This window comes from Pinus tabuliformis, chromosome 7 (genome assembly GCF_031772625.1).
Source record: "Pinus tabuliformis cultivar Carrire ecotype Pingquan chromosome 7, CPIR1, whole genome shotgun sequence".
In the NCBI taxonomy this organism is placed as follows: Eukaryota; Viridiplantae; Streptophyta; class Pinopsida; order Pinales; family Pinaceae; genus Pinus; species Pinus tabuliformis.
The window spans coordinates 309,436,618-309,508,706 of NC_142293.1; the positions used below are offsets into that span (position 1 = coordinate 309,436,618).

A 72,089-nucleotide genomic window follows, 5' to 3' on the forward strand; every position below is an offset into this window, starting at 1 on the left:
TGGAAGTTGCAATTGTTGCTGTGGGATCGTTCAACCGTGATTATTCAGCTGGAATATCTATCTCGGAGGAGAGGTACTACTGTCGAGGGCATTCTCTGTTGGGTGAGCCATTTCTCGCACCCTAGTTGTATTTTGAAAACTACATAATAATAAAACCTTCTGAATAGCTACACCGATTTTCCCGCATTGGGTTTTTCCGAGGAAATTGGTCTAAAAATAACGATGTCACTTGTGTGCTTGTTTTCTTTTAGTTGATGATCTGTAGATGTTGATACTGTACTTGTGTTTATTTTCAATATTTACATGGTAAATAACTTGTTAAGTAGTTAAACAAGTAGGAATAAATAAACCAGATAGTACATGAAGAATTTCTAACTGGTTAGACTTAGAAATTCCAACATGATGTTAATTAGTTGGTTTCCAGACTATCAACCTTATAAGGCTTGGCTAAAAAGACTCAAACTATTTATCTTTTGGATGGCTTATAATGCGATTCGGTGACCAACATACCTGGTTCCCACTGGGCAGGTTGAGGCCACCGAACAACCCATATATTTGTAACCTGCCTATTTATAGATGAATGAATGAAAGGTATTGCTAAGCTTACAAAAAAAGAAGAAGTTATAGGTATCCCTTGAGATTGGATTAAGAGGGATCCCTCACCAATTTTCCAAAGATAAGTATCTTACTCCTTGTATTACCTTTTATATTTGGTTTTACTTTTCTTATCTAGATGTGTTTATACTAGATGCTAATAACATTTCCTTTTATATTTTCCTTGTTTAGGTTGTTGATATGCTCAAGGGCTATGAAGAAGATCTCACAAGATAAAGCATTAAAATTGATGTCCTTTACGGTTTGTCTAGAAAACAACTCAAAGGTATGTTTTAGATCATAAGTTTTGTTCTCTTCGTGATAAAGCTATATTCATTCATCTACTTTACATTACTAACAAGTGTTATGTCTAGGACCTTTGAATAATAAAGATTCTTATTTGGGTGATTAATCATTATATTGAATCTACCCTCTTTATACATTCGATCATTCTTGTGGAACCCTAAAAAGGTTCTTCGTAAAACCCTAACCTAAGCGTGTGTCAATATTGTTTGTGAAACCCTAGTCTTCTTAGGGTTATTGATGAAATCTGGAAAAATACTATTATTTTGTTGTTTGGGGTTTTGATGGTGATGTCATGTTTGGAGTCTTAGTATTGTTATGGAAACCCTAGTCCTTAAGGGTCATGTATTCCTAGACCTTGAGGTTTTGATAAATTAGGGTTTATGAGAAAAACCCTTATGTATCGAGTGTAAGCTCCTAGGAATAAAACCCTAGGTGTATGTTTGTCCATCTGATCAAAACCCTAGCTTAATCAAGATTGTTATATGTCTGACTTTAAATGTATTGATATTTGTGTTATGGGTTCATCCAATATATGATATGCTTGTGCATGATTATCCTAGATATGTATATGTGCTAACCTAATTATTAATGTTCATAAGTTCTAGGGTTTGTAACCAAGCCCTAGTCAAAATTTGATATTCTAGGATATGGTGATATTGTTTCCATTATGATAAAATCTAGGGTTTACAACAAACCCTAGTAGAAGTTGGCCATTTAGTTGAAACCTTAGATTATGTTGTGATTGGTTTTGATTATTGACATCTAAGGCTTAGTGTCTCGTAGATGGAATCTACGGTTTACATTAAATCTTAGTAGAAGTCTAATATATGAATTCTAAATTTGTTGGATGCATTGTAGATCTATACCTGTTTGAATTGCTTCTAGAGTTTGAAATATATTATAATAGAGTATATCATATTTTTGGAATAAATATTGAGACCCTAGATATAATGAAGATTGTTATCTTGATTGAGTTGCTCAAAGTCTTGATGATGAAGTCTAGGGATTATGAAAAAACCCTAGCAAGAAGTTGAAGTATAAAAGTATGTGTCTCTTGTTAATTATGAACCTAACTAAATTTAGGCATTTGATGTCTAAAGTATAATGCTTCCATTTTTGTATGATTTTGATATAGTTAAGTTCATGCTTATATATATAGTTGTACTTTCTATCTAAGTTGTTCAGGGACATAATCTTCAAGATGTTTAAGATATTCGTAAGCAGGGTTGCAAGAGAGCAACTCCCCCCCCCGAACCCGCTCCCAGAGTGTGCTCCCGCGACCCTGGGAGCGAAATTTTCGCTCCCTAGCCTTTTTTGCAATTTTTTTTTGTAGTAACATTCCAAATGCAATTTTTTTCAAAGATATAAATAATTTTTGAGTGGGGCAGCCTAATGATCAAGCCTATAGTATTGATATGCGATTCATGGTAATGTTAAATTATTAAAGTAAAAGTGACATTCTCCTTAATCTTCATTTTCATCCTTTTACTTAAATTTTTAACATTACCATGAAATGACTTAGGATGTTTGAGAGTGGTTCCGACTTCATTGGATTTCATATGGAGAAAGTAGAATTTTAGATCTCATTCAAAATCCAACAAAATTATCACCTTTTTTTTTTGGGCGGGGGAGGGGAGGAGGATTGCAATGTTTCCATTGGATTTTGTCATGTATTAGGGTATGGAACTTGTATTTAATCAAGAGCACTAATCCCTCTATATACCTTGATGTTAGTGACATTGGTTGTCGAACTCCTCTATCACGACCTTACTAAAAATGTACCCATCACTCAAACAAAATCTTGACTTGACATGCTATGTTTTTTCTATCTTATGTTAATGCTTAGAGGGTGATATTAATGACAAAGATCTTGATTTTCCAACAAGACTAAAAAATTAGACATTTCTCGTGGCGGCAAGAGGCCCAAGCATTAGCAATAGATAATAGATTTACTTGTCTTTTCTAGTTTCTAGTAGTTTTTATAACTGTTGACTCTTTCATATTTATTATGATATTTTTTGTAAACAATATATGACAATTTAAGTTTGAAGTTGGCAATTATAACTCATTGGTAATGAATTATGAATATGATGCTTCGTGAAAGTTGAAAGTTGTTTAATTTCATTTCATTTCATGTTAGATATTCTTTGTTGTAATGGTTACATTTAGCTTATAAGTACAACTTTGGTGATTTGATGATAAATGTTATATATTGAATTTTGAAAGCTTGAAACTTTAATATTGATGAATCATGAGACTCAATATGTTGTTTGTTACTAACTTGTGGACGTGCTTGATGACGATTATAACTTCTAGATGATTAATGTTATATGGTTCAATCTATGCTTTTATGATTTTTATATCTAATTCATCATTCTACATGCTTTTGTTGACATATATGCATCAAAATATAAAAATATATATTATATAAAAATTCGCTCTCCGATTCGCTCCCGCTCCCAAGTAAACTTGTTCATAAGTAAAGTTTATTTGGTTGATAAGCATGATAAAGGAAGTTATATGAATGATGGTGATCAATATAACTCTGATAAGAAGGATGGAAGCCATGAAATATTTTCCGATGTCATAGAAAGAAGTTCATCTCCCTAAGTTAAGAGGGAGCATGGACAACGGTAAGGGTATATCTCCCAAGTTGAGAAGGACATATTATAGTCATGATGAATACCTTGAAGAATAAATTGGAGAATGTATATTAAGGTGCTGCTGAAAGAAGGAAAGAAAATTTTTGTTGTAGAAAATGTTGTTACATGTGAAGTAGGAAAGAAAGCTATATGATTGAGGAAACTTCTGTCTAGACTTGTTGGGAAGCCTCTAATTCCTACTATGATAAATTGTGAAGCAACATCAAGATGATTAAAAATCCCGAAGGTTTGTATGTATATTTGAAAGTTTGTTACCGATTGGGGTTGTGATTTTTCAAGAAAATCTCTCGAAGTTTTGAAAAGCATGCTTGAGATTATCGATCTGTTTGATCAACAGCGATTTGATGTGTTGAGGCATCTTGTGTGTAAAATGCATGGGAGGACATATGGTCGCCCTGTGTGTTGATTTCTAGTTCCCAAAGTAGGGAGGGTGGCGTTGGTCATAGAGCTCTGACCTTGCATTACGCACCTAGCTCCCTGGGTTGATGGTTAACAAGTAAGCCTAATGGTACCTAGAGAGGCTGAAAGATTTAGTCCATCTTAGTCCCACTCGAATAGATTTCCCTAACCAGGAATCTAGTTTGTGGCACTATGAGTTCCTAAACTCTTCATGGTTCATGTGTTTTGAGATATTCCATGTACTTGTATATGTATGTATGAATACCTCCCTAGTTAAGAGGGAGTGTTGAAGAATGTAACTAGGTCTGGTCTTCATAATTGTATTTGAGTCATAATGAAATGTATTTATAAAAATAAAGGAAAATAAATTATTATTACTATTGTTATGACTTATTAAAGCATGGGTTTCATGCTTGGGTCATCATGTTTTAGGTCAAAGTCCCCATTGAGGACTTCTAGGTTTTGCCTTGAGTCATTACATTCATTTTCCATTTAAAGAGACCCTTCTTGGGATTTTGAATCATGTAAAAATAATTAATATTGAGTAAAATAAGTCGTTTGTCACCTCCACACCAAATCGACACTTACCTGATCAAGTTGGCCTACATGAGGGTAATTCGAACTATAGAAAATAGTATATATACAAGCAGTTCGATTCATTTGGAATACACTCTCACACAAGTTTGATATCCAAGTAGAGGAAGCAGAAAAAGTGCGAAATTGCAGAAGAAGGAGAATACTTGTTGGAGAAGGAAAATCGAAGTTTTATGGGTTGTCTCTCTCTCACACATGTGGATTTACTGGAAGGCCGAAGTGTTGTTGGGTCAAAGTTCCATTGCAGGTCGAAGTTTTGTTGTTGGGTCAAAGTTTCGCTGGAGAGGTCGAAGTTTCTGCTGGGTTAAAGTCTGCTGCTGCAAGATCGAAGTGCTAGGTCAAAGTTGTTGCTAGAAGGTTATCATCTGAAGAAGAAAGGAAGGGCTGACTTGGTGATTGGAGGAAGTCTGTGTCTAGGTCAAGGACTCTTGGATCATCTCGTGAAATTATTAAAGGAAGAGTTGTTGACTGGGTTTTTCCCTAGATAAGGGTTTTGCCCTGGCTATCTGCCTACATCTGGTGTATGTGATCTTCATGTTATTGTTTTGGTAATTGCTTGATGAACTAAAGTAAAAGAAGAACATAAGAAAGTTAATAAGAACATAAGAATATCACAAGTAATAATCAACAAAAAGAAAATCTTTCTGCCTTTCTGATTTTCTAACACAAGAGAGCTCACATCTCTCTTGTACCCCATGTGTGTGACCTCACCTTAGGCCTCCTCTATTTATCATTTTCCTTGGGTCATTTAGGAACCCTCTAGACTTAGGGTTTTAGCTTCTTGACCCTTAGAATAAATAATTATCTCTTTTGGTCCTAAACCCAGACTTTGGGTCCAAAACCCCACTTTTGGGTAAATCACCCAACAAACTCTTTGTTGGTGGGTTGTCCTCTCCTGGAAATACCTTCCGAGCTACCCAAAATCTAACAACGCACACACATTGAATTATTTTTGTTATTAATACTTTTTGAAATGTTACAACCCCATATTAAACATGGAAGGAATTTCAAATCTTTATCATATCTTGAAATAGAAATAACATATTAATGAAATGAGAATCCCCTCTCTCTCTCTCTCTATATATATATATTAAAATATTTTACTAAACGTTAATATTGAAATATACTTACATTAACAAATTAAAAATAGTAATAGCAAAAAAAATATTTCAATGTGGGCCATAAATGAATAATTCAATTTTACATCAATTTTATATAGCGAGGTAAGCTAATTGAAATTAAATTAAAAAATTCTAATTGGTATGTACTTTTTTTTACTTTTTTAAGATGAGGGAGATATGTAATTCCTTCACTATTTAATATGGAATTTATATAGAGTTGACATGTGGTATCTAAAAATAATATTCATATTACAATTGAGCATTCTAAGTTTAGTTGACACCTGGTATATATATATAACAAAAAAATATTTTTGTGTCAGCGATAAATAAAATATTTCATTGTCTATATTTAGTAACATAAGTAGGCCAACCCAACATGAAGGAGATGTGTAATTCCTTCCATGCTCAACCTTGAATTGACACATGTTCCCTTTCAAATAAAAATAAATTAGTCACTAAATAAAAAAAATGTTGAGTATAATTAAAAACAAAAACAAATATACATATTTGATTAGAGTTAATTAAAAGCATTATAAAACATCAATATTCATTCTCATGTGCTCATTTCTTTAATTGTTGATATTACAACCCACTATGAAGGAGACATGTAATTCCTTCCACACTAACATCTAATATTTTAGAAAAAATGTTAACAATAAAAAATATTTCATTCTAAGCCATAGATAATACACACACATAAGTTCAGAACAAGTTTATATAGAGAAATGTAATTCCTCCAACACAAACATGTTATATTTAAAAAAAATGTTAACAACAAAAAATATTTCACTTTTAGCCATAAATAAAATATTTTGATACAAATATTAACATAATTTTTATAATATCAAATTTATATAGAGAGGTGTAATTCTTTCCCCCCTCCCCCCCACACACATATATTGAAACTATCAAGAAAATATTGTATTAATTCAAAATCCACCATTGGATAATGGCCTGTACAACAAGTCAGTACAATGAAAATCTTTGGAGGATGACTATATCTGTAGCCTCACAACGATCTTATTCTCAATATCTATTAGTTGTCTTACTATCCTAAAGTACACAAGGTCTTTGAAGGTGTAGATTCTCCAAAAGACTTGTAGATACAAACAAAATTTACACTACATAGTAGACCCTTGTTAAGGAATAGTTGCTAGAGAAGGAATACCATTTCTCATTAAGACTCCCACTTCCAAGTTTACACATTTATTGGCAAGATCATATGCAATATAATTATTCATTCTCAGCACATGAAAGAAGCTTGTAGTAGACAAGGCTAATTTCAAATTCTTGTTTTTATCAATAATGCTTAGCAACTTGCAAATCCTTAGGCAAAGATCCAGTAACAAGGTGATGGATAACAAATCTCCCAACACCACCAAACCTTCCATGTTTGCTTTTTTGGCTAGAAGGAGCCCTTGCGGTAATCCATATGCCTTTGCCTCATTATTTACTCATTTGTCTAACCCCCAATTGTACTGAATTGCAATTTTTCCATCAAGATTAAGAATAACCCCTCGTGCTCGTGCCACCCCAAAATGTAATATTTTAAAAGAACGTTGACAACAAAAAATATTTCACCCTCAATCATAAATAAAATTTTTAGATGTATTAACATACTTTTATTTCAAATTTATATAGAGATAAAATAATTAAAAAATCAAATTATATTTTTCACTTTCGAGTATGAGAAAGACATGTAATTCTTTTACTTATTAACAACATTTCAATGTAGAACTTAAATAAAATATTTGAATATCTATGCTAATTAATATATTTCAAGATGTGTCTACAATTCAAATCTTAATACAAAGTTGAACATTTCAAATATATTAATACTTTTATTATTATTTTTAATATAGATTATTCATAAAATATTTTAATATGCACGATTAATATATATATATATATATATATATATATATATATAAAAGCCCAAGGGGTAACTCACGTGGTATAGAACTAGAGGTGAAGTTCTTTGATTAGTCCTAGTTGTTGTTGATTAGTGTAGATGGTCTACTTGGTTTAACATCCACTAAATGTTTGAATTACTTTCTCTCTCTCTCTAAAATATTTTAATGTAATCTCTATCTCCCTCTCTCATTTCCCATAGTTTAAGTATTCTAAAATTTGGCTCTTTTCCATATATAATTTTTAGTCAGTGTATCCAAAATTCAAAATTTTTTTGTTGGAACTCCAAGTTGTATAATTCAAACAATGTTAGTGCCAAGGGGATTTTCAAGGCATTGAATCAATTTATGTATTCAAAAACACAATTAAAATAAAGAAAAATTAAACTCTCAGAAAATTGTATAGTTAAAACATAATACATACCAAGTGCGAAGAGGGATCAAATATCTTTTCATTTTAAAAGGGAATTGTATCTCAAGAGATTTGATCTCTCTTGGAGCTTAGTAAATCAAGAATTAAGATGGATATATGATGGTTTAATTATTAATTATAATTAATTATAATAATAATTATTAAATTTACTAGGCTAGAGAGCCCCACTCCGAACAATTAAAAACTAGTGTAAACCCATCTTAACCAAATATTTATCAAATTCTGAAAGGGATCACATCTATTGATGTGCAAACCTTTCTTCAAGTTTTGCACTTCAAAAAAGGTTTACACCTCAAGAATTTTGATCCCTCTTTGAGCTTGATAGATCCAAAGTTAAGATGATATATATATATATATATATATATATATATATATATATATATATATATGAAAAAATCATTTTGAAAAATATTTCAACATTATTTATATATAGGGAGAGAGAAAACCAATTTTATATAGAAAAATAGAGAGATATAAATATTTTTTATTTTATTAATTGATCTGTAATTCTTTTTATCTTTAATATGGAGTTGAAAAAAAAACAAAAATAATTCTATATATATATATATATATATTTTCCATGTAATTAATATATGTTTTTTTACTTATAATATATGATTTTCTATGCCATTGAGATGTGTACTTAAAAATATAATGATAACAAAAAAAACATTTTAATGTGAATAATTGATTAGAGTGTTGTTCCAAATAAACAAATGTGTAGTTCTTTTTATATTTACTATAAATTTAGTTAACACATAATGTATGTGTATTAATTTTACATTTATAAAGTGTTGTGAGAGATCAAATTAAGTGTTTAAAGAAAATATGTACCTAAAAAATAGCTCTTCTAATAGTGAATAAATATAAAATGGTGAATAAATATAATGTTAATATCTTATTAAACTTATCATAATTCATTTGTCAAACCAACAGTGAAGATAACCATCTCTAGTTGTTAAAGGTGAATGCTCACTGACTCATCACCCTTAATCAAGGAAAACCATGCCAGGCTTTCATTTTACTCCAGCCATATGCCTCTGGGTCTTCGACCTTTACCTTGTTTTTTAATGTCCGATAAAGACGAACTCTTAACCAAACAGAAATACTAATTGAAAAATTATATTCAAATCAAATATAATTTATTATTTTATTTGTATTTATTTAAATAATTTTATTGACATTACTCATATATGCCTGAGCGTTTACATAAACATTGACGTGTTTTCCACCCACCAATATTGCGATAGTTTGAGGCATTATACAAATACCTTCGCTCTAAATCACATTTTGCCAAGAAACGGAGACGAGGTGGGGCGTTCGGCCGTTTTGAGTGGAAAGCCGAATCCCCGTCTATCCCAAAATTGGAGAAATTCTTCCAACCTGGAGAGGCCAATTTGTAAATCGACTGTTCATCCCACGGCCTCTATAGCTTACTTGCAGCTCAGGTATAGTTCAGAAATATATATTTCCACCCAAAAAGCTAATATTAGTTTAAGTCGGGCGAATTTTTAATGGCCATATTTACAATTGCAATGAAATAGAGTGCTGTGTAAACAGGATTTCATGATCTGTTACTGCTCGAAGAGAATTTTACAATTAGGTATTGAAAGCAATTCCTCTGACACAAATAGATAGTAACAGTAGCTTGAAAACCATCAAAGAACAATCCTGTCTAATTTGATGTCAAGAGAATTGTAGTACCCAATTAAACAATTTTTTATGTTAGAATAAACAAAGCTTTAATGTTGGCAATTGGGTTCTTCTAGGCTCGTGGGACGAACACTTCAGGTCCTCGGACCTCTGACAATGCTTACTTTTGCAGATTCATAAGATTTCCAAAATGATTAGGCATCCGTGTTGGATTCTCGCTGTTATTATTGCACGGGTAGAAGCTAGGTGTATTCTACAGCTAGAGAGGAGCTGCAGGTGGTGTGATCCATTCTCTTGGTGTGTATGCGCCTCTGTAACGGGACATTGGATCTAGATGGTAGATTGGGTGCACTAAATATGGGCATTAGCGGAAATCCTTCTAAACCAGATCCCATATAATATCCCCATGGAGGTTGCAAAGATATGCAAGCTCGAGGGCATATCATACCGGGGTTTAGATGGATCTGTGCTACTTTTTATCCTGGTCCTGCTTCCATTTGTCCCAATTCTACTTAATGCTGCCTTAGCAAGGTTGGCTAATTTTGTAACATTTGACCCACAAGTTACCGGGATTGTGATGGCATTAGAATAGTAACAGAGAATTTGTAAGACTCTTTTGTGTCTTGTCCGACTGCAATAGCCAAATGGTCATCATAACATTTAGCAATTTTACAAGGCCTCGTAATGTAATATTAATAACAATTGCACACCTTTTCCGAGTGCTCATAATTTGAATTCAGAGCCGAATCTGACATGCGAGTTCTCCTTGTCTATGTTGGGAGAGATCTCTATGATGTAAATTTTTTGATTTATTGTTTGCTAGTGAAATGTAAGATTCATAGTCCGGTCAGCGTAGCCTTGTATCCACACCCGTACGAAAATGTTGGGTCCACACAGAATCTACAGGCTAATGTTGGGTCCACATAGAATCCATAGGCAAATGCTTTCCCAGAAATATCAGGGGATACATAGATTATGTCAACAGGCATCAGCAAGAGATTTCTGCTATGCATGACAATGAAAAACGTATTGAGAATCAAATACTTGTGTTTGGACCGTGTTTTTCCTTTTTGCACAAATTTGTGAAATCCCAGTGTCTCAAGGAGAGCCCACAAGCCTGCTGTTTTGCAGAGTCTGACAAATTTGTAAGAGGAAGCAACAAGGAGCAAGATGGCCAGTGTTGGAGCTGAGGTGGGGCTTCTAATTTTTTCTCTCAACTTTAATCTTTCAAGCATAATGGCACTATGAAACCTTTACCACAGGGAGGAGCACTAGCGAAATCAGATAGTGAGATTTAGTGGAACAAAGAAAACCGCAAAAGATGAGGAAGAAAGCCATAGTCTAGAGGTTGCAAGTTTTTTGACAAAAATCCTAAAACAAGTAGGCTGGTAAAGCTGGAAAAAAGCCCGAGCAAAATATCTTTTTATTTTTTAAAACCAAAACAGTAAAATATTTATTATATTAAAAGGGTGTCGCTAATTCTAACAGCGATATACAAAAAGACAGTTTCAGGAGTTTCAGAGCTCAGATTTAAACAGCTCTCTGATACTACATAGCAACGTGTACAACAGACTGAAATAAGTGTTACAGCCTTTCCTGCATGTAGTCTGTGTAACAAAAACCCCTGGTATCCGGATGACTTTACAAAACATGACAGTTAGTGTAAAACATGGAGTCTATTTGCCTCATTCTGACCGATATCTGAATGGGGGGGAGTGTTGATGCTCACTATTCATCGGTTCCTTGAGCTGGTGAACTGTCTATTCTTCCTTGAAGTCAGCTTGGGCACAGTTGACTGAAACATTGATGTTTGAGGCGGAGGAGAGGGTATCCTTCGAAAGATTAAGTGCCAGATTTCTCAGCATATTGCATTGGCTTCCAGAATATCAATCCTCTGTTTTTGTTGAACCAGCAAATTCATTATGGATATATGTTGAGGAACACAGAGATGTTTGTTCTCATACACTTTGGTTGTGACTGAGAGCAAGGAGGTCCTGTTGGACTTAATGTACCCTTCATGCCTTCTCAATGCCCTCTTGAATTCCAACACTTCCCTGTGATCCATGGCTGTCCTCAAAAGGCCAAGCCAAACTAAAAATAAAACCAGATTGTGTAGGATAAGACCAAAACAAAGGCCTCAATTCCAGAGAGATAATGAGGATTCCCCTCCACTCAGATTTAAAAAACATGCTACCAGAACAGAGTCCCTGCAAGAGAAGATCCTTCACAAAATTGCAGAATCCCCTTCACAAAATACGCAGCAACAGACATACCTCAGGAAAGACAGACTTGGATATAAAATCTACTTGAAGCAGAGATGTGAGAACAATTTCCTGGAAAACCTTTTTAAATTGCCACAAGGACTAGAAAAGCGGAAGCAAAACGCAATGGTGAAACCACTTCTCAGAATTGAAATCAAACAGCCTGGATTCTAAACAAGCCGCCCTATTCCTGGGGAATTGCTTACATGAGAGCCAAATCCCTGAGGATCCCAAATGCTCTTTTCCGCAAATCCTTGCCTTCCTTGATGCATTATCCGACAGAGCTGATGGATTTTCATATTGGAACATTCATTAGTCAAGGCTGGCATTAATTCTTGAATGCAAGAGAGGTTGGGTGCCTGCCTTGATGCACTAGTCTCGAAGTAATGGAGGTGATATGTTGGATATGTTTGATTTGAAGCCATCTGGATAATTAATGCAATGGATGTGCCAAAGGAATTTGAAACCTTAGGGGATGTTGCAAGATAGATGCACCCCATTTTTTCAAGCTCACCTTTGGGGATTTTGGTGGCCTTCTTGGCCATTAGGTCTGCCTCTGCATTATGTTCTCATTTCAAATGATTTTGTCTATTGAATTTGCCTCCTTAGTTGCACGAGCTATAGCTGTAACGAACTTGTTAGCTGATGATCTCCCAAGCATCACCTTGATGATTAGTATGCAATCTCCTAAGATAATTAATGATTCAACCTTGCATTCTTTTGCTGTGAGGAGTCCTCTTAGGAGGGCATATGCTTTTGCTATATTATTTGGACCCGTTCCAAGTTCCCATGCATAGGATGCTATTTTTAATCCTTTGGGATAAATTAGGATCTCCCTTGCACATGCCACCACATTCATTAACCATCACATTATATATTTACGTTGAAGTATCTTATAGAAAAGTTAAAAAACACACAAAAAAAAGAAAATCTTAGGTGAGATTAGATAATTTTATTAATGTCCACAAATGACCAAAAAGTAAGTCAATGGGACTCAAAAGTACAATCTAGTAGAGACATATACAATGAGTGCCATCTCCCATAAGCTGAAGGTAAAACATAAAGATAAAGAAGCTAAACTATTGCATGAAAACAGTAACCAAAAATCAAAATCAGAACCCCAGAAACAATGAAATAAAGGGCTACACAACATCGGAAGTAGGTGCAAAATAGGAGGGGAAGGAGGAACTCAATACACCAACATCAAAAAGGGAGGAAGACGAAGAAGAAGGCATCTTTGTTGGACTGTCAATCAAAGAGAAGGGGCCAAAATATTGATTACTGATGTCCTTAAGGTGAGACCAATTTTAAGAGGGTTGGGCTATGAAACCCTAGGGGGTAGGCAAGATCAGTCTGTTGAGACTCTCCTGACACTTGAGATCGTGGGAAAAACTTGGTAGTTTGGGTCATGAAGTGGGCTGTTGAACATTGGCCATGCCAACAGCTAAGATGATATCTGTTGAGGTCAGGAACTAAAGTTTTTCAAAAGCCTTGTGGAGGTGGGTGGTACAACTTTGTAGCATTGATAGGCTAGTAAGACAACTTTGACATGTTTGAGAGGAACAAATAATTAGTCTTAGTAGACTTATCATTGACATCTTTGAGTCTTTCACAACTGTTATCATGAGACTACGAGATAGTTAAAGGTTGGCTTATCACATCTCACAAGCTCTTGGACTTCATTAGGAGCAAGGTCGCACTCCTAAGACACTCTGCTCCCGAGGAGTTTTGGAAAATGACACTCCTGCTCTCAAAAACGCTCCCTTATATATATATATATATATATTGCTTTTATATTCAGAAAAGCATCTAAAATGCCAAATTAGTTGCAAAATATATGAAAACATACACAGCAATGAAGATAAAAATGACATTCATAGTATATTAATGGTTAATCATTCAAGCATCAACCATCTAGAATCTAGATTCCATCAATCACAAACAAACATACAAATTTTTAAGCCATATAATAGAAAGTAGGCCATTCTCTTACGGAATGAAATAGGCTATCTAGTAACTGTCAACAATAACGTGACCAAATAGTTATGTTTATAGAATAGGCCATCTACACACTGAAGAAGTGTTCAATTCTGAGAGCACCCATGTTGTCAAATGTTGTAGCTATTGGGGTAGCACTGCCATGCCTCCACTGTTGGAGAATGTAGCTATGGTTGGTCTTTATAATGCCATTGTTATTTTTGTATTTGGAAAAACAATTTATTATATTTTTCACCAGCATGTTCTTCATGCTTAATTTTGATTAAATTATATTCTTGTAAGTCATGTTCTTCATGACAAGAAAAGAAGAACAAATTTTTTATTTGTTACACAGTCTCAAGATCCTCCACAAGTGCCAAGTTGGCCAGCATCAAAGACAAGTCGGCCAGCATCAAAATCAAGTCGGACTGCTTTCTCATTCGCACCCATTCAAGCTAGTTGATGAATATATATATACACAATTTGGTTCAGACATTAAGCTGCAAGCATCAATTCAATTCAGTCATCTATCTAATGTGAAGGTCTGCTATTGGAGCTACAAATACTAGTCTTTCTCAAATTCATTACTGAATGCCATCCGAAGTCATCTCAAGATAGAAATGTCTGTTCTACTATCCACGAGAATCACAGAAGGAGTATATCAAAGTAAAGGGAGATTGTTTGTATTAATCTGAGTTCATCTGAAGCCTGGAACGAAATCCGAGTTCATCCGAAGTTTGAAAGGAGATCCAAGTTTACCCGAAGTCTGGAAGAAGTTTGTTGAAGCATCCAAAGTTACAGGAAGCACGAAATTACAGTGAGAGCCAAGGTCTGTAATAGTTGGTGTGCACAGAAGGAATAGAGATCCTAAAAGTCTATTACAGAAATCCGAAAAGATATACTACAGGGGTTTTGTTATAATACAAAGATCAGAAGTCTTGCTGGAAGAAGTTCAAAGTCTTGCAGAATTATGATCCAAAGTATTTTGAAATCAAGAAGTGAGAACACTCCAACATTGTCTTAAAAGAATTGCTATAGGACTATCCTCTTGATGATCTCGGTGGAGCAGGTATTGAAGAATTGAAGAAACTGGCTTTAGCACTTGTGGAGGGCTACATTGACTTTGATTTCTCTTGTTGATTTGAAGATTTCTCTGAGAAGAAAGTTGCTGGGTTTTTTCCCCACAGGGGTTTTCCTAGGATAAATTGTTGTCTCTTTTCGTGCGTATTGTGAACTTACTCTTATGGTAATTGCTTTATGAAGAAAGATTAAAATAAGAACATAATATTCACAAGTAATTATCAAGTTAAGGAATTTCATCATCTTCCTTGAAATTCCAACATGGTATCAAAGCTTATGGTTGAAAAGCTGTGAAGGAAGGGACAGTGAGATCAAGATCTTTCTTGGAGACTAAATCTTTATAGAAGAGACACTAATATTCTAATCTTATTTATACTAATGGCATCCTCAATGAAGTCACAAAACAAATTACAAGGAGCTTCAAATTTTAGAGCCTAGAAGACAAAGATGGATCTTATCCTTGCAAGAAACAAAGTTTTGGACATTGTGAAAGGCAAAATCACAGAACCATCAGATGATGCAGGGAAAGAAAAATTCAAGGAAAATGACATAATTTCCATGAGCCTCATTGTGGATTCAGTCAAAGACAATCTAATTCCCTATATCTCCAACTTAGATACTTCAAAGAGGATGTATGATGCTCTCTCTAAACTGTTATAATAAAAAATATTGGTCTACTTAAACAATGAGCTCCGAATTATCAAGGTCACAAAAGATGACACCCTGTCTTCATATTTTGTAAGGATCTCTCGTCTAAGAGATGAACTTCAAGCAATTGATGAATCATGAGATCATCCCTGATAAAGAACTTGTACTTTCAACACTTCTAGGATTACCTAGATCTTGGAATGCTTTTGTAGTTGGTATAAATAGCTGGAAATAAGCTCCATCTTTTGAAGAATTGTGGACAGATTGCTCTCAAGAAGAAGCTAGACTTACACTAATGGAAGGAAAACTAGAAGAAGAAGAAAATTCTATCTCTAATGCTTATACAACTCGCTTTAAGAAGAAAGGAGATAGTAAGAAATCTGGTTCTCAAAAATGCTCAAATAAAAATCAACAAAGGAGGACAGATTTATCAAAGATTCAATGTTTCCTGTTGTCACTCACTGCTTTATCAGTCATCAGTTGCTTCAAATGCCCAATAGCAGTGAAGTTTGATGCTAATTTTTGAGCCATAGAAGCTATCAGAGCTTAATCAGACCCTCTCCATTGCCTAGTGCTCGGAAAGAGCTTTCCAACGGTATATGGAAGTCCAAAAATGGACTCTTAGAGCAGAAGGTAAAGCATTTTGAAGATTACCCTTGGAAAGCCCAGCAAGCAAAGGAAAAAACGCCAAAAGATAAAGGCAAATCACAATCGGGGGGGCCCCGGGCACATAACATCCTGCAATATTGGCATATCGATGGAGCAAAGGGTTGCCACTCTAAAACCTTGCAGGGGCGTGATATTGCGATGCGGTGTTGTATCGCTGGGGAACGCCGAAAGGAATTAACAAAGGAAATTCCATGAAAAACCAAGGCCGGGCGGCCCATTTCTCTCTCCTCCACATGGTGGTACGAAAATCGACCATCTTGCAATCCCGCAATTCCGCGATCTCACAGTGTTGCGACCCCACAATCCCACAACGCCACGACCCCGCAGTGCCGCAGTGTTGCAACCCTGTAGTCTCACATGGTCCCCGCAATACTTGATGGGCCATCCTTAAGGAATTGCGGGGGAAAACACACTGATAGTGTTAAAACGCCGGGGAGGACAGAGGCTGATTTACACTGAAAATTACTGAAAAAACCAAGGATAGGCGGACCCCCTTTCTCTCTCCTTCGGGGGGCCACGTGGTAGACTACCGGCAGTCCCGCGATCCCGCAGTCCCGCAACATCACGCGATATCGCCGATTTGCAATCCAATGTAAAAGCACCGGGGGAGGCTGGAAAAGATTAACAAAGGAAATGCATGGAAAAACCAAGGCCAGGGGAACCCTTTCTCTCTCCTCCACGTGGCAGTACGGCATATCGGCAATAGGCAATCCTGCATTATCGGCGATCGCAGGAACAGAAGGGCTACCTCACCAAAAACCTTGTGGGGTTGCTGGGGAAGGCCGAAATTATTTAACAAAGGAAACCCATGCAAAAACAGGGCTGGGCAGGCCATTTTCTCTCTCTTCCTAGGGGCCATGTGGCACAATATGATTTGTCCTGATGGCTGACATGGCAGCTAACGTCATCAATGACGTGGTTGTACGGGGGACACGTGTCTCTTAGTTTTGGCATTTTCAGGGGTCCTATGGGGCCATTTCTGGGTGACACGTGGCAGTGATGACATCACCCCACAGATCCGCGATCGGCGATCGCGTGAAGTAAAGTTCATTCCCCCGCCAATATCCCTCCCGCCCTGCGATTGCGATTGCAATGAGTAAAAAGGCCCTCGAATGCAATAAGTTATTATAGCATGGTCTATAAACATTTTGCGTCCGGGATATCGGCTGATGCGGTATAAAGAGTTATCAAAGGCGTTTCTGGTATAACAAAGGAAAAGGCCCCCTGAACAATAGTTGAGAGCCTTAGCCCCTGAGGGCTAAGCGCTCGGTCACAGCCCGCGGTCAGGTGATATGAATAAGCAGAAAGGGGTTGAAGCAAAAGGGGGTCCAAGGGGAAATCAGAGCTCGCCTGTTTCATCTTATTTTTGTGTTAAAGGTCCGCACCCGACAAACTGCTTGTTACATCATAAAACGCATCCCTAGGTGTATCAGAGCGCTGAAAAGGATTGCGCAGAGCTTTAAAGAACGTATGGGTCGACAGCTGGGGTGTTGAATGGAAGTATGGAGCATTCAAGTCAGGTATGGGCGCATTCAAGATAAGGCCCTCTCGTAGCACACATCCAGAGTCGGCGCCGAAGGCATTTAAGGGAGAATGGACAGTGGACTGCCTCAGCAACAGAAAAGAGCATGATGACAGGGACGTGGCTTGATCAGGGGCCTCCACTGGAACAACAAGGGGACACCTCCTCCTCCATCTTTCCTTTTTCCTCCTTCCATTAGTTCTGCAGTTAGCATTTATTTCCAAGAAAGGGAGTAGATCCCTATTGTAATCTTTTTAGGCAGTAGGAGCTATCACAGGCCAGGGCAGCTAATACATCAAATAGTTGGCCTTTGGCTAAGATATTTTGTAACAGCTATTCCAGCTCCCTCTCTTCTTATAAATAGGGGGAAGCAATATTATACAGATGTTCCAAAATTTCTCACCCACAGGGTCTGAGTTTTGTGATGCCATTTGGTTCTAATATGTCTATTCACAGGGGGCTTCATTAATATCGTGCTGAATGTATGGACTGGTTATTTGGACCCTTTGAGATAAATGGTGTTTCCCTGTTGATTCCAAGCATGATTAATGTGCAACATGTTCCTCTCGGTAATCTCATTTCATCTGTGTTTTTCTTCCTTTGAAATAGTATAATGAATGCAGTTGGTTCCTCTTCAATCTATGGATTTATCTTAGCTTCTCATAGAAGACAGTACTGTGCTTATCACAGACCTATATGTGTTATTCACTAGCATTGCAGTACCTATAAAATTACAGATTTACTTGTGCATTTGATTAACCTGTAGGACCTGTATTAGTCCAGATCTACATTAGCTTTTGGCAGAAAATGATACCCATGTCATGTTTGATCTGAAACCTTCTTTTGCACTCCTCTACTTCTATCATTTCACCGGAAAACCATGGTTTAGGATTCTGTGTTGTTTACAACCCTATCCATCGAATTCCACTTTCTGTTGGAACATTGCTGCCTAGGATTCTGTTTGTTACAACCCTATGCATCTATTTCCCTCCTTCCTCTCCTTCTCTCCACCATTACTACAACTTCAGTTTTAAGCTGTCTCATTTTCGTGTGTCGACCACTAGAAGAAGAAGTCATTTCTCTTTGAGATTGCCCCAATATACCCCCAACATTTGGATCCATGAGTTGACCTGAATCTACCTCATTGAAGGCTTATTGAACCAAGCCCCTCCTATTACCTTTTTTACGTGACAATTGGAGTGCTGAAAACCCCTCACAAATAATCTCTTAAGCACTCCTCTATTTAAGATGTCCTAGGCACTGGTCTACAATCAACCTAGAGGTTGTCTCTAGGAGGCTTTCTATCTCCCCTACAACACTTGTGCCACAGGGTGCTAGATTTAGCTACAACATTTCCATTGTCACAAATTTGGTAATTATAGAAACCAATGTCTTGAAAGAAAGAATGACAATAAGAAAAAAGAAAGAGATCAGGTCGCTGTTGTTGACACTAACGAACCAACAAAGAAGACCAAAACAAAAGATTTTGATGTCAAAGATTTGTACTATTAAACAACAGAAGGTTTAGGGTTTTTGACAAAACCCTAGTGTAATATATCCTTTGTGTAAAAATATATTTAGGATTTTGAATCATATGCATAATTGACTTTAGGATTTGTTATTTGCAAAAAGAACAATTAGGGTTTTACAACTTTTTGATTTCTAGGGTTTGCGAGTCTAGAAAAGCTTGATAAGAGAATTCCTATGGTTTGGACAAAACCCTAGGATGAGTTTTTGATATGAAGAAAAACCCTTATGATATCTAGATCAATGATGACAAGAAATACATGATCAAGAGGGCGCTGTTGTTGTTCATAAAAGTTAAGTACTCTATCTCTCCTCTTTTACTATTATTGATTTTTCTTTAGTAAATAAAGTCTCTTGTTTTATTTCCTTTACTTGATTGTAGCTATTCTTTTGTGATCTCTTTGAAGATATTTGTAGGTACATGATTGAGCTAGAAGAAGTTATAATATCAAAACGAAGTTTGTGACAAGTCTTGGATTCAGAGGGAGCTTCAAAGGGAGCTTTGAATCTTGAAAGGACTATAGATTCAGAAAGAGCTTTGAAGAACCTTGAATTTAAGCTTTGGACTCAGAGGGAGCAATCCAATTCTCAAATTTTGTGGTATATGCCTTCAATATTATCTTTATATTATATTATATTTTATAAAGCTGTGATAGGTCTAGGGTTTGACCAAGATAATGGCAACCTTGTAATATAAGAACCCTTTAGGGTTTTGACCCTATGGTATGAGGAGTTGAATGTCAGATGTTCTTGAAGGTTTGACCTTGATGATGAAAAACCTGTACTAGTCTATATACCATGAGGTTAAGGTGCCTACCAAATCATGATGACTAGTTATTGTACCTTAGGCTGAATAACTTGTATGATGGTACGTAGGGTTGGTACATTGGCAAGAAGCGTAGATGGTACTTGGATCCCTATGAGATGTAGGGATGGTACCTTGGCAGAACACTAGATGGTACCTAGATCCCTATGAGATGTAGGGTTGATACCTTGGCAGTAGCCTAGATGGTATCTAGATCCCGGAAAAAATATTTGTTGGGTTGATACTGTTAAATTTTGGAGTTAACATGTTCTTTTCTTAGGTCAGTTACTTCATTAGATTATAAGCCCATTAGCAATTCCATTATTCCATAAGCTATCACATTAACCATAGGATAGTAATCGAAGAAAGAACATTGAACATAAGTGCAAAAGGCAAGCCAAGACAAGAGAACACATGAATTGGCTCAAGCCAAGGAAAAACCCCAAGATGGGGAAAACCCTGTATTAATTCTTCTTATTATTAATATCAAATATTCAGCAAAGAGAAAGAGAGTACAATAACATTGACTTGCCATTTGACAATCTAATAACAATGTTCTTAGACAGGAAGATGGCCTAATCAATCCTCAATTATGGCAAAACATGCTTCAAGAGCTGGTGCCTTCATTTTTGCAATAATGATCATTGGTTAGGGTTTACTGTTAACCTGCTATACCTTATTTTCTCCTCTTTTAGACCTCCTCAATCACTGCGGTTATGCCTCTAATAATCTCTGCTCGTCTTCGCTGTCAACATAGGTTGGAAATTAGCCCTTCAGCTAGACATCCGCCTTCCTGAGCAAGGGATATAGGTTTGCAGCCTATTCTGTAGCACTGAAATACCTTTCGGCCTTTTGGTTCCAAGATAAACAGGCCTGCGGCCTAACTGGGACACCGCACAAAGGAAGTGACTTGTTGAAGGAGAGTTCCATGCCTAAAAGTCATGCCAAAACATCATCCAGAATTGCCCTAAAGCTTGCTGCTAGTTGCCTTCTATTAACTCGAACCTGTGGGAGACAAAGTAGCTAAAGAACAAACCCAAACATCACGTCGTCGTAGCTTCTCCAAGATGCAGCTCTCTCAGAAGTATTACACGAGATTTGGATGTGTGAAATAAGGTGGGAGGACTCTTCCTTTTATAGGAGATGGAGAGGGGTTCCAATTGATAATTTTACCCCAAGTCGACCTTATCAATTTTCACATATGATGACTTTAATTCAAAAACACATTTCTCCTTGACCGAATATGATGATCTTTAGGTCGATTTTGGTTCTCTTGAAGAGAGGAATTTAATGCAATAATTATCTTCATCAAATGAGCTGTCCAAAGTGGAATTTGGCCCTAGTTGCCAATTTTAACACTCCCTCTCAACTAGGGAGAATTCCACCTGCCAATCCATCCATTATCATGCCATCCTGTCGTCATATACTATCTCTGCATCTCGTCTCAACTCTGTTGAACACTGATATAGATAATGAAGAAGAATTGATCGAGAGTGAGTCACAAGACCTTGCCACTCTCCATTGACAAAAGTCAGTCCACATAACCAGGGGTCGAACCCCAATCGGACTTGATCCAAAGTGATCAAGTTATTTGAGCATCATGCATCCTAGACATAGGGAGTATGACAATACACGATGCGTCCATCAGTAGTGCTATGGTCCCTATCCACTTTTCCCAACTCATTGGCCAGATGAGAGGTACTTCCCATGTGTCCCAAACTACATGGGTAGGATGATACTGGAGCAATAATAGGGAAAGAATAAATCACATCCTACTCACAACCACATGTAGGGAAAGGATGAACCACATCCTACAGTCACATATCACAACCATCATAGGGAAAGGATAAACCACATCCTACAGTCACATGTCACAACCATCGTAGGGAAAGGATAAACCACATCCTACACACATGCAAATCACCGAGAGTAGGGAAAGGATGAACCACATCCTACATGCATGCCAACCAACAATTTTAGGAAGGATCCTACACGTAGGGAAAGGATGAACCACATCCCACCGACATGTCAACCACATATTTAGTTAATAAGCATCCTACACGTGGGAAAAGGTTGAACCATGTCCCATCGACATGTCCACATGTGACAACAAGTAGATGCCTATATGCATCTCTCACTGGGGTATTTGCAGGAGAAGGTGAACCACTCATCCTGCTCATATGCCATAGGGGAAGGTGAACCACTCATCCTGCTCATATGCCATAGGAGAAGGTGAACCACTCATCCTATGCATATCTCATCAATCGTAGGGGAAGGTGAACCACTCACCCTACACACATGACAACCGTCATAGGGGAAGGTGAATCACTCACCCTATGTGTTGCTCATAGCATCAAGAAGTACCCCAGACCCCCTCAGGAGCTTCCAGGGCTCAATGTTCAAGCGGGACCCTCTTATTAGGGTCTATCCATGACTAACAGCTTCTTTCCAAGAGGCTATGAAAGGATGTCAAAAATCTGCTCATCTCATCAAAAATGATAAAGCTTGGAGGCTCTCCAATGTATTATATCCAAATGGCTCATGGATGAGTTTTCTGTTTTCATAAGACAAACTTGCTGCTAAGAACTTTTAGCCTCAACAGTGCTTCCAGTGTAACCAAATCAAGAGATATCAAACTGTCGACCGGGCTAGCATCAAAATATTCATGGAGTCTTAGATTCCAGCAGATAATAAAATCACAGAGATATTTCAATGAGCAGTTATCCAATATATGAGGCTCATCCATAGATCAATTCATAGTGAGGCATATGACTGATAGGGTGATTAATCAAGAACAACAGGGATCCCACAAGGTATACATATGCAGATCAACGACTTCTCCACCTCATCAGACCTTTAAGTGTAGAAAACAAGACCGGATCTTTCTATATTGACTTTGAAAATCAACTCACTATTAATAAACGAGAGGGTCATAAATCAATATCTTAATAATCTAATTTACATGGCTTGTCCATAACTCCCACTAAATATAGAGGCAGTGACCTTGCCAAAACATAATCGTTGACCCGCCTGAAACCTGTCCGTTTTCTTGCTATATAGTATAGAACCTTAGGTCTATGTGCCAAAGTCATCAATCATGATCATGCAGCTTTTCAAGTAATAGGGATATATCAAAGGCATCGTCAGAATCATCATAATCAGTGCTCATGTCTTGCCTTTATCAGGCAAGAAGAGTCATCGTGCTATTCTATAGCTCCCTCTGAAGTCTTACTTCAATTGATCATTAGGCCTTCATCACTCTGCTCCTCATCTTTAAGGTGAGGCTTTATCATGCTGCAATTATATCAGCTAACTTGTCCAAACATGCTCTGCCCAACGGTGATTCTAAACAACAATGAATTCAACTTAGCCGAATCATACATGTACTTTTAACCTATGTCACACGGTTCGAGTTCGACAACGATTAAGTTCGATTCGAGTTTGAATTTTCCAATCAGGTTCGAATGAGGTTCGGCATTAGGTTCGACTATACATATTTTTCAATATATATATATATATATATATGACAAAATAATAGAAAATTCAAAATCAATCCATAAACACATGAACACAAATCCTTATTAGTAAACATACATCAATAATGTAATCATTCTAAACATACATGTACCCCTAAACCCCCACAAAGTGTACAATGGGAAATGTGAATTCAGCTAGGTTCTGAGCACCAATTATGGAGATGGCAGAACTATGCAAATGGCAGGTAGGAGGACCATGTAGATGGCAGTGGCACCAGTTTAACCTTTTCAAGACACCGCAGAGTAGGACTATGTAGATGGAAGATGGCACCATTGCTACTTTCTCTGGACACACCAACATATTCATATAATAACTAAGGAAATTTGCTGAGCATAAATCTCTGAATATTTGCTAGCATTACTTCAATTCAGAATTGAAAATTATTCATAATTATTTATGAAGTACATCTTTTGAGTCACATATGAGATACATCTTTTAACTAAGATATGAGTGAATATAATGTCAGAGATGCCAAGGTCAGAGGCCAAATAAGACTTCCAATTTTTTTATTGACTAAACTAGTATGTGATATGCTATCGAAAAAATGAAATAACAAACTAATACTTTGAGTTAATTGTTTTTAATCGCTGTAAACGGCTTATATTTCAAAGCATATCGATTACCATAGTCACGATGTGACAGTGAAAGCAAAACTGCCGTTGCAAGATGTGCTTGCTTCTGCTGCCTACAAGCTTCGGTTGTCAGGGTGTACTCGAGAGAAAACGCGTTTGTGGCTCAGTTTAAACTTTAATGTCGACGACAACGATTCGGCTAAAAAAATTAAAAAAATGTCGCGTGATGTCATTAACAGTCAATACCATTCACCGACATTTTAAAATCATTGTGATGGACAAGCCAACTAGTCGTCAGAATCTTTCCGTGCTTTCGAAGGCAATGTGACCGTGTTCATGGTGGTGCAAGGAGCCACGATGTTGATTCTGTACCAAAAAAATTCAACGGTTTAAACTTTAATACAACACCCTGCGAACATATTCTTCCAACTCTGAAAGAGATAGCGAGAGGGTATGCGGCCCGCTGTTTTCCTTCGAAAACCGTCCAGGAAAACCCTCCCGAAAACCATCGAACTTCAAAAAATTACATCAGGTTCGTTTAGGTTCGATCCGGTTCGTTCAGGTTCGACCGGTTCGTTCAGGTTCGAATTCGTCTTTAGGTTCGATTTGAGGTTCGGCTTTCAGGTTCGCCGAACCTGAACGAACCTTAATTTTTTTTACAGGTTCGGCGAATTTCGAACCTGAAGGTTCAGGTTCGCCGAACCCTGTGGCTTAGCTTTTAACTATATGAAGAGATCGCGAGACTTGTTCTGAATTTTGCCTTGGAGAGGTTTGCTCTGTTGCTTTTGAACTGACAACTACCAACCTGAATGAGCCAAGATGACTTTAAGCAATACTAGTTCATAGTTCTTATTGGTACTGCTCTGAATATCTTCTGTCACACTCTAGATGGACCAGAGGGAGACCAAGAAATGTATATCATTAAATCAAGATGTGTCAAGGTATTTCTCAGCCACAACTCCAAATTCCAGAATGTGTTGTCAATATGCTTGAGATATATATAATAGTCGATTTAGCAGATTTCCGAGATAGGACAAACTGACTTCTGCCTCAAGGATTTGATACTTGCCATTGGTTGATGTAGCCATAGTGTTCATTACCTAGTCAAGATCTTGGCCTTCATAGTTCAGGTCCCTTCCTTGATGTATATATATACCACAACAAAGTGACTCAAATTTTGTTGCTTGAACTGAATTTTAATCTTGTCACAGCAAGGTAATATGTCTTGGCTGATTTTATTCTCTTAAGTATATGACTAGGCTGCCTTCTCATACTTGAATCATGAGAATAGGTTTTACATACCTTAGTTATCACAATCATTTCTTCAAGGAGATATGTCACTGTTATTCATGAAAAGTTTCGGTCTCTTTATTGTGATAAGGTTAACTGCAGGTCTATGCATATATCACAATCTGTCCACAAATTTGCACATCTGCAGGAGGGCATCTTTCAATTACGGGACTGAAACTGAAACAATTCAACAAGCAACATTCAAGCATACCTTCTCTGTCTATTCTTTGATGAGAATGGCTTATAACAATGATATAGTGAAATGGTGAAGGCCCGACTGCTGACATCCTTATTATTGATCTGTCTTTTGAATTTTCACTCAGAATTGATGCCTGTCAGGTATACATATAACCCTAGTGCTGCTGCAAGGTAACGATGGGACTCGATCTGGCAAGTGACACCTTCCGCTTTGCTGGGAGACAAAATTAATGCTGATGATTGGATGATCAGACTGTAGGCTGGTGCAATGCACACATTCAGCGCTGCCTACAGGCATGCCATTAATGTGTACATGTGATATATCATAGATTGGAATGTGGCCACAAGAATATATTAGATTTGAATCTAGATCACAAGAATCAACTCTCGCTTGAAATGATTTGAGTGTAATTAGATCATAGGTAAATGTGCAAACTTCCTTGTTCATATGTCGATCTGAAGAATAAGATGAAAGCATAGAATTTGCACAGTTTGACTTCTTTGGGCAGACACAAAACAAGAATATATATACAAGACACTTCATATCCATATCGCTGTAGATAAGGCACAACCTTTCACCGTTGAAGAGAAAACACATTGCTACAGGAGTGATACCTTTTCAGAATAGGCTGAGAATCAAATTTGCTATATAAGAATTGTCACACAAGGTCCAACCAGCGAGTGATTTATGAGGGACCAATGCCAACCAGCCAAGGTCGCAAGGCTTAAATGCTATCACAGAAGCTATTCTTAAACTGAGCCTCAGACAACACTTCAATTTCAGAGATTGTCCACAAAATTCATCCAGGAATGCGAGATAAGTCTCTGCTCTTTTATGGAGTTCAAACAGATCACAATTATGCTATGGATCATGCACAATCTTCACCTCCTTTGCTGGCCTACGAGGCACTGAGAAAAGATCCAAACGATGCAACCATCAAGCCATTGTAACATCTAAATCGTCCAAAGATGAGACCGCATATATAAGGATGCCTTAGGAGTAGATCAAGGTTGCTGAAGTATAGACATCAATCACGCGATTTACCTTAAGGTGATTCAGAAATCATGCCCAGGTTTAGTAAAACAAGACCACAGGAGTATTTTAGAACAAGACCTAGGCCGCAGGATAGATAAATCAAGGGGCTGCGTATGTTTCACATGTTTGTCACCACAGAAATTACTCTTAATGATTAGACCAAGGCCGCAGGGACAATCTGTAAATACCTTAGGATCACAGGACAGAGAGATGTTGTTTTAAAGCCCTGCACTTTTCACCACATATGTGCTCTTTATGTTCAGAATTTGAATTGTGAACGGAGCCAAGACCCTTCTGCAAGATAAGATAATAAAAGACCTCTTCAATTTGCCTCACGTCAGATCAATGCTTTCATAGGACCGAATCGATTTGCAGAAGATAATATCACAAGATAATTTGATCAAGTGCTTTTGTTCAAGGGCTGAAATAGACTCGAATGATCTTGAGTCCTAACCAGGACTGGAATCATAGTTCACACTTCAGAAATTCTCCATATGCCATTGCTCAAGACTGTGCAGGAAGTATGGAAACTTGTCAACGAACTTTCCTTAGAGATTGCTCTCTCTTTACTCCAGCTTGAGCTTGTCTTCACCTGAGCTCTGATACCATGTTAAATTTTGGAGTTAACATGTTCTTTGCTTAGGTCAGTTACTTCTTTAGATTATAAGCCCATTAGCAATCCCATTATTCCATTAGCAATCACATTAACCATAGGATAGTAACTGAAGAAAGAACATTGAACATAAGTGTAGAAGACAAGCCAAGACAAGAGAACGCAAGAATTGGCTCAAGCCAGGGTAAAACCTCAAGATGGGGAAAACCCTTTATCAATTCTTCTTTTTATTAATATCTAATATTTAGTAGAGAGAGAGAGAGAGAGAGAGTACAATAAAATTGACTTGCCATTTGACGATCTAATAACAATGTCCATAGACAGGAAGATCGCCCAATCAATCCTCAATTCTGGCAAAACATGCTTCAAGAGTTGGTGCCTTCTTTTTTGCAATACTGATCATTGGTTAGGGTTTACTGTTAACTTGCTATACCTTCTCTTCTCCTCTTTCAGACCTCAATCACTGCGGTTATGCCTCTAATCCAATGTTGCGAACATCAGCATCAGGATAAAATCGGCAAGGGTCCAGGAAACCAAAAAATCGTAAAAATAGGGAAAATATCGGTAAAAATCGACAAACATCGGCAAAATTAAGATACCATAAAAATATTTGTAAAAATTGGCAAACATCTGCTAGGCCAAAAAATCGTGATTTCAAGATAAAATTGGGATGTTATCGAGATGTTTGCAACACTGCTCTAATCATCTCTGCTCTTCTTCGCTGTCAACACAAGCTAGTAATTAGCCCTTCAACTAGACATCCGCCTTCCAGAGCAAGGAATATAGGCGTGCGGCCTATTTTGTAGCACTAAAATACCTTTCGGCCTTCTGTTTCCAAGACAAATAGGCTTGTGGCCTAACTGGGACACCACACAAAGAAAGCGGCTTGTTGAAGGAGAGTTCCATGCCTAAAAGTCATGCCAAAACATCATCCATACTTGCCCTAAAGCCTGCGGCTAGTTGCCTTCTATTAACTCGAACCTGTGGGAGACAAAGTAGCTAAAGAGCAAACCCAAACATCACGTCCTCCTAGCTTCTCCAAGCTGCGGCTCTCATAGAAGTATCACACAAGGGATTTGGATGTGTGAAATAAGGTAGGAGGACTCTTCCTTTTATAGGAGATGGAGAGGGGTTCCAATTGATAATTTTATCCCAAGCCGACCTTTTCAATTTGCACATGTGATGACTTTAATTCAAAAACAAATTTCTCCTTGACCGAATTTGATGATCTTTAGGTCGATTTTGGTCCTCTCGAAGAATGTAATTTAATGCAATAATTATCTTCATCAAATGATTTGTCCAAAGTGGAATTTGGCTCTAGTTGCCAATTTTAATAGATACCTTGGCAATAGCCTAGATGGTATCTAGATCCCTAAAACAATATTTGTTGGGTTGATACCTTACCAGTAGCCTAGATGGTATTTAAATCCTGAAACAATATTTGTTGGGTTGATACCTTGGCAACAACCTAGATGGTATCTAGATCCTTGAAACAATATTTTTTGGGTTGATACCTTGGCAGTAGCCTAGATGGTATCTAGATCCCTTGAATTGTATGTGTTGATGCCTAGATGTTACTTGGATCCCTAGATCAACATGTCTTTTGGATTGGTGTCTTAACAATAGCCTAGATAACACCTAAAGTCCTAGAGAAAAGAATGTTTGTTGGATTGGCACCTTGACTGTGAAGAGAGGGCTCCTATCATTATGATTTTGGTCAAAGAGTAGTTATGAAGGTAGCTCAGATATACAGATTCCTCCCAGTATCTTGCTCAAAACTCTTTAAAGTGAGCTTGTTTAGTATCAGACCTAGGATAAGGTATTTCAAGTTTCACCTAGACAATGTATGAAGATTAGTTGTTTGATGGTGAACCATGATCATATATCAACATGTATTGATTATGTTGTAGTACCATTGGTTAGGAACCTGGATAATGGTACTATGAAATGTGTAACCTTATTCTTAAAGAAATCTTACAACAGAGAATATCTAGATAGTCATTATGAATACCTCCCTCGCTAAGAGGGAGTGTTGGAGAATGTAGCTATGGTCGGTCTTCATAATGCCATTGTTATCTTTGTATTTGGAAAAACAATTTATTATATTTGTCACCATGTTCTTCATGCTTAATTTTGATTAATTTATATTCTTGTAAGTCATGTTCTTCATGCAAGAAAAGAAGAAAACGATATTTATTTGTTACATAGTCTGAAGATCCTCCATAAGTGCTAGGTCGGCCAACATCAAGATCAAGCCAGCTTGCTTCCTCATTCGTACCCATTCAAGCCAGTCGATGAATTATATATATATACAATTCAGTTCACACATTAAGCATCAATTCAGTTTAGTCATCTATCTAATGCGAAGGTTTGCAATTGGAACAACAGATACTAGTCTTTCTCAAATTCATTTTTGAATGCCATCCGAAGTCATCTGAAGATAGAAAAGTCTGTTCTACTATCCACGAGAATCACAAAAGGAGTATATCAAAGTAAAGGGGGTTTGTTTGTACTAATCTGAGTTCATCCGAAGTTTGGAAAGAAATCTGAGTTAATCCGAAGTCTGAAAGGAGATCCAAGTTTACCTGAAGTTTGAAAGAAGTCTGTTGAAGCATCCAAAGTTACAGGAAGCACAAAATTACAATGAGAGTCGAGGTCTGTAATAGTTTGTGTGCACAAATAGAGATCCTAAAAGTCTACCACAAAAATCCGAAAATATATACTACAAGGGTTTTGTTATAATACAAAGATCAAAAGTCTTGCTAGAAGAAGTCTGAAGTCTTGCAGAATAGCGATTTGAAGTATTTTGAAATCAAGAAGTGAGATCACTCCAACATTGTCTTAAAGGAATTTCTAGAGGACTATCCTCTTGATGATCTTGGTGGACCAGGTATTGAAGAACTGAAGAAACTGGCTCAGCACTTGTGGAGGTCTACATTGACTTTGATTTCTCTTTTTGATTTGAAGATTTCTCAGAGAAGAAGGTTGTTGGGTTTTTGCCCCATAGGGGGTTTTCCCAGGATAAATTATTCTCTTTTTGTGTGTACTGTGATCTTACTCTTATGATATTTGCTTGATGAAGAAAGATTAAAATAAAAACATAATATTCACAAGTAATTATCAAGTGAAGGAATTTCATCATCTTCCTTGAAATTCCAACATCCACCACTCCTTGAAAAGTAATGTTCCACCATGAATTATATCGGGATCCTCATCATTAGTATCATCTTGCATTCTTTTCCTCTTGTCTAGCCTTTGCCTCTACCTTGATCCTCTAGGCACATCGACGAACACCACCCAATTTTGATCAAGTTGCCTAATCCAAGCCTTAAATATCGCAAAAAAAGCTTAACATGCATGATCAATGATTTTGATTTGAATGAAGGTTACATTTTTGCTAATGCCATGAGAAAGGAGTTCAACAATCAAAACCACGAACACCGGGGTACATACATAGTTTTAATAATTGGATAGTCTGAACTGGAAACCAGTCAAATCGACTGGCTAGATAGGCCCAGGTAACAAACTGGTAGAAAAATTGGTTGGAGGGTCAGCTCCAACCCTAACCAACCTGATTAGATCTCACATTTGTAGGGGAGTACAGGACCACTGTGATGAGAAATCTAGGGGCAGCAAGTGTAGGTGATTTCTCTTCTTGATAACTGCTTGTGATGTGTTTTTAGTTTATTTAGGTAGCTTCTTTTTGCACTTATTATTATTAGTGTTCTCTATGATGAAACAACTACCAAAGCATAAAGAACAATGAGACAATAGGACACAGTATGTAGGCTATCATCTAGGGCCAAAACCTCTCCAACTGAGAGGAAAACCCATGAGAATTCTTATTCTTATAGAATCTTCAATTGACGAATTCCAATACCTAGACCCTTGACCAACAACCCCTCCAAGACCAAGTCAATCCTTGCCTCAAGTCAAAGTCAACTTCTTGATATTGTTGTAGCCTCTCCTTCATTCTTAACCCTCGGCCCTGCAACCCTAGTCTGAAATTTCGGCCTCCTTGACTACAATTCTCGACCCATTACAGTGGACTATACTTTTCGCACGTGTGACAAGATTAGGGCACTTTTAACCCTCCTTTTCCTTTGCTAGACTTGGGCTAGTTTCTTAGTGATTTCGGCTTGCAAGATAGATCTCTTCTTTGCCTTGATTCGGTCTTCTTGAGGTGACTATATTTCTAATTTGCAGCAGTAGGATGTGCCCTAGTTTCCTCGCATGTGTGGAGATAAACTACCCAAAACCAATGAAGAAATTTTGTCCTTTTCCTCTCTTCCTTTGTCCTCCTTTTCTTTGCTTTTTTTTTTCTCTTCCTTGTAATCGAGCTTCAAGTGTGAGAAGTGTGTCCTTGAATGAGGCCGAGTCCTTCCTTATATAGGCTTTCTTGTCCATGATTTGAGGCCGACTTGCAACTGTGTCTAGGCTAACTTGTTCATTGCAATATGACAAGGTCTTGGAGGGTTATTTGACTTGACTTTGATTCAAACAATTTTTTCTTACAATATGTAACATGTCCAAATGGGTCATTCATACATGACAATGACTCATTAGCCCTAGAAGCTCTTAATGGGAGCTTGACCTATAAAATAAATTTCCTTGAGCATGAAACCCATGCCTCAAAAACAATAATAACAAATTTATTTTTCTCATTACATCAAATACATAAAATCATGATTACATGTGTCATTATGAAGATTGAACCTAGTTACATATTTCAACACCCCCTCTTAACTAGAGAGGTATTCATAATCCATACAAGGTGCTTGGACATTCTCAATCTAAAGAATTCTCATAAGAAGAGTCGGATTGGTAACCCACCTGTATATCATCATATCATTTAACATTGTCACATAGCAAGGCCTTGACTAATAACTCTATCTCTCCATAAGATCAGAGCACAATGCTGACGAGACCAATGGTTTATAGACACCTTCATCATTGTCTCTTAAGGAACATACCCCACCCGAGTGTTCACAGGGTATATCCTTCTAGGACTATTCTTATCTTGGATCCCTAGTCGTCAAAGAATATCGGTCCTCTACGACTACTCTTATCTTGGATGCCCTACCACATCCTCAAAGAGTTTCAGATGCTAGATGCTTACCCAATCCTTCATTCTTTCTTCCCAAGTGAAGACAATAATGATGTGCCTATCTCTCCCTCTCAACTAGGAAGGATATACCCATTCCTATGAAGGAATGTACCCATTCCTTTAAAAGGAATGTACCCAAGCTCCCTCTCAACTAGGGACTTGTTCAAGCTCCCTCTTAGCTGGGGACTTGCTTTCCAAGTTTTAACCAGAAACTTGCTTCCAGGATCCCTCTTAACTAGGGACCTATTTCCAACAACAACTATCTCTTCTTTGGTGGAGATCATGGGACCTTCAACTGCTTGTAGAGTTCCTCCATTCGATGTCATGAATTTCATCTTCTTTGTCTTGTAGGGCATCAACCATCTATCACTTTCCTTCATGAAACATGTCAGTCATCTCATCCTTCCCTTCATCGGAAAGTGATATGCTATTCCATATTTGGCTTTCCTTCATACAACTACCTTTTCCACATCATGTATCCTTCTAGATCTTCCATCCTTCCACATGAGCACTTAGTTGTAGATGACATCCACAACTCTCTTTTGGTAGCCCTGTATTTAGCCCATCCAGATATTGTTCAAAAATCAAAAGTGAACATTAAATAACAATTACCTTTTGTGATGGCTCTTCATCATGACATCTGCTTGTAGCAACATCAACATCTTGCATTCATATTGACACATCTTCAAGGTATCTAATGTCAAGGGTCTTCTTTCTTTCCAGATTTTCCCAAGGTCTTCATATCTTTCCATGGAGATATCATGGTCAATCCTTCTAGTCATCGGATGTTGATTTTCTTTTCTATATGATCTTAGTTGCATCTTTTATGATCTCTTCTTTCTTTCTTCACATATTTCTTTCCAGGAACTTCTAGCTATAGTTCCTCCATCTTTGTAAGCCATCTCATATTCCATATGAGGACATATTATGTTGATTTCATCTAGTCAATATGTGAACCATACCTTTATGCATTTCTAGAAGAGAACCCTTTCCTTTGATCATACTCATGAGATAGAGTATCCATCCATGCTATCTGCAACTATATGATGACATGACCTACTTTATTAAACATATGCATACATACCTCTTTTCTTCTTTTGATCATCTAAACAAATTTCAACAACTTCTTTCCCTTGATCGAAAGGACTTCAATCATCTTGACATGCTGCATTCCTTTGCCATCATATCATCATTTTTCCAAATAATGAATCCCATCCAAGGAATAATGAATCTCATCCAAGGTAGAATTCTCAACGAGCCACTTGCTTCTTCCAAGAGATGAACCTTCTAATGAAGATTCTAGCAGAAGATCTTGATTATCCTCATCCTGCAAATGCTCCTTTACAATGATGTATGATGAATTCTATATTAGAGGACTTTCTTCTATTCATAAGTACTACTTATGCTTCCAATGAGGTTACAAGAGCTACTTCCTTCTAATGATGACTGCCATAGATTTCTACTTCAGCTCTCTTTCAGGTTTCTGTTGATGTTGTCACGAGCTCTTGCTTCATTTGTATGCTCTTATCATGCCATCTCCTAAAATGGTGCATCCTATAATGCTTCTAATGCTTTCTACCGTGATAATTATACCAAAAATGAAAAGAACTTGGTGAAGAAGGTAGTCTCAATAATAATAGAGATCTTTCAGTTCTTCTTCTTAGCATCTTCCACTTCTTCGGTTATATGGGTTTCCTCTCGTCCTCTTTTGTTGTTGTTCTTCTTGAGCTTGGGACAATCTCTCTTGTAGTGCCCATATCCTTGACATCCATAGCATTGAACCTTAGCCATATTATTCTTCTATTTCTGAGGACCAAACTTCCCAAACTTCCCTTTTCTCTTAGTCATGGCAGCAAATGCTTGTGCTTGCTTGTTTGATCCTACATCACTTTTTGCCTTCAATCTTGTTTCTTCAATTTTGCATAGTGACCAAAGTTCATTGAATGGGGTTGCTTTCTTCTTTCCATAGATGCTTGATGTAAAGTTGCCCCATTCCTCCGGTAGTGCATTGAGCACTATGGTGGTCATTTCCTTATCATACATTATTTCTCCAAACTCTTGTAGTTGGTTTGTAATTTCTGACACTCTCATAAAGTATCAGGATATTCCTTCTTCTTTTGATATCTTCATCTTGTAGAGTTCTTGTCTTAATGAGATCACTTTTCATGTAGTGCTTACAGAGAACAATTCTACAAGTTTGTCATATATTTATTTTGATGTTTCCAACTTTGATACATAGGGAATGAGGGGATCTTTGATGGATTCTATGAGAATCCTTTGAGCCCTTACTTCCCCTTTCATGTACTTTGCAAAAGCTTGAGCTTCTTCCTTTGGAGGTTTAGTGATTGAGCCCTTAACATGTTCCATGACTTCATTTTCTATGAGGATCAAATCTGTCCTCTTCTTCCATGCAAGAAAGTTTGATGCCCCAACCAACTTGTTGCTTTCTTTGCAAAAAGACATTTTGATAGATTCAGATGTGGACATAAAGATACTTACTTGTGAAGATACTCCTTGATGACAATATCTTCAATGTGCTGCCTTCTTGATTTTTATGATGATATTGATAGAATATGTCTTCTTGATGAAGATGTCTTCCTTCAAAAGTGGTCCTTCAAAGAGAGGGAGATCACCTTGATTCCTTGATGATGATGATAATGCCTCTTCTTGTTTTCCTTGATGTGGGGGCTTCAAGATGCTTCAGTTCGAAGTCTTTTCTTTCTTGAGTAGAGATAGGGTCTTTAAGGTCTCCTTCTCGATGTGATGGTTGAGCGAGGTTCCGAAGAATGCTTCAAGTGTAGAGTCCTTCTTTGAACGAACTAGGGTTTTGAGGTCTTCTTTAGTAACTTCCTTCTTCAAGATGATGATGTAATCCTTGTCTTTGTGATGCATTTGAGATGAGAGGTCCTTCTTGATGATTGAGGCTTTTGAAAATCTTCTAGTGCTTTGGCCCTTGAGTGTCCTTCTTTAGGCAGTCCTTCCTTGACTTGTCACCTTAGCTCTGATACCATGTTGAGAAATCTAGGGGCAACAAGTGTAGGTGATTTATATTCTTGGTAACTACTTGTGATGTGTTTTTACTTTATTTAGTTAACTTATTTTTGCACTAATTATTAGTAGTGTTCTCTATCATCAAACAACTACCAAAGCATAAAGAACAATGAGACATTAGGACAAATTATGTAGGCTATCAGCCAGGGCCAAAACCTCTCCAACTGAGAGGAAAACCCACGAGAATTCTTCTTATAGAATCTTCAATTGATGAATTCCAATACCTAGACCCTTGACCAACAACCCCTCTAAGACCAAGTCAATCTTGCCTTAAGTCAAAGTCAACTTCTTCTTGATATTGTTTAGCCTCTCCTTTGTTCTTAACCCTCTACCTTGCAACTCTAGTCTAAAATTTCAGCCTCCTTGATTGCAATTCTCAGCTCCTTGTAGTTGATTGTACTTTTTGCACTTGTGACAAGATTAGGGTACTTTTAACCCTTCTTTTCCTTCGCTAGACTTAGGCTGGATTCTTAGTGATTTCCCCTTGCAAGATAGATCTCTTCTGTCTTGATTCGGTCTTCTTGAGGTGACTATATTTATGATTTGCAGCAGTAGGATGTGCCCTAGTTTCCTCGCACGTGTGGAGAGAAACAACCCAAAACCAATTCAAAATTTTTGTCCTTTTCCTTTCTTCCTTGGTCCTTTTCTTTGCTTTTTTTTTTTCTCTTCCTTGTAATCGAGCTTCAAGTGTGAGAAGTGTGTCCTTGAAGGAGGCCGAGTCCTTCCTTATATAGGCTTTCTTGTTCATTGCAATATGACAAGGTCTTGGAGGGTTATTTGACTTGACTTTGACTCAAATAATTTTTTTCTTACAATATGTAACATGCCCAAATGGGTCATTCGTACATGACAATGACTCTTAAGTGTTAATTTTAGGTATGTTCTATGCTTAGAGCAATTTATTTCAATTTTCACAGTTAGCTCAATATCTTTTCCAGATTAGCAATCACATCAGCGTTAAAGTAAACTGCAGATAGAACATAAACATAAATCGCAGAAGACAAGCCAAGACAAGAGGACACAAGATGTGGCGCTAGCCAGGGACAAACCCTAATGTGGGGAAACCCTTGATCAATTCTTCTTATATGTTCTTCAATAGTTTAGCAGAGAGAGAGAGATAGAGATAGAGAGAGAGAGAGAGAGAGAGAGATAGTCTAGATAAGAGCATAGATCATCTCTAAGAAGATGATACATGAGATCAGTTGAAGACATGCTGCTTCAACTGATTCTCCAAGGTGACTCCTTCACCTATTGTTGTGCTACATTTCGTCATCATGTTGCACCTCACCGCGCTGCACCATGCTGCACCCATCATCACTATGCTGCATCTCATCACGCTTCAGTAATCATGACTGTACCCATCACTGTACTGCATTATGTGCCATTGCTGTACCATGTTGCCATACTGATGTATGTGCTGGCTGCATCTTGCTTGTTGTCCCTGGCATGCTTCTTGTCCTTTGCATGCTTTCTGTTGTATGCTAGCTGTCCCTTGCATGCTAGCTGTAACATCGCATGCTTGGTGTATTTGCTACTAAGTACCATACAACTGTCCCAATGTTAGTTAGTTGTCCTTTGCATGCTGCTCTCCTTCAGAGACAGATGCTCAGGCAGTTCCGGCAATTTCGGCTGTTCTCGGCAGTTCCGGCAATTCTGGCTATTCCCGGCAGTTCCGGCAGTTCCAGCAATTCCTACTGTTCCCGGCAGTTCTGATAGTTTCGGCAATTCCTGCTATTCCCGACAGTTCCGGCAATTCCTGGCAGTTCCGGCAATTTCAACAATTTTCGGTAGTTCCGATAGTTCCAAAAGTTCTCGGCAGTTTCGGCAATTCTGGCTATTCTCGATAGTTCCGGTAGTTCCGACAATTCCTGGCAGTTTCGGCAGTTTTCGGCAGTTCCGGCTTCTGCCCTCTGCGTCAGCTTTCCCGTCTGTTTCGGCAGTTCCGGCTGTTCCCAGCAGTTTCGGCTATTCCCAACAGTTCCGACAGTTCTGGCAATTCTGGCTATTCCCGACAGTTTCGGCTTCTGCCCTCTGGATTAGGGCGGCATGTTCCCTTAGGATCTCTCCTACTACTAAAACCCAAAGACAAGTAGGCAGGAAGAGATCCCAAGTGTGTTAAAATGACTTGAAGACCGCCTCTATTTATACTAAAATGTTGAGCACAAGTGGGGTTTATTTGGTCACTGGCCGACCTTGATGAATTGTCCCATAACACAAATAAATTCATATCTCCATGAATACTTATCGGAATCAGATGATCTTTAGATCAATCCTACACCTCTCGATGAGAGGGATCCAAGAAAAATATCAGCTTCCATTAATAAGATGACCCACATTGATCCAAAATGGATCCTAAAACCTCTAAGTCTAAGTATTTAATACTATCGGAAAACACTATCGCAGAAGAAAAACCATGAAGAATGGCGGAAAACAGAGTAAAGCAAAGGTTGAAGTATCATTGAATCAGAGCTGTCCAGATCAAATTGACGGATCGCATTGGAGGGCTCGGCGATATATCATTGGCGGATCGCATCGAAGGGTTCGACGATATCGCATCGGCGGAGTGTATTGGGGACGGCCCGAGGGGAAATGTGACTGTGATCGGCGACATAGCGCGAACCGTTGATCGAGTGCGCAGATCAACGACTGCGATTACACCATCGCATCGCAGGTTTCCAAGGGAAGGACTTACCGTAGGCCAGAGACTTAAGCGATATGCGATTGCGACTTATCGCATCGCAATATAACAAAGGGGTGATGCCAAGAGGACTGCGGGCCTTGCGACATGCAATAAAGGTCGGACCCGATAGGGATTATGGCCGCGATTTAAATATATTTGAAGTTCGGTTTTTGCGGATTTCTTTGTATTTCCCCGTGTATTGATGTTTGGCCACATGCAATGCGATATTGCGATATTGCGATCAAGGCGGACCTGACAGGGTTTATAGGTGCAGTTCTATAAAATTTAAGTTCCGATAATAAGCCTTTTGATAGGATTTCTATGTATTTCTGTGTATTTCTCTGTGTAAACAGGAGAGTGTATTCTCGGGGATTTCACCCGCGCCAGTGGTCCTTTCCGTTGTAAACAGGTGGCCTTGATGATTCAAGCGTTTCACAATGATTGTTTAAATGCTCAGGAAGGAGATGAAGGGATAGCGCCGTGAGATAGAAAGCCCGAGGAGGGAAGGCGAACAGACAGGGCCGATAGGCTTAAAAGCCATCCAAATGCAAAACAGAAGGCAGCTAGAGAAGAGAGCGGAAGAGAAAGCAAAAGACAGAGAGCAAGAGGGAGAGTCTGTGCACTCTTTTAGGCTCGAGGATTTCAAGTAGATCCCTGTTGTTTTGTCACTGTTGTGCTGAGACTCTGTTTGAGCTCACACTTGTAATATTCTGCTCTTAAAGACATAATATAGAGGTCGACACTGAAAGCTGGACTAGGAGACGTAGCCAGGAACCGTGGTGAACTCCTTGATTATTTTGCTGTGTTGATGTGTGTGTTTATTATGTCTTATAACTATTCATTATCTATATTATTTGCAATCTTTTCGATCCGTTGTACTAAATAATATAGGCATTCTTGCACATGAGTTTGTAATACCTTAATTTCCTATTTTAAGATCATTTTCGGATCAAGTGGTATCAGAGCTTAAGGTTTTGTTAAGGTTAGACAAGCTTGTGTTGGAATTTGAATGCTAACTAGATTAAAGCTTATACTAGGAGAAGGAGAATTTGTTGAGGCTAATTCAGAGATTGGAAGAGTCTATTCTTAGAGGAGAATGGTAGAAGAAGCTCCATTGGGATCAGAATATTAGTTTATAGAAAGTTTTATGACAATCCGAGCTATGGTGGAAGAGATGTATCTGGAATTTAAGAAGGGTTGAGGGGAAAGCACTTCAACACCTAAACTAGACAAAGGAGTAGAGGAACCTTTTCTAGTTGCCCCTCCGGAAGGCAAAGGAAAAGGAGAAATACCTCCTCCACCATCTCCTCCATCATCGCCTTTAATCAAATTAGATGTGAAGTTTGATTTGCCAATTTATGATAGAGAACTCAATGCGGAAAAGCTAGATAATTGGATAAGACAAATTGATGTGTATTGCCGGGTACAGAACGTTGATTCAGAAAGAAAGAAGATTTAGCTGGCTAGCCTTCGAATTGGAGGAACTGCACTAGTATGGTGGGAACTCAAGACACAAGCTGATCTGCAAAAACATGGTAAAATCATTTCTACCTGGAATGAATTTGTTTTTGCTATCAAAAAACAATTTTATCCTTTAGCTTACATGCAATAGGCAATGATGAGTTGGCAAACTCTTCGTCAGTTGAAGGGTCAAAGTGTACAAAGTTATACTCAAGAATTCAGAAAGAGAGCTTTAACTCTAGGTATATCATTAGATTCACCTAAGACTTTATTGAAGTATATAGGTGGTCTTCATAGCTATTTAAAGCATACTATTCTCATGTTTAATCCCACTAGCTTAGATGATGTATCAGTTCAAGCCACACATCTAGAAGCTAGAGGTAAGAATGTAAACCCAGAGGTTGGGGGATCATCTAAATATTCTGTAAGCAAGAGCAAAGAAAAGAAGAAACTGAAATGGAAGGAGAGGAAAGCAAACACTGTAAAGAAGGATAAACCTTCATGCACTCATTGCAAGAAAGAAGGACACGATGAGGCACACTGCTGGTTTTTGCATCCAGAATTGAAACCTAAGAAGTTCGGTGGAAAGAAGAAAAAGAATGCTGCAACTATTCAGCAGGACTTGGGATCAGATTCAGGTGATGAAACAACAATTACAGCCACAGGTATTAAAGGTAAAGATTCTGAAGCATCCACAAGTAATTCTGCACAATCTATTGATAATGAAAGTAATGAGAGGGAAAGAAATGAGCTTTCTCGTATTAGAGTAATTTCCAAGCACAATAAGGTTGATACTTTGTTTGATAGTGGATCACAAGTAAATTTGATTTCTGAAACAATTGTAAAGATGTTGGGATTACAAACAAAACCTCATGAGAAGCTATATCCATTAGGTTGGGTGTGTGATAAAACAAAGCTATACATAACGAGACAATGTAAACTTAGGTTTGCTATTGGATCAACATTTGTAGATGAGGTTGAGTTAGATATAGTTCCATCGGATATATGTGGTATTGTTTTGGGAAGTCCATACTTGTATGATAGGACAACTATTTTTTATAGAGCTGAGAATAAGTATCAACTCACTAAAAATGGAACAAAATACATTGTAAGAGCTCATAAACTCAAAGATAACTATTCTCTCATAAACTCAGGACAGATGAAAAGAATTGTGAATTCAAGTAAGCAATTTTTACTAATGGTTGTAAAGGCAAAGGATCCTGAAAAATCCAATGCATTTGAAGGCTGTGATTCTAAACAGAAAGCTGATTTAGTTAAAGTTGTTTCAGAGTATGATGTTCTATTTCAAGAACCAAAAGGTCTGCCACCCAAGCGAGAAATGGTACATGATATTTATTTGCAGCAAGATGCTCCATTACCTAACAGTGGAATGTACAGGTTGTCAGTGTTAGAGAATGCAGAGATAAAGAAGCAGGTACAGGAGTTGCTTGATAAAGGGTTTATACAACCAAGCACATAACCATGTGGATCTCCAATCATGCTGGTGAGAAATAAAGATGGTTCGTGGAGAATGTGCATTGATTATAGAGCACTAAATAAAATAACGATCAAGAATCGTTATCCTCTTCCTCGTATTGATGATTTGTTAGATCAATTGAAAGAATCAGTTTATTTTTCCAAGTTAGACTTGCGAAGTGGTTATCATCAGGTCAGAGTGGCAACACAGGATGCATGGAAGACTGCTTTCAAGACAAAGCAAGGACTGTATGAATGGTTGGTTATGCCTTTTGGCTTAACTAATGCTCCTGCTACATTTATGAGAGTTATGAATGATGTACTCAGACCTTTTATTGATGACTTTGTAATTGTTTATTTAGATGACATTCTTGTTTTTAGTAAGACATGGGAAGACCATGTAAAGCAGACTTTAGATGTTTTAAAAAGAGAAAATCTCTATGTAAAATTGTCAAAATGTGAATTTGGCAGAACATCTTTAAATTATTTGGGTTATATTGTAGGGGGTGGTGAATTGAAGATAGATTCCTTTAAGGTTGAAGTCATTGTGAATTGGCCTAAACCCAAATTTGCTACAGAGGTTAGGAGTTTCCTGGGGGCAGCACAATACTGGAGAAAGTTTATTGCTAACTTTTCATTGATTGCAGCTCCATTACATGTTTTAACAGGATTGAAACAGGTGTTTCAGTGGGGAGGCAAACAACAGAAAGCCTTCGACACCTTGAAAGAGAAAATCAATACAGCACCAGTACTAGCACTGCTAGATCTTCACCATCCATTTGAGATTGAGATAGATGCCAGTGACTATGCCATGGGAGCAGTGTTGATGCAACACGGAAAACCCATATGCTATCATTCTGAGACATTTACTTCTGCAGTAGTTAATTATCCCACATATGATAAAGAATTGTATGCATTAGTACAGAGTGTGAAAAAGTGGAAACATTACCTTAATGGATAAAGAAAGAATCATACATACAGATCATCAACCACTTCAATATTTGCACTCACAAACTAAATTGCAGCAATCAAGACATTATAGGTGGATGGGTTTTCTACAGCAATTTCATCTTGTCATCAGATATAAGAAGGGCATACACAATAAGGTTGCAGACATGTTATCAAGACCAATCATAAATGCATCTACTATACTTAAGCATAACTCAGTAATGCATGAAAGTTACATTGAACAATATGCTCAAGATGTAGATTTTAAAGATGTATATGCAACTTTAAGTCATGGCAAGCAAGTAGAAGAATTGGATTATTATGTAAAGGACCAACTCTTATATCATTTGGGAAAGTTATGCATTCCACAAACTGAAAGAGTTAACATAATCCGAGAAGCACATACTTCTCTCATATCAGGTCATTTTGGTGTAAGTAAAACAGTTGCACAATTGCAAAGGTTCTGTTATTGGCCAAGAATGCATGAGACAGTTTCTAGATATATCAAAGGATGTACAATGTGTGCTACAAGCAAACCAAGTAATAGAAAATTAGGCTTGTACACTCCACTTCCAATTCCTTCTTGTCCTTGGGAAAGTGTTTCCATGGATTTTATTGGGGGATTGCCAAAGTCTAGGAAAGGTCATGATTATTTGTATGTTGTTGTGGATAGGTTCAGTAAAATGTGTATTTTGATACCTTGTAACAAGCAGGTTACAGTTGAACAAACAGCAAAGTTGTTCTTTCAGAATGTATGGGTTCATTTTGGTTTACCCACTTCTATTATATCTGATCGAGATTCTCGATTTGTTGGGAAGTTTTGGTCAAGTTTATGGGAGTTGATGGACACCAGGCTGAAGAAGAGGACAACATTTCATCCACAAACAGATGGTTAGACAGAAGTGGTCAACAAGACAGTGATCCAGTTGCTTAGAAGCTATTGCAGCAAGCATCCCAAGCTTTGGGATGAGCATTTGTGCTATGTGCAACATGCTTACAATCGTGCCAAGCACTCTTCTGCTCAGAGATCTCTTTTTGAGACTTGTTTTGGTTTTATACCAAAGTCTCCTTTGGATTTTGTCTTTGATAAAGACATAGCAGTTGATGGATACAGTGATGTGGACAAAGCAACAAAGTTCATTGAACAAATCCAGGGAATTCACCAGGCAATACAGGAACAACTGGAAAGAAGTCAAGCCAAGTACAAGGCAAGACATGACAAGCATCGAGTTGAGCATAGTTTTCAAGTTGATGATCTAGTCTAGCTGTACATCAGCAGAGATAGAATGCAAGGTGAAGGTAAGAAGATAAAACCAATAAGGTATGGACCTTTCAAGATACTTGATAAAATTGGTGAAAATGCTTTTCACCTTGATTTACCAGCTTATATGCAGATCTATTCAGTCGTTAATGCAGAAAACTTGAGATTGTATGAACCTTCATTGATTGAAGATCCTGAAGAGCAAAGTCAGTTGCCTTCTATTGAGGATCTGTTGCCTGAATATCTCAATGAGTTACAGGAAGATACAGTTCTAGACAGGAAGGTGAGAACTATGCGTCAAGGGGATGTTGAGTACCTGAGAGTAGGGCTCAAAGGTTCAAATCCAAGCAAAGCATGATGGATAGAAGTTAAACAAGTGAGGGAGCTGTATCCTCACTTGATCGATGCCTAAAAACCAACTTTTGGTGGTCCAAAAGCTTTTTAGTGGGAAGGCGTGATCCAAAATGGATCCTAAAACCTCTAAGTCTAAGTCTTTAATACTATCGGAAAACACTATCGCAGAAGAAAAACCATGAAGAATGGCAGAAAACAGAGTAAAGCAAAGGTTGAAGTATCGTTGAATCAGAGTCGTTGGATCAGACCGATCAACGGTCCAGATCAAATCGGCGGATCGCATCGGAGGGTTCGGTGATATCGCATCGGCGGAGTGTATCGGGGACGGCCCGAGGGGAAATGTGACTGTGATCGGCGACACAGCGCGAACTGTTGATCGAGCACGCAGATCAATGGCTGCGATTACACCATCGCATCGCAGGTTTCCAAGGGAAGGACTTACCGCAGGCTAGAGACACAAGCGATATGCAATTGCGACTTATCGCATCGCAATATCGCATCGCAATATAACAAAGGGGTGATGCCAAGAGGACTGCGGGCCTTGCGACATGCGATAAAGGCGGACCTGATAGGGATTATGGATGCAATTTAAATATATTTGAAGTCCGGTTTTTGTGGATTTCTTTGTATTTCCCCGTGTATTGCGATATTGCGATCAAGGCGGACCCGATGGGGTTTATAGGTGCGGTTCTATAAAATTTAAGTTTCGATAATAAGCCTTTTGACGGGATTTCTATGTATTTCTCTGTGTAAACAGAAGAGTGTATTCTCGGGGATTTCACCCGTGCCAGTGGTCCTTTCTGTTGTAAACAGGTGACCTTGATGATTCAAGTGTTTCACAATGATTGTTTAAACACTCAGGAAGGAGATTAAGGGACAACGCCGGGAGACAGAAAGCCCAAGGAGGGAAGGCGAACAGACGGGGCCGATAGGCTTAAAAGCCATCCAAATGCAGAACAGAAGGCAACAAGAGAAGAGAGCGGAAGAGAAAGCAGAAGACAGAGAGCAAGAGGGAGAGTCTGTGCACTCTTTTAGGCTCGAGGATTTCGAGTAGATCCTTGTTGTTTTGTCACTGTTGTGCTGAGACTCTGTTTGAGCTCACACTTGTAATATTCTGCTCTTAAAGGCATAATATAGAGGTCGACACTGAAAGCTGGACGAGGAGATGTAGCCAGGAAGTCTGGTGAACTCCTTGATTATTTTGCTGTGTTGATGTGTGTTTATTGTGTCTTATAACTATTCATTATCTATATTATTCGCAATCTTTTCGATCCGTTGCACTAAATAATATAGGCATTCCTGCACATGAGTCTGTAATACCTTACTTTCTTATTTTAAGATCATTTTTGGATCACACATGGAGTTTGGCCCTAGTTTCCAATTTTAACAATAAGCTCTAGAAGCTCTCAATGGGAGCTTGACCTATAAAATAAATTTCCTTGAGCATGAAACCCTTGCCTCAAAAACAATAATAACAAATTTATATTTCTCATTACATATTTCAACACACCAATGGCTGTTTTTCAGGTGGTTTTGGAGGAAAGTCGGGGTTGTTTTTCTTCCAAAACAACCCCCCTTGGTCATAAAAGCAACCCTCCCCCTCTTAGACCCTAAACCTAAACAATGAACCTAACTCAACCCTAGCAATGCTGACAATCAATGGTAATGTTAAATTCTTAAAGTATGCTGTAAACAAGCATAAGTAAACAGAATTGAAGAGCCATCTTGATGATATTTTCTAGCTGCTTCTAACAAAGACTTTAAGGATGGATTCATTGATTTATTACCATCAATTAGTCATAAAAATTCTGAAGCTTGGGCACCACTTTTTTCAGAAGATAATTTAATAACTCTTGCTGTCACTTTTGAATTTAAACATGATATTAGAATGGGTATGAACCTTTCCCTACTTATTTTGCTGCTGGTCGGGGTTTCTTCTTGGCTGTTCATGCTGGGATGTCTTGTGATCAGATTTTAGGATGTGGAAGACTGCCCAACTTGAGGAGTTTCAATGCCTTATTTGATGCTATTTGGGCCTATTTTATGCATATGTTTTGGAGATCTCGTCCATAGACTGGGCATTAGATTTGAATGTCCAGCATTAGGGTTTACATGCTGATTTATTTCAGCCATCTCTTTTTGCTGATCCGTGGCAATGGGCTGGTGGCATCACTATATTTTGTGACTGCTTTTTAGGATTTTTGACCATCTCTTTTATTCTTATTTCCAACAATAGTTTGGATAGTTTTGGCTAGTGGCATTTCCCTAAAGGAAGCAGAACTAGAGTTTCCATATTTGATATTTTTTCAGCTGCTGATCTGGAGATTTTTGGCTAGTTGTATTGCCCTTGAGGGCTGCACTATGTAATTAGTGTATCCAGCTTTGATTTGCTTAAGCAACTGATCCAAATATTTTTGGCTAGTGGCATTGACAAAGTGGCTTTTTGTGTTATCTTTTAACATAATGGATTCAATGTGTATATTTTCCCCTAGTAAATGGGTCTACTTATATTTGGTCCAGCTAGATAAGGAAGAAACCTATATACAATTTCTATCATAAGAAGGGACATGTTTCCAAGCCTCACATGGTTTGTCATCAGCAAATTGAAGAACTTGCACGAGTAACAGGTCGCAATAGGGCTCTTTTTGACAAACTATTCAAATAGCCTATAGCGCACATAGCCCGTGCACTCTACATATGGGTTTGATCTATCATTCCAAACCCTTGATTAGAGTATGACTTTATCAGTTTTCATAGTGGGTTTTATGAATCAATTACACGAGCCCATCTTTTTTGGTATGTTGTCTATATGATCCATCCAATATAAATGCTATCTTTGGTGGGGTTTCTATTCACAGTTCACTAGGATTGTTTCCATTACCTCTTACTGAGGATTATTCTCTCTGGATGTTTTCAAGGCTACTATAGTGGATCTTTTCTATCACAGTTTGATATACTTCCTCTCATTGATGTACCTTTTACAAGGACTTTCTCTATGCTGTTGGTGAACTCAAAGGACTTTTGTTATAGTGGACATTTGGTGGTGCATTTTGCCTACTAGGCCTTAATTATTCTAGGATGTGATGATATCATAATTGACCCCACCACAGTTGGAGATGTTCTTTATGTTCCAGGAGTTGGTGATTTTACAGTGGATACTTTGGTTTACTGTGATGCAAGGACTGATACTTAACTATTGGTTGATAGTGACATTTGTGTGCCTATGATCACTTGTTCTAGTGGGGTAGCTAATTATTTCATCACCTTCCTTGATGTTGTTTTTACTCGTAGGTCTACAAGATCTATCCCACTATTTTTTATGGATCATTCTCAGGCTTCAGCATATGTCAATGCATCTCTTTGCTATATCTCCGCTAGAAGCCACCTTCACCAACTTGTGGGACCACACTAGTGTGGGAGATATGGTATTTAGGGGGAACTATATCTATTTGGCTCATATTCAACATCAAGGAGAAATGTAGCTTGTGATGGAATTTTTACTCTTCAAGGTCCTCTATTCAAATTAAGGGAGAATTTTGAACGTAGGAGTGTAATCTTCATTTTTGGCCCAGATTGACCTTGTATTGAAATGGGTATTCATCAACCCACTCATTGGTATTGAGCTTGGTACTCATAAACCCACTCTGACTTGTATCAGGGTGGATATTCATATATTCTCTCACTTTTTATCAAGGTGGATATTCATAAATCAATTCAATTGTATCAAGGTGGATATTTATAAAGAGCTTGGTACTCATAAACCCACTCTGACTTGTATCAGGGTGGATATTCGTATATTCTCTCACTTTTTATCAAGGTGGATATTCATAAATCAATTCAATTGTATCAAGGTGGATATTTATAAATCTAGTCTCATTTGTATTTTGGCTGTGATTAACCTTTATCAAGTGGAATATTCACATAAACCCACTTCTATTTCATCAACAATCAACTCGACATTGAATTGGGTATCCATAAACCCACTCTCATTTTTATTTGTCATTTTTTTCCATAGCCCTTTGTTTGACTTATTTGGGGGGTGTTGAGAATGGTGTAATATTGGCTATAGTGAACTTATGTTATTTTTCATTAATACATTTGATTTAGCATTAATGCTATGTTTATTATAATACTAGGTTATGGTTAAGGCTGAACTGGTCAACTTATATCTGGACCCATAACCCCTTTCAGGAAGGGCACCCTGTCTCTTGAGTTGTGTATAAATACACATTCAAGAGTCATTTGTGAATCATTTTGTATTCTTCTTAATCATTTGTTAGCCTATGAAGATCATTCTTTTACAAAGTGTTTTATGTCTAAGGTTGCCTATAGCATTAGACAGCAGTTTCATGTGTCATTAATCAGCTGGAGGTTGGGCATTGCTATGTGTTTGTTTCAGACTATATCCATTCATGTAACAGTAGCAGTTAAAGTGCACTACTCGAGTAAACTCCAGAGCAAGATGAGCACTCCAAAATTGGATGATCATGACATATGTTGATGTGGATCTGTGCACTAGACCAGCACTGCCTTAATGAAGATGAAGTCATCATCCATTTACAACAGTGAGAGTGCCCTACTCTAACTCTTATTGTGTCTGTTTGGACAAGCTGTGTGGGTGCTGACATATGTAGCAATATCAATCTAAAATCATTGTCCTTTGATAGCAGTTAATGTGAATTAACAAAGGCTGTTGGGTGTGCTTGGATTTTTCCTGGGATACATAGACAAAGGCGCAGTGTGCATGTGTTTACTTCAGTTTGATTGATGTTTGTTTCAGTTCTATGTGCTAGCATTCTATCCATTGCTATCTTTGATGTTTTGAGTTACTTTTATCCTCATCTCATCAGTCGAGGTGCTTTTGTTAAAGGTATTATTCTAGATCTGTTCCTTGCTATGATTATCAGAGTGACGATGCCTTATTAGGGAGTTTTCAATCACTTATCATGACTACAAACTTTTGTTATATCACCAACATGGAGGCCGCACTGGTTGAAGGCATCTAAACCGGGTTGTGATTTAAGTTCACGTGATGCCGCCTGTGAGTTTTTAGATTGTCTTTTCTTTTAGAGACTAGCATGCATTCATGGATTTTAAACTAGTTCCAAGGATAGATAAAGGGGGAGGAAGCAAATTCAAGGGGGGCCAGTGTTCATTGTCAATCTTCTGTTTTCCTTCCATCCTCTAGTTTTGATACCTGGGTTCGAGACTGCTTTAGCATGACATTGTGGATCAACAAGGTCTTCAATCGTGGCTGTTATTCTAAGTCCTCTCTTGTTTCTTGGAGCAGGCATGGTCCTGATTTCTATCAGAATCGCTTTATTACATCTATGAAAAATGAAGGCAAGTTTGTTTGGTTTAGAAAGTTTGTCTTACTGTGAGAATTAATTCATGTATAATGCTCTCTTTGTTTTTTGATTTAGTGTAAAAGACTTCAATAATCAAGAATTAATTTGGATTACCTTGCTCATATTCACTTTACTCAATCACCTATCAGGCCTGGAGCTGGTCAACATATAAACTTCAACGTACAATTTTATGATGTTAAAAGTGTATTTGACAGATCAGTTCATGGATTTAAAGAATCCAATTGTTGATCTGCAATCTCAATTGGGAGTCTGCTTATTTTCTTCACCAGTTTGAAGAGTTACTTGAAGATTTTGTGTGTTTGAATCGTGAAGAATCACCTGGGGATTGCCCTCCTGGGATTAGCTAAAACTGATCCCAAGTGAGAGGGTTACTGGGAGAAACAGCCTTTGTACTCCTTGCTGTCCACATGAAGCTCTTCGAAAGAGGATCACCTTGAGTGATAGCAGCAGGTATGCTGGGGACTAAAATGAGAACATTGATGCAGTAGATGGATGACAAGTGCCACCTACAAATGTTAGAGAATCAGAAAGGCAGAAATATTTCTTATACTTGATAATTAGTTGTGATGTTCTTGAATTCTGATTAGATTCCTTTATATCTACTTTCCTTTTAGCTCATCAAGCAATTACCAAAGCAATAGCACATAAATCAATGGACACCAGATATAGGCTCACAGCTAGGGCAAAACCCCTCTCTAGGGGAAAACCCAGTCAGTGATTCTTCCTTCAGTGGTTTTCCTGAGATATTCCAAGACTCTAGACCTTGATGCAAACTTTCCTCCACACCAAGTCAGCCTTCTTCTTCCTTTGCAGATGATCCTACTTGATCTGGCAGCAACAACAGTAGTAGCAACACTTTGTTCGACCCAACAACTTTGACCTTGCCTTGGAGACTTCTATCTTCATTGAAAGATTTCGATCCTTACTTAGAAACTTCGATCTTGGCCCAATACAACTTCTTGAGGTAGCAACATCCAGCCCCAACAACTTCGACCTATGGCAGCAACAACATGCAACAATTGACTATGGCATCAACTAGAGAACTTCGATCTTCCAAACCAGGGCACGAGAGAGAGAGAGACGGATGAACCAAAACTTATATTTTCCTTCTTTCCTTCACTTTGACCAAACTCACATTGCTTTTGTCTTCCCTTCTCTATTTTGCACCTTTTTCCCAGCTTCAAGAGATATTGAACTTGCTTTTGGAGTGTGTGTTTCAAATGGAATTTGATCTGCTTCATTTATGGTCCTTTGGTGAGCTCGAATAGCCTTCCTTGAGGCCGACTTGATCATCTTAAGGCGGACTTGGTGTGGAGGCAACTTAATTCATATTTGTCTCAATACTTAACTTTTGTACATGATTCAAAAGCCCAAGAAGGGTCTCTTTAAAAGTACAATGACTCTATTAACTCAGAATAAATCCTAGAAGTCCTCAATGGGGACTTTGACCTAAAACATGATGACCCAAGCATGAAACCCATGCTTTAATAAGTCATAATAATAATAATAAAAATTCTTTTCTTTATTGTTTTGACAAGTACATTACATGATGACTCAAATACATTTAATGAAGACCGAAACTAGTTACATTTTCCAACGCTCGCTCTTAACTAGGGAGGTATTCATTATATACAAGTACAAGGAAGATCTCAACTATATGAACCATGAAGAACTTTTAGGCACTGCAATGCCATGGACTAGATTTCTGACCAGGGCAATCTATCCATTGGTCTCTCAACAGTCTAGGCACCACAATGCCATGGACTAGATTCCTTGACCAAGGCAATCTATCCAGGTGGGACTAAGATGGACTCAAGCTTTCAACCTCTATAGGTACCATCAAGCTTACTTGCTAACCATCAACCCAGAGATCCAAGTGCGTGTTAGAGCTCAATGACCAACGCCACCTTTCCAACTTCGGGACCTAGACATCAACACAAAGTGCTGGTTAGATGTCCTCCCAGGCAATGCTTCACTTACATAGCCTCTCCTTGATCCAGCATATCAAGGAAAACAAATCTCTCCTGATCAAAATGATCGGTAACCAACATGCTATCAAAACCTCTGAGAGATTTATACAACCCCAATCAATAAGATACTTTCACATATTCATAGATAAATACAAACCATCAAGGTTTTCCTGATGTTTCGTTTCAAACACGATAGGCCCATCAACCAAATCTTTTCCTTTCAACTACACATACAACAACATATCCTTCAAACTTCATTCTCCAATCAAAACTATGCTCTCCCTCTCAACCAGGGAGATTTTCTCTATCCAGGCTCCCTCTTAACCTAGGGAGATCAGCTTCTTCTTTTCGTCATTGAAGAATCTTTCGTGGCTTCCATCCTTAGAGTCACTATCACCGTTCATATCATGCTTATCACATCAACCTTTCTTTCGATCATCTTCACCACCTAGAAGATTGTGTACTTGCACAACTTAGATAGCAAGTACAACCAAATCTATAGAAGCATGAAGTCAGCCATATCAAAATCTTATGATAACAGAAGAATTTTACAAGCATAATTAGCAAGAGACTATACTTTAATACTTCAACTTCTTGCCCAGGTCTTGTTACAAACCCTAAATCACATCCACAACTTATCAAGATATCAAACTCATTATATCTAGGGTTTCAATGTTTCTACTAATGGTATGACATACCCTAGAAATAATTCAAACAAATATAGATCTACAAAGTAACTTTTAGAATTCATATGTTAGACTTCCTTTAGGGTTTCATACAACCTCTAGATTTCATACATGATCTCTAGCAATCAAAATCAATTACAACTTAACAACATGAATAGCTTTTACTAAGGTTTGATATACACCCTAGATTTATTATTTTCTCAATCTCATCAATCATTATATAAATAGATCTCAGATACTAGAGAAATTAACTACTACTAGGGTTTAGCTGCAAAACCCTAGATTTACCAAACTGTAAAAGTCATACAAGGGCTTAGATTAAACCCTAAGACTTATGACCAACACTAATTAGGTCAACACACATCTAGAAATTCATCATCAATCATATATACACCTAGGGCTACATTCCTAGGATCTTACATTACATATTAAAGGTTTTGCTTATAGGCCCAACCAAATCCTAAAGATCTAGGATTTCATAACTTAGCAAATCAAACCCTACTATACCAAAACTTCAAAGGGGCGGGATTTCATACAGCATCATTTCAACCCTAACAAGTTATGGTTTTCATGATCATACCAAAACCACAAGCATGACATCATCAACAAAAACTTCCAAGTAGCATTCCCAATAACCCTAAGCAGTTTTAGGGTTTCGAGCATTGACATTATAATACCCTTAGGTTAAGGTTTTCTAGAGAACCTGTCTAGGGTTCTATAAGATCAATTAAGAATATGAGGAGGGGGTAGATTTATCAAGTGATGAATCACCCAAAACAAGAATCATTAAGATTTAATATAGCTAGACATACTGATGTTAGTAATAGATTGTTAAATGAATAAACATTTATTATAAAGAAATCAATGTTTTGCAGTTTAAGGCATACCTTTGTTTCTTGACAAACCGTGTCTTGGGAGACCTTCTTCTATACTCCTTGAGGATATAGCAGATGTTTTTCTAATCAAGGCAATATAGGGAGAATAGTGATTAGTATTAATATAATCAAAACTTAAATAAGTACATGAAAACAAAGATTGAAGAGAAATGAGATACTTATTTTTGGGAGATGTTGGGGGCTCCCTCCAAAGCTTGAGGGATACCTATAAACATATAAAAACAAAGGAAAAATTATTTTCCAAAAATATGTTAAAACGTATAGATTTTAAAACATAAAAAATACAAAATAGAATATCTAAGACTTAGAAGCAAAGGACTTAGTAGTATAAGTCCCTTATATCAGATTCTTCATGTTTGGCTTTCTTTAAGTTTTCTTCTTCAACGACATTTGCTTGATCTCTTTCTCTTTTCTTGTTTCTTGGATTGTTGGGACAATCACTCTTGTAGTGACCCTTCTTATGATATTGATAGCATCTACTTTGGACATGTCAACCTTCCTCCTTGGTCCTTTCTTGAAGTTTCCTCTGTGTTGAGTAGCATAGGCATTTGACAGCCCTTCAGGGTTGGCAACTAATGAAATTCTTAATTCTTCTTGACTGCAAGCGGTCCATAGTTCTTCAAAAGTGGGAGCTTCCTTCCAACTATTGAGTCTTGCAGCAAATGCACCCCAAGTAGGAGGTAATCCTAGTATAGCAGTGATCACAAGTTCTTTGTCTGGAACAATTTCATCTATGGCCAAAAGGTCATCTCTGATTCTTGCTATCTTCACAAAGAAGGAGGCCATTGTATCTTCTTTAGTCATCTTTGTGGTTCTTAGTTCATTCTTCAGGCTTGCAACTTGACCAATGTTCTTAATAGTAAATAACTTTGACAAGGCCTCATACATTTCTTGAGCATGGTCAATGTTGGCTATGAATGGGACAAGATTGTCCTTTATTCCTTCTACCATTAGGTTCATGGCCACTAATTCCAAATCTCTGAACTTAGCTTTATCAACATCACTAGAGTCTTCTGTAGGTTCCTTTACTTTTCCTTTCACCAAGTCTAGTACCTTGTTCTTTTCAAGAATGAGGTCAATCCTCTTCTTCCAGGATCTGTAGTTTGAGGCTCCTTCAAGTTTATTTTCGCCCTTGATTGTGTTAGACATCTTCCTTGAATATAGTAGACTTCTTCCTTGAAATAGCTCTGTTGAATGATCCCTTGATCAAGTGCTTGAGACCGCCTTTAACTTCTTTTTTCACCAAATCTTTGATACCATGTTAGAAAATCAGAAAGGCAGAAATATTTTCTTATACTTGATAATTACTTGTGATGTTCTTGAATTCTTATTAGATTCCTTTATATCTTCTTTCCTTTTAGTTCATCAAGCAATTACCAAAGCAATAGCACATAAATCTATGGACACCAATTATAGGCTCACAAAGCTAGGGAAAAACCCCTTTCTAGGGGAAAACCCAGTCAATGATTCTTCCTTCAATAGTTTTCCTGAGATATTCCAAGACTCTAGACCTTGACACAAACTTTCCTCCACACCAAGTCAGCGTTTTTCTTCCTTTGCAGATGATCCTACTTGATCTGGCAACAATAACAATAGTAGCAAGTAGCAACACTTTCTTCGACCCAACAACTTTGACCTTGCCCTAGAGACTTCGATCTTCACTGAAAGATTTCGATCCTCACTTAAAAACTTCGATCTTGGCCCAATACAGCTTCTTGAGGTAGCAACATCCAACCCCAACAACTTCGACCTATGGCAGCAACAACATGCAACAACTGGCTACGTCATCAACTAGAGAACTTCGATCTTCCAAACCAAGGAACGAGAGAGAGAGTTAGATGAACCAAAACTTAGATTTTCCTTCTTTCATTCACTTTGACCAAACTCGCACTACTTTTGTCTTCCTTTCTCTATTTCGCACTTTTTTCCCAGCTTCAAGAGATATCGAACTTGCTTGTTGAGTGTGTGTTTCAAATGGAATTCGAATTGCTTCATTTATAGTCCTTTGGTGAGGTCGAATAGCCTTCCTTGAGGCCGACTTGATCATCTTAAGGCCGACTTGGTGTGGAGGCAACATAATTCATATTTGACTCAATACTTAATCTTTTTATATGATTCAAAAGCCCAAGAAGGGCCTCTTTAAAAGTACAATGACTCTATTAACTCAGAATAAATCCTAGAAGTCCTCAATGGGGACTTTGACCTAAAACATGATGACCCAAGCATGAAACCCATGCTTTAATAAGTCATAATAATAATAATAATAATTTTTTTTTTCTTTATTCTTTTGACAAGTACATTACATGATGACTCGAATACATTTAATGAAGACCGAACCTAGTTACATTTTCCAATAACAAACTCCTAGGATTTACGAGCTAAATCCATTACCCTTGTCCCATTGGGGGCTGGAAACTGCCTTCAAAATAGTAGGGATTCAGTCTGATTAGGATAAGATCTCTTTTTGACTGTATTTGCTCCTTCGAAGTACCACATGTTATCCTAAGCCTAGCAAGTGCCAGGAGACCATAGTGTTATATCATCCTTAAGCTATATCTTGCACAGTTTTGTTATATATCTGGAATTTGGATACTGCATCTTCGAAGGGCCTTCCATTTTTGGGAGGAAATTTAAGTGTTTCCTCCGTTTCAGGGATGATGAGGTTTTTATTGTATTAAGATAGTCATAATGTAACAAGGAGTAACTGGTAAGACTCTACATGAATTGCAGGTCAAGAACTCATGCTTCATTTCACAATGTGTTCCCATGCATATGCAGTATATTCTTTGCTTTTAATATTTTATGTTAATCCATAATATCAACTTCTGTCAGACATCATAATTACAGTCCATGGTCTATGAAATTCAAACGCACGTTGAAGAACATAATGGGATGGTTTGTATTTTTAGAAATGTCTGGATATTTTGTTGTGCATATGTCTTGTCTTTGCTTGAGAATAATTGTGAATGGAACTAGGCATAATTGAGTTGAAATTATGGATGCTCCATAGCTATGAGTAGGATACATAGTTTTTTACAAATAAGTTAATAACATATTTGTTGATAATCTGAAATCGAAGCTTCACCATTCATAAGCATATAAACATTGTACTTGTTAGCTTATGGCAGGAAACTGTGCTGGATTCAACTACTCTACTGAAGGATCAGGGCTTATTTGTGCAATACTTACAGGTTTGTTATACTGAGTATAGTGTTCTATATTCAAAAATTCTAGAGTTGTTATTTCTCTTGGAAAGACATGTCAGAAGGTGGAAAGAAATACTAGATGGGGCTCAATAGTTTGGCCACAGCATATGCGGTGATTTCCCGGCATTTCTTAGCATCCACACCAACTTCAGGATTTTCACACTCATCTAGTCCATTACCACTCTCTAGTCCCCCTTTTGATTTGAAACAGGTAGACTATGGAAGAGCATGTAGCTTGCATCATGCATCCTCTCTTCCAGAGTTGTCAAGCATCACCAGTAAAACTGATTTAGAACCAGGAATTCATTCAAGATTGGTTCAGACAACGTATTCATCTTTGAATCTGCAAAAGGATAAACTTTCAAAGGAAAATGTGCTTTTCTCCATATTCTCTCTAAATGGAAGGTGGATAAAAATAGCTGCAGGGTTTTTATTTCTTTTCCTATTTTTAAGTGTTGCTTATTTAGGATATGGGTGGAAAAGCTCTTTCTGGGCTCTAGAGCCATCACACTTCATAATAATTTTGGATTGTGGAAGCACAGGTACTCGAGTTCATGTGTATGAGTGGTCACATGATAGTAGGAAGGTTCAAGAAAATCTTCCAGTAGTGGTGCATTCAGTATCTGGAGAATCTGCTAAAATTTATGGTCATGAGAATGGCCTTGCATATCTCAGGGTGCAAACTGAACCTGGACTTGATAAATTTCTGTACAATGAATCTGGATTGAGGGTTTCCATAGAACCTCTTCTGAATTGGGCAGAGAAACATATTCCTTCTTATGCACATAGAAAGATTCCTGTTTTTCTTCTGGCTACAGCTGGCCTCCGCAAACTGCCAATTTCTGATGCAAAGTGGATTTTGGACAAGGCATGGGAAATATTGGTGTCATATCCATTTATGTGTCAGAGGAGCTGGGTAAGGGTTATTAGTGGGGTAGAAGAGGCCTATTATGGATGGGTGGCTCTTAATTACAACATGGATATGCTAGGTAAAACACATGGGCACAAAACTTTTGGTGCACTTGACTTGGGTGGTTCCTCAATGGAAGTTACCTTTGAACCTGGGGAAGAGACAAAAGGTGAATATGCTGTGAAGTTAAACATTGGGTCAGTGGAGCACCAACTTTATGCATATTCACTTCCAGCTTATGGTTTGAATGATTCCTTTGAGAAGTCAGTCATACTCCTACACAAGAAGCTTTCAGAGAGGAGCCATGAAGAACTGCACTATTCCAACAATCAAATGAATTGGCAGATAAAACATCCATGTTTGCAAGCTGGCTACAGACAATCATATCATTGTTCTAAATGTTATCCACATCAAGCTGGAAGTCTTCAAAATGGTAGGAGGATTACAAGGAAAGAAATTTCTGGAACAGAGATTGAGTTGGTTGGTGACTCTGACTGGGCAGAATGCCAAGCACTGGCTAAATCCACTGTTAATGCCTCTTTATGGTCACATTCATCTGTAGCTACAAATTGTGAGCAGTACCCTTGTGCCCTTAAAAAGCATCATCCACCACCAGATGGGAGTTTTTATGCACTGTCTGGATTCTTTTTTGTCTACAAATTTTATAATCTGTCTTCTGTTGCCACCTATCATGAGATATTAGAGAAAGGTGAGCATTTCTGTTCAAAAACATGGAAAGATGCTCAGAAAAGTGTAGTTCCACAGCCATTTGTAGAAGAGTATTGTTTTCGTGCAGCATATGTAGTAGCACTCCTTACAGATGGGTTGCATTTAAAAGATGAGCAAATAACTGTTGGATCTGGGAGCATAACGTGGACATTGGGTGTGGCTCTACTAGAAGCTACATAATCTTTGTCAACTGATGAGAGTTTGAGAAGCCAACACTGGCCTATTCCTGACATAAGATATATTGGGAATCTTAAACTAGATGCAGTAACGTGTACAATTTTTCTCTTCATTCTTTTGTTGCTTTGTATATTTGTTGTCTCATGCATCCATAGATTTATTCCACAATCATGGCCAAAATGTCATTTGCCCCTTTTTGAGCCATACAGTGCAAACATTGGGGCTGCCATCAAGGTTCCATGAACTTTATGTTATCCAATACAGAATCCTATTAGTAATGGAGTATTTGTAGTTTAGTCAGGCAAATTCATGCTTTGCAGTTTCTTGTATGCAACACTTGAATGCAAGCATATAGAACTTTTAGTCTGCGATCAGGAATAAAGGATTGGTAGGAGTAAAGAATTTTACTATCTTTATTTACATGAGCTATTTACATAGTTTTTCCCATGTCATGCATATTAATTTGGATATATACACGAGCTATTTACATAGTTTTTCCCATGTCATGCATATTAATATGGGTATTTACATGAGGTATTTACATATTTTTTCCCTTGTCATGCATATTTATTTTGTGAGTATACCATCTGAATAAGGAGAAGAGACCCAATCTGCGTGTATTGGAGGATCTGTGTGAGCCATGGACTGTGAAGAGCCATGAGTGTTAGAGCTATGTGGAGAAGAGACCCGCGTGAACAAATTTGAGTGCAGAAGATAAGTTATGCAGAGAAGACCCCAAAATAGAGTGTGAGGAGAAGCAACTAGTGTATACTGTATGGGGAAAGAGTGAAACATCCTGTGAAGACAACATGAAAGGAAATATCAATGTTTATATTACCGGTTGTTGTTGTTGTGTGTATGTGTATGAAAGAAGACATGATTTTCATGTTGTTGTTGGTAATGTTTAACATTTAACATTTTTAATTTAATGTCAGCCTTATGTACATAGTTTTGCCCATGTCATGCATATTAATTTGGATATATACATGAGCTATTTACATTTAGTATGGGTATTTACATGAGGTATTTACATAATTTTTCCCTTGTCATGCATATTAATTTTGGGAGTATACCATCTGAATAAGGGATTGCCAGGAGTAAAGAAATTGTATTCTCTTTATTTACACGAGCTATTTACATAGTTTTTCCCATGTCGTCCATATTAATTTGCTCCGTCTCTACAATATCCTATTAGTAATGCAGGTTCTGTGGTTTAGTCAGTTTTTCCCATGTCGTCCATATTAATTTGCTCCGTCTCTACAATATCCTATTAGTAATGCAGGTTCTGTGGTTTAGTCAGGTAAGTTCATTCTTTGCAGTTTCTTGTGTAATACTTGAATGTGAGCATATAGAAATTTTAGTTTGCTGAATTTTGTGGGTATGATATCTGAATAAGGGATTGCCAGGAGTTAAAGAAAGTTACTCTCTTTATTTACATGAGCTATTTACATAGTTTTTTCATTGTCATGCATATTAATTTGTTCTGTTTCTATGTCATGCATATTAATTTGTTCTGTTTCTACAAAATAGATGTATCTTCACGTGTCTGCATTTCATTTTTCAGTTCCAACTTCCAAGTATTGCTATTTATTAAGCCTGCATTATTTTCGTAATGCCACTGTTAATGAAATGTCCCCACACTACGCAGAAGGTCTTCGATGAAGCTATAAGTCATGATATGGAAGTTGTAGGAATGGTTTTGGCTTCCATTGTGCTTAGTGATTAAGTTTTTCCTATTTTGGTGGAACTATAAGATTTTATAAATGCACAGACTACATATTGAACACTAGAAATGGAAATGATAATCAAAGACACCTATTATTTAATAATGCTGCATACACCACAGGGTCAGGCCAAGGTAGGCTACCCATTCAGTGAATACATGTGTTGCTCTCTCCTATCTCGTCTGATAGTATTGATCTAGGAGTTGCTTTCACACTCCCACATTGTACTTACATCAGATGTAAGTAGAGTCCAATTGATTGATTTTTGTTATCATTTATTGGACATTAATAAAATTATTTAATATATCTATCTCACCTATCTCATCTCATATTACCTCATTTATTATACCATAACACAGTAATGGTGGTTGAACCACCTAACTAACCTAACATTATTTGTTCCATGTTATATTATGGTCACATAATAAATAATATATTAAGTTTTAACGTTAATTATGGAGCTTGCTGTTTGTTCTTCCATTATCTCCATTCGAATGAGAGCTCCGTAAAGCTCTCAACAACCAAACAAATGTTGATCACCCTGCATTTGTTAGGAAGGTTTGAACCAGTTTACAACAAACCATCTTGACAAGTTTTGAATTGGATTACCCCAAAGTTTAAACCACCTAGGAGATTTACTACTACAACACAGATTCTCTCAAGTCAAACTTCAACCAAAGAGGGGTGGCCAAACATATGTTTCCAGCCACACTCTGGTCTTTTTATAGCATTCACTGCCTCGTGTTTGAATTACAAAGCCCAAACACAAGATCCTTGAGCTGTCATCAGGTCTAAGGACCAATACCACAGTAAGTACTAAATACTGATCTACTAGACCATTATTGAAACCAAAATACGTTACACTCACCAACCGATTTCCAAAATTCATCACCAATCGATTTCCAAAATTCAAAATTATCCATGTGCAGCTTACCTCTCTTCTATTCTAGGAATCTCTCCCAGCGCCTGTTCATGCTCCTAGGGAACTGATTTTTGTAGTGATGACCCACATCTGATTTCCGTCTGCTGGCAAAATATTTTCCGTAGCAAACACACTGCTACCTTGTTTTCACACAGCAAATACAATACTAACTTGAGCGAATTCATTCCTGGTCTGATGAGTCTATCTTACCCAGCAACTACGATGCTTCACTATTGTCAAAATCTGTCTAACCTGCTAGGTTCTCTCTTGGCGTAACAATTCTTTTAAGCACACGCTACGAGACCCCAAGGATGACTTAGACAAACTACCGTCACCTTGGTAGCCTAGCGTTTCTCTCTTTCGACTAGACGAACTCTATCTTGGGGGGATTCCCTATGATTAACTAAGTTCAAGGTGTTGTAGACAAAGTAGGAGAAAAGGAACTTACAAAATAGAAAACAAACTTGCTTTTTTAAAAATATTTTTCGGTGAAGGTTGAAATAGAAGACCAATGCCTTATTTTGTTTGGCAATGGGTCAAGTATGCAGCTTTAGAGGGAAATTTTATGACGATTTAGGAGTTGGGTCAAGTATGCAACTTTAGAGGGAAATTTTATGAAAGGTTTAGGAGTTGACTGGGCTATAAAAGAAGATGTTCCAAATCAGTCCAAATTTGGTCGGCAATTATAACAATTATAATTGCAAATTAACGAAGGAAAGGGTCTTCCTATGAGCATCACTTCCAAATTGATTTAAGTGGCTTTGCATTCACTTTCAAGATGTCTAGGGCATAAGTTTTTCTCGTTAGAACAAAGGAACAAAGAAGCCAAAGGACACTTGACCTCTTTCAAGTTTCAACATGGCAAGGTTTCTCTTCTATGGCTTTTTGAATTGACTTTGATAATCTAAAACTTGCAATAAAGTTGCTGATATATACCAAGAACGTCCACCACATATTCAACAATTGTACATCCTTGCCACAATAGTTTAGGCGAAGACAAAGGCAATTTTATTTTAAATCTTGGGTGCATTTTCAACTCACACCTTACAAGTGGAGAGAGCAAATATTTATATAGGTTTCAACTCTTTTTTTTTTTTTTAAGTAAATACATATTTGTTTACCTAGATCCATCAAATTCTCGAAGGAATAACAATAAAATAGCTCTTTCAACAACTTCCTTACTAAAGGTAACAATGGATTGTTGAGATCAACATTTTTTTTTCCAGGACAATACACTAAAATATCTAAGGAGATAAATACAACAAATCTTTGAAATAACTAACTCCTATAGGCAAGTCAAACAACAATAAAACAATGCAGTTAGTTGGTAACCATCTCCAAGTGTAGAGCTAGAGAATGGGGCTCCTCCTTGTGATGAGAGATTAACCATATAATTACCTCTCTCTCCATGGCGCGTCTTTCAAGAAAATGATCTCATGTGTGAACCAAGTCTCAAGACAGTGGGATGTCCTTGTTGCCCACCCAAGTGGATAACCCCTAGGATTTTGTTTTTCTCCTATTGTTTTTGCTTGTGAGCCAACAACTCTATGGTGATCAAGAGATAGCTAGCCTAAGATGCCTCCCATCCATGCCTCGGTCAGTGCTTTATTACATCTAGCCTACTTATTCGATAAAGGTGGGTCATCAAATATGAGGTACATTAACCATATCTGTAAACACCTGATTTCATTTAATATTTGAGGTCGTTCTAACATGGATCATTGGTTGAATTGAATGATTGACCACTTTTGGTTGTATTTTTGTTCCCGTGCTTCACCTTGGTGGTTATCGCTTGCCTCTAGTTTAGTGTGACCTTCCTTGAGGCCTTTCTTTTCATTGTCTAGGAGGGGCACAAATAGGAAGCTATATTTGATGTTGTGTGTCCATGATAACTCATACTTAACATTTTCTATTTTTCCATTTTATCCATGTCTGTTTTTTGGGTTGATTGTTATTTATCACCAATGTTGATGTTTTGAGTAGCATCAAGAGTATTCTCACATGTGGGGCGAGTGGGCTAAGTGATGGGGCTTTGCACCCTTTGGAAAGTATAAGTACAAGGGTGGGTGATTCATTCTTATGGCTTGGTAAGAGAGACGAGCAGGATAGACAAACGTGCAGGAGCACAAGACATTGAGAGAGAGATTATCTTAAGCAAGAGATATGCATGAGTAATATTGTAGGTTTGCTATGAGTAAGATACCCATTTGTGTCGGGTTTGAGGAAACAACATGGAGTGGCAAAGGAGATCCAAATCAACCATATCAAGGATGGATCTAGGGCTTAATTCATTAGATCAAATCCAGGGTAATTATTGTATATGTAATTTCCTTGAAGACCATTTTCCCTTGTACGAGAGCCCTAGGTTCTTGTTGAAGGACTAATAAGTTTTGTGTTTTGGGGTTGAAATTTTGTGACTATTATGCATAATTTGATTGTTGGTTTTATGAGTTTTGCTATGTAAAAAATTGTTTTTGGTTCAGCACATCAATGCATTTTGGTTAATTAGTTAATTTGAGATTGTTACTAGATCTAGTGTGTGCGTGTGCGCACTGAGTCTAGTGCCCAAAATCTAACATGGTATCAGAGCTTGGTCTCTCAGAAGGGCAGTGGGATTTGAGACTTTCATAGATGACAACTTTGAGAGGGAGTTGTAGGAACTGTTGCAGGCAACAATGTTTTGAAGAACCAAGACAAGGGAGTTGTAGGAACTGTTGCAGGCAACAGTTTTTTGAAGAACCAAGACAAGGGAGTTGGTTGAACTAGGTTGAGAAGGCATGATCTAGATGGTCAAAGGGCTAAGATAGCTATTGGAGATCCAAGTGAGAGACTTGGAGTGAAGTTCAAGCATAGACCTTGAGCGCTGAGAAGGCTCGTGATCTAGAGTCAGATGAAGTTAGGCTTCAGAGGGAGTGAGCGGGTTTAGGAGGGAGTTAGTTTTTAGAGAGACACAATAGGCTTAGAGGGAGTCAACAACTCAAAGGAAGACAACCTCCAGGTTCAGAAAATCATGGTACAAAATGGCCATGCAGATGGAAGAGAGTAGTCTTCCAAGATTGTGTCATGGTACAAGATGGCCATGCAAGACCCTGTTGATGCCTCTAAAATCGTAGCACCAACATTGGGGGATAACCACCCGGTCTGGACCTTAGTACAACTCCTTTTTCGTTTGGGATGGTGGCTCCGACTGGATATTATGGGACTCGTTTCCCAATAATATGGTTTTAATGAATGAGTGTTTTCAAATGTATATCAAAGATGGTAGTTGGTTTTATCTATGACTCTAAAATATACAAATATACCTATATAACCTGGGTAATCTTACAACAATGCGATTTCTGATAATTCTTAGCAGACAAACAATCGTATAGATGATTTGCTTATCTATAGAAAGATGCATTTAAATAATGATTACTTTGTTTAAGAAATTAAACAAAGTAATTATAAAAACATATCGCATGACATGATAATATATATTGCTGACATATATCTCTGATTTTAACAATTCTAAACCATTCAAAAGTGACTCAATATAGAATTGCTTGAAGCGTATAAATACATCAACAATAGCAAGTTAAATGAAATGCTAATTAAATCAAGACAAAAGAACAATGATAGAAATACCGCATGCGATTGAGTCTTGATATGTAAATAACATTTTGGTTCCACCTCTTTATTCCAGAAACTTTCAGAAGATACAAAAATGCAGGTCTTGAAAAAGTTCTTTCACAAAAATTTGAAACCTTGATCCAATGCTCATAAAAAAAAAAAGTTAGAAGTGCAAAAGTGCAACTTCTAAAGTCTAGTTTTTGTACAAATTGAGGACCCTTTCTTCAATAACATGAAAGGGTTTATATAATAGAATTAAAACAAACTGTCAACAAAAATTGCTTGGAGTTGTTGAAACTGAAAACATTAAAATCTGGGATTTGAATTGCAAAAATAGTAGTGCAATTGCCTTTGAAAAGATTCATTGCATCTATTTCTTCTCCTGAACCAGTAACTGACAAATTGAGAGCATGCTTTGAATTTCCGGAGGATGACTCATCCTGGAGTGTAGCTGTCCCGTGTACGTGGCATTTGAAAGCTCGGGAACCATGCGATCAACAACGTTGCAAGGCATTTGATGGTCATCTGTTGACTGTGCGGCTTGACTAAAAAGGACCAATAAGCATCCCAAGTAAGGCTTTGTACTCTGCTGAGTTGTTCATCTTTAGTAGCCAAATCCTGCTTCCATTGATTTTCTAAGACTTTCGCTTTTGGAAGCTTCCCTGGGGAACAATCAGAAATCAAATTTGCTCCATATAAATTATCATTTACCAGCTCAATTACATTGTTCATTGTAGCCCTAGCTCTGGAAGTAGCCCTTTCTGCCTTTATCAGTTGTGTTTCCCATTCCGCAAATAATATTTCTTTATGCGACTCTTGAATTTTTGGTAAGTTAGCAGCTCTGCCTTCCACTGTGCTTTGCCAGGAGAGGAAATTTGTGACCTTGTCATCTGCGTCCTCAAACTCTAATTTGGTATTGACTGCTTGATCGATCAATGATGTAGTTATAATGCACAATGGATCGACAAGAGATATTTTATGACAAAGTAGATTGAGCTGTTGCGATAAGGTCTTATTTGTTTCCAGGGCTTCCTTTTTAAAGTCCTCGACCTTAGGATTATCTCTGAACTGTTCTATATATAGTTATAGCTGTGAGATTTCCTCCTCTTTAGCTTTCATTCCTTGTTGATGTCTCAATTGAAGTTGTTCGAGCTGTTGGGACAACTGTCATTGTTTTTCGATGGCACGCTGGTCAATCTTTTGTTTCTCCAGGTTTAATTGCACTTTAAGCTGCTCATTTTTTTGCTTTTTTCCTACCAACTATTCCTCAAGCCAATGAATTTTCTATTGTTCTATTGTTGTTTGCTCTTCAAGCTAAGTAATCTTTTGATTTTTTTCTTTGATCAATAGATTAACTTCAGTAGCCTTATCAATTGTGGCAGCTGTATATGCCCCTGCAAATTGGGACAACTTAGTTAAGTCCTCAGAAGGATTGACCTCTGAATCCTTCCATATTATATTCATGAATTCCGATTGAGGAGCTGTGGATGATGTCTGATCAATTTTCCTCTTTTTTCTTTGTCTCTTGACTACAACCCTGTGCTTTGGGTTGTAAAATACATCCAAAGGCGGTATTTCCTCAATATTTAATGTAATTTCTCCTGAAGGATTTTCAGGGATTATTTCTTCTTCTTTCTGAGCCATGTCTGTATTGGGTGTCCCTTTAATTGCACTACTAGTAATAATGCGTTGTTTTGTTGCAGGCGATGCTGATGAGATGATGTTTTGGGGGTTGCTCTGGCTTTTGATCTGCTGATCAAACTGCTCACATTCTTTGATTAAGATGGGGTCAATATTAACATCTGTGCTAAGGGGCTCACTAGTTTTTTCAATTGTTTCCCCTTCCCCGGAAATCTCTTCAACATTCTGTTCCCCGCTGTGCTCTGTTTGCTGAATAGTAGGGGTAGTATTCAATAAATCTAGAGGCAATGTCTGTAACATCCGTGTCCTGTATTCAATGAATTTATCCATCTTTTCGGCTCCCAGTTTGAATTGTACCAGATGAGTTACTTGTGAGAATCGTTGTGCTGAAGTGAATAAATCATCAAACTCATCCTCCTCATATATAAATTTACTAATTTTCACCTGACTGGTGAAATTGTAAGCGACCTTTTTTGGATCATACTGTCTTTTAGGAATCACTGCTAGACCCAGATCCTTAGTTTTCTTTTCCTCTTTCTCAACATGTTTAAAATCATGCAATGTATAAGTGCCAAATTGAAGGGGAAATGAAGGCCATACTTGTGTTTTAGAGTCTTTAAGGTTTCTAGTTATTCCCTTTTCCACTATCTGGTATGCTATTTCTCTAGCTAATAGCTTATCTAGAATATAGAGTGGAAGGACATGGGGGTCTATAATACTACCAAAAACCCTAATATAAGTGAAATTTTCCTCCCCGAACCAGCTGCTAATTGAAGTTAAATCAATGCTTGCCTCGTCAGACACCCGAGGAGCAGGTTTGTTAAAAATGGCTTGATGAACAGGTAAAATAAAACCATGGCAAATTCTGTATATATGATTCTTATAGTCAGACTTCCATAAATACTTATGATAAATATGAATGGGGGTTGGGTCTTGGACTGTCCATTTCCAACCTAGAATGGGATAGTCAGAGTTAAAACAGATTGTGTCCATTATATAGGCGCTCATATAAAATGGGGGCACGACTCTGGTGGTGACAAATATATTCCTTCTATACTCTAATATTTGACTGGCCATTTTATCTGATAGAATGGTTGCCCAATCCATAATAAAGGAGTTGATTGCTGCTTCCATCAAAGGAACCATCTCTATAGAAAATCTAGTAGAGTCAAGGGGTTCCAAAGAGCCTACATATCATAGTAGCATCATAACAATATGGAGATGCCAAGGAGTCCACGGAGTACATACCAGAAGATTCATGTTTATGCTTGTTGGGAAAATTCCTCCACTGTTTGATAGGGTCTGACTCTACCTCGTTCTCCTTAGCAAAAGCTTCCAGAAATGCCTTGTTGTAGTGTTGCTGGGGATCCAACAAGTGATACATCTTCTTCACATCTTCAGGCTTGAATGTCCCGAACATCCTCCCATCGGTTGTATAGAAAGCTTTGTCTGTTATATTAATACTTTCAATCACCCATCTCATTAGATCATTGTATGGCAAAACTTTAGCACGGGCTACTATTCTATGGAGGAAGGAACTGGCCAAATCACTGAGTGTATTTTTCGTTTGGTCAGTTGCATCCGCTCTTGCTTCCTCCTCAATCTCTATTGGATTTTCTGCTTCGAGTAAAGAAGATATACCATCCCATGAGATTTTATAGAGGCCTTGACAGGTAGTGTCTGCAATTAACGCCAATTTTATTGGTGCCTCTTCCACTATAACGGGGGCCTTTGCCTTTTGGGATTTCTTCAACATCTTGCTTGACTGTGTAATTCTCAGTTAGCTCTGCAAAATGAGAAAGAGGAGCATAATAGTCGAAAACTTGAGAAGAGATAAGACAAATTGCAAACAAAATGCAGTTAAGCGCATTAGATGCATGTGATATTACATTGTACTTAGCTATCACGGATGAAATCTTTAAAGGATTTACCCATAACTATTCAATGTTTTACCGTAACTTCCAACGTGAACTTTAATGCTGAAGCCATATGTCGCGTCACAGCTTTGTAACGGTCCTTTTCAGAATAGGTGCCGAGACTCTGCGATTTGCGATCAGCGATTGATTGATTTTAATATTTGTATAATAATCGCGTATCGCAAATCGGAAGCTTCAAGCACCATTCTTAAACGGTTTGATTGAATAGTTGCGATTGCGATGAGTGCTGAGCTGGCATTGGGGAAATGGCGGGTTTTAAACTTGGCAAATCACGCTATTTCTTTACAATCAATCCATCTCTATAATGCATGTATTTAGGATTTGCTTTTATCGAGAGCGCGATATGCGATAATTAAATCGCATTGCAAATTCCTTAATAAGGTGCATTGGATGTTTCCTTATGAATGAGCGATATGCGATTGCGATAGTCTCATCGCATCGCGAGATTTCAATAGAGTTTTTTGAGCGCTTCACTATGAATTAGCGATATGCGATTGCGATAGTATTATCGCATCGCCAAGTTTCAATGCCGCTTTAAGTCATTCCGTGGGATTTATGTTTGTGCGAGATGCGATAGTTTTATTACATCGTGTGTATAAATGGATTATCTTGATAAAACTTTGTGATGAGGGTTTTGTTATAACTCTGATTGCATTACAAGCTCTCCAAATGGAAGTTCACGGGTTCTAAAGCAATGCGATTTGTGATGAACGGTCTTAAATACACTAAAAGCAATTTTTGTATGACCTTTTATGGAAAATTTATTTTATTCAAAAGTTTATTGCTTTTATTTATATTCTAAATGGGACCCTTTATTGGCGTTTCACTGGGAGAACCAGTCATCTCTAAAAAATAATGAAATTCTTAAAACTTTCTTATGTAGAATCAATTAAGGAAAAAAAAACAACTATTTAAGAATTGTTTAGATAAAGATTTACTCTGAACAAAAATATATGAATTTTGCAACTTCTTGTACAAACCCTCATGTTAAAATAAAAATGTTTTTTGGTTTCTTCAAGCTTTTGATTGGTTGTTAAAGATAAAGTAGGGGGCTCTTCCAACTTAGCTTTTAAATTTTCTCTTTTGTCATAGGTAGTGCCTCTGCTGCCAACGAACATCTATAGTCTCGGCAGGGTTACCTTTTAACCATGAGTCATTCATTGTCACATCCATATAAGAGTATAACTTTTGAAAGATAAATCCAAAAAGATATTTTTTATTTCTTGTTTTTTTTTTTGTAAATATAAGCCATTGCCCTGGTTTGGGAGCCAGATGATGACAATGCCATTCACCGGTTGTAATTGAACTGAACAAGCTTGCTCGTAATGAGACCCCTTGTCTTATGATCATAAGCCATTACCCTGTTTTGATATGCAGTATTGGTAATGTCAGTTTAATTAGTTCCCTATGATCATGGTAAGCAGGGTCGTAATGAGACCTCTTATTTTTTATATCAGATATATTTTAGAATTACACTCTAAAAAATCATAAACCTAGTGGATGGGGTGATTGACTTATTCCTTAAGAGTTTATGGATGACAATTCTAGAGTTGTGGATGTTTAACTGGAGAAAGTTTTTACCATTTTTGTAGATAACCTTTCTCAACTTTATAAAACTCAAAATGATTTAATGTATTTTTAAGGTTTGGAAGATTTCACAAATTTAAAGAGTTTCTTAGAGTTTCATTTCTTATCTAACTTCCAAAATTGTAGTCATTTCCTTGAAAGGCTCTATTTTTCGAAAGCAAGTATTCACAAAATTCTTCAAAGATCTTTTCAATAGTGAAAAGTGAATGGGAGACTATTTACAACATTATTTCCTAAAAGAAACTAGCTTGCATAAAGAATATGTATGGATAAGAAGGGGTTGCCTTCTTAGGAAAAGAATTTCTTTAAGATAAGCCCATTCACAGGAAGAGAGTCTCTCTTTCCTGATAATTCTTGCAGTAGAAACGTTGATGAACTTATCTTTTCAACGATTTGAAATGGTTCAAGCCACATTTTCTGAAATTTGGTATGCTTACCTTTATCTTCACGTGCTTTGTCCCATTTCAAAACGAGATCACCAATCTGTAATGTTTTTGAGCTGGCAAAACTTGCATCAAAAGAAGATTTAATGACTTGATGATGTTTAGCATGAGTAATTTTAGCTTTTTCCCTTTCCTCATCCAATTTAAGGATTTGGTCAAACCTCAATTGGATAGAGGAGGAAGGGATTTCTTCAATAAATTGCACTAGGGCTAGAGATGGGAGTGCTAAATTTGGAGGTATCACAACTTCTTTCCCATATACCATGTTAAAAGGGGAAGTACCTATAGAGGTCTTTTAAGTTATGCGATCTGCCCATAATGCAAATATTAAAGATTTATGCCAATTCTTTTTATTTTGATCAACATTTCTTTTAATAAGCTTGATGAGATTCTTTTTAGTTGACTCTGCTAAGCCATTCCCTTGAGGATAGTAATTTGTAGAGTACTTTAACTTAAAACCTCTCTTAAGAGAAAATTCAACTATACTATTCCCAGAAAAATAAGATGCATTATCAAAAATAAGCGCGTTAGGTAAACCAAACCTTGTAATGATGAATTGATCAATAAATTCAATAATTGTATCAGAATTGGCTACCTTTAGTGGAATTGCTTCTACCCACTTTGTGAAGTAATCTGTGGCAGTGAGGATGTATCTGTGTTGCTTGGAAGAATGTGGAACAATCTCTCCTATAATATCAAGCCTCCACTGCTCAAATGGTTGCTGAATGTTTACTGGTTGTAGAGGAAAGACTGGTTTCCTTTATCTTCCACTAGTAGTTTCGCATATTTCGCATTTCTTTACGTAGTCATGGACATTTTTAAACAAAGTGGGCCAGTAATATCCTACATGTAGTATTTTGTGAGTTGTAGTGTCTCGTCCAAAATGTCCACCTGTTGGGCCATCATGCAATTCCTACAAAACCATTTTCGCTTTAGTTTTTTCAAGGCATATTAATAAAATTGAATCATAATTTCTTCTGAATAACACATTGTCAATGATTTCAAAATATTTGGATTTTAATCTCAAGGCACGTTTGTTTTTGTCACTGAGTTCAGGAGGAGCATATCCAGTCTTTAAATTAAAAGGTCAGATCAACATATTGTGATTGAGAATTACTGATACTTATCTCATTTATTTGTGCAGTATTGTCTGAATCTTCATGGTCTGGAATATTAGAAGCTCCTGCCAATAACCTGCAAAAACCTTGTCCTCTAACAATTTTCGCTGGTTTAATATCAATATCATACTCTTGTAAAGTTGTTACCCAGTTAGCTCTCTTCTCTCCTACTTCCCTTTGAACTAGCAATTGCCTCACTGCAGAGAATGGGACTATTACTTTTGTGTGTGTTTTTAGGAGAAATGGTCTAAAGTGTTTGATAGATTTAAATACAGTGAAAACTTATTTTTCAACTTCGGAATAGTTGAGTTCAACACCTTGCAAATTAGAATTGAAAAAGGATATGGGTGCTTCTACTTGCTGATCATTGATCTGTGTTAAGACAACAACATAAGATGTTTCAGTGGCCAAAGTATACAAAATAAAATGACTAGAAAAATTCGGAGTATTCAATGCAGGAGCATTAATGATTGCTTGTTTGATCGAGTCAAAAGCCTCTTTTTCGTTATGTCCCCATTTGAAAACTGAATTTTTCTTAATCATAGATTGCAAGGGTAAAACTATATGAGAAAAGTCAAGAACAAATCTTTTCACAAAATTTATCTGTCCCAAAAATGATTGCATAGATTTCTTATTGTGTGGCAAAGGAATATCATAAATCTCTTTTATCTTGTCTGGATCAATGTATATGCCATCTTTGGATACAATAAACCCTAAGAGTTTACCTTCATTAAGAGTGAAGAATGATTTCTTGGGATTTAAAGAAATCCCATACCTTTTACAACATTCAAAGATCTGTTTTAAATCATGCAGATGATTGCTCCTTTTCTTAGAATAGACAATTATGTCATCTAAGTAAACAACGACTGTCCGATTGATCAAACCTTTGAAGGCTATATCCATGGCTCGTTGGAAAGTAGCTCCAGCATTTATCAAACCAAAAGGCATTTTCTGATAAGCATATGTTCCCCATTTAGTCCGGAATGTAGTCTTTAGTCTATCGTCTAGATGTACTAGTATCTGATTGTATCCTGAAAAACCATCAAGAAAAGACATTAACTCTGAGCCAGCTACTGATTGAAGTATCTGTTCCATGGTTGGCAATGGGAAATTGTCTTTCTGACATGCTTTGTTAAGATTTCTAAAATCTATACAAATCCTAATATCACCATTCTTTTTCCTTACAGGTACTAAGTTTGAGACCCATTTAGAATGTCTGACAGGAAAGATTATTTTAGCTTTAAGGAGTTTATTCAACTCTGCTTTGATTTGAATTTCAAGGTTTGGGTGAATTTTCCTTAGCTTATGTTGTACAAGTTTCTCATCAGAAATCATTGGAATTGTGTGTTGGATGATAGAGGTATCATAAGTTTTCAGATCTTCGTAATTCCAAGCGAAAACATTTTTGTATTTATTTAA

At 37.4% G+C, this 72,089-nt stretch overlaps 1 pseudogene across 4 annotated transcripts; it reads left to right on the plus strand.

Annotated features, from left to right (window-relative positions):
• The first annotated feature begins 9,306 nt into the window (after nt 1–9,306).
• LOC149247110 (putative apyrase 7 pseudogene) lies at nt 9,307–58,136 on the plus strand (annotated as a pseudogene). 4 transcript variants are annotated; one of them, XR_016266600.1, is made up of 3 exons: nt 9,307–9,468; nt 48,146–48,311; nt 55,786–58,136. The product of XR_016266600.1 is annotated as a putative apyrase 7 pseudogene, transcript variant X2 (transcript). The 4 variants fall into 4 exon arrangements; XR_016266601.1 differs by having other exon boundaries at nt 55,796–58,136; XR_016266602.1 differs by lacking the exon at nt 48,146–48,311.
• Nucleotides 58,137–72,089: the final 13,953 nt, after the last annotated feature.